The 69,234-nt window shown below is 38.4% G+C and overlaps 2 protein-coding genes across 2 annotated transcripts; both read right to left on the bottom strand.

Moving 5' to 3' along the window:
- Nucleotides 1-11,020: 11,020 nt before the first annotated feature.
- On the bottom strand, nucleotides 11,021-20,240 carry LOC121504808. The gene is made up of 5 exons (XM_041779871.1): nucleotides 20,202-20,240; nucleotides 17,422-17,724; nucleotides 16,565-16,819; nucleotides 16,271-16,407; nucleotides 11,021-13,633 (listed from the first exon to the last, which is right to left on the bottom strand). The coding sequence occupies exons 1-5, from the start codon at nucleotides 20,233-20,235 to the stop codon at nucleotides 13,256-13,258; spliced, it is 1,107 nt and encodes a 368-aa protein (XP_041635805.1). The 5' UTR covers nucleotides 20,236-20,240; the 3' UTR covers nucleotides 11,021-13,255.
- Nucleotides 20,241-29,552: 9,312 nt separating this feature from the next.
- On the bottom strand, nucleotides 29,553-57,083 carry kcnj10a (potassium inwardly rectifying channel subfamily J member 10a). The gene is made up of 6 exons (XM_041778869.1): nucleotides 56,693-57,083; nucleotides 41,115-41,507; nucleotides 40,263-40,474; nucleotides 38,482-38,613; nucleotides 38,068-38,245; nucleotides 29,553-31,409 (listed from the first exon to the last, which is right to left on the bottom strand). Exons 2-6 carry the CDS (start codon nucleotides 41,497-41,499, stop codon nucleotides 30,997-30,999), a joined length of 1,320 nt encoding a protein of 439 aa, XP_041634803.1. The 5' UTR covers nucleotides 41,500-41,507; nucleotides 56,693-57,083; the 3' UTR covers nucleotides 29,553-30,996.
- Nucleotides 57,084-69,234: the final 12,151 nt, after the last annotated feature.

Here is a 69,234-nt window from a genome sequence, read left to right as displayed (position 1 = left end):
AAACCCAGCAAGATTTTTCAAATTATATTCAATGCAAGAGCAAGAATGAAAAGGCACAGAAAAAGGTGTGTGTGTGTGGGTGAATGTGTATAACTTGACATGCCAGATGGATGTGTTTCACACATCCATCTGGGAAAGCTTCAATAGGAAACATTTCAGAAAAGGCAGAGGATTTGAAAAAAACTCTGAGTGTGATTGGATGAACATTCTGTCACATCTCTATGGGCCAATCAGAGTAACAAAGCATGTGACATAGCCGCTATCGATCTGCACGTGCACAGCTACCAAGGATTAACGCAAAACATGGCGACTGTAGACATGTAAGTACTCGACTTTTGTCATTTTTGAAAAGAAAACAACTCACTGCTGTTCTTTGTTCTTTTTTTAACAAAGAAATGTAGTCATGTTCTGATAAAACTATCCCTTTAGCAGCATCCACGCTAATCTCTTCTGCCATAATTGCACCCACTGGCCTATTGTTGCTGCTTGTATAGGTCATGACTCCGTGCCTGAAAGCACTGCCACTCGTTGCTGATTGGTCCTGTCACTTTCTAACTGGGCCCAAACGGTTCAGATGGGAGCTTTGCAAGATGGATTCGCCAGTGAAAAACAAGGAAATGGGCGTATCCATCTGCTTTGCAAGGTTAGCGTGTGTGCGTGTCAGTTCACCGTTCTCAGTTAAATAAGAAAAATAAGAGTCCATTCTGGTTTTTCCAAATCAAAAAACAACACAGTTTAGTCCAGTTCAATACAACAGAATTCTACCATCCACAACAGAAATCCAGTCTGGGTTTTGCCATGGACCCCAAAAGTCTCTAACCTTGCAAAGCAGATGGATACACCCATTACCTTGTTTTTCACTGGCGAATCAATCTTGCAAAGTTCCCATCTGAACCGTTTGGGCCTGATTCGAAAGTGACAGGACCAATCAGCGATGAGGGGCAGTACTTTCAGGTGCAGCAGAGTCATGACGTAAACAAGCAGCAGCAAGAGCTGGTGCAGTTATGGAGGAAGAGCTTAGTGTGGATGCTGCTAAAGTCTTTGCTTTAGCAGATGCCTTTTCTCAAACAGTTCCTATTGAAGCTTTTCCAGATGAATATGTGAAACAAATCCATCTGGCATGTCAGGTTAAAAACTCTCCACAACCCAGGATAAACAAAACACTATCGTCTCTTCACCGGTCACAACACCAGAAAGAACACAAAACAATCACTTGGTCACTCACGGTACCGCCGCTTGGTCATCAGTCAGAATCAGACTTAGGTTGCCACTCCAGCAAACCCTCAGGACTCCAGACGAGAGCAGACGTGGTGCCCTGCCAGATGTCTCCACACAGGAAACAATACACACTGTAATCCTTCTTCATCCGATGTGGACCCAGGACTGAAGGTTAAGCGCACAATAATAAATGCGACACGGCATGAAACAACGGAGATGCGGATTTCACTCAACGTGGCTATGGTTAGTTAGCCAGCGTCTTCCTCACTCTCAGCCCAACCAGAGCAGCCTCAGGCAGACATGCTGAAATACTTCCTGGAGGAAGAGTTTGGACAGTGCGGGGAAAACTGGGTGACTGGTGATTGGTGGTGGATGGATAGTGGGTGTGGAGGACTAAACACGTGATAGACTGTGCACAGGATGGAGGGGGCTGTGTGATGATGAACATGGATACAGGAACACTACAGTGTACTACTGAGCATTAACATGTGTTTCATGGAGCGTAAGATATGATGACTAGTTGCCTATAAGTATCATAAGCCGGAATGGAAACAAGCTTAAATGAAATAGGAGTAACAAGGCAATTTTTAAAATGTAAGGAGTAGAAATTACAGATAATCACGTGAAATTGTAAGGAGTAGAAGTAAAAAGTCAGCTGAAAAATAACTACTCCAGTAAAGTACAGATACCCAAAATTTCTAAAGTAAGTTAACGAAGTATTTGTACTTCGTTACTTAACACCTCTGCTGAGAATCAACCATAAAACAGAATATGATGAGGCAATCCAGAGAGCAGGAGAGGAGAGGAGAGAGAGACAGGTGCTGCTAGGACGAGAGACGTCACTCTCGGAAACCTTTGGTGCTACAGGCAGACACTATCCAGGTACAGATAGAGAAAACATGGAGCTGTTGACAATGTGCAGCACTGCCCCTGAATTTTGGGAAAGTGATATACGTCTGTCTACTACACTTAAGTTTTGCGCAAACAATGTGAGCTCCCTGCATTCTTAAAGCTATGGAATCCTATTCTCTACAAATGTTCATTAAAAGAAATATGGTTATTGAATTAGTAATGAAATAAATAAATGCCACAATAAACAGCTGCATGAGTTCATCTTTGAGTAAAAATTAGGGCTGTCAATAGATTAAAATTTTTAATTGGGATTAATCTCACAAATTCCATAGTTAACTGGTGATTAATCGCAAATTAATAGCACTTTTCTGTCTGTTCTAAATGTACCTTACAGTACTATTTCTCAAGATTTAAATACCCTTATCAACACAAGTGGACAAAAATGCTTTCTTTATGCAAACATTTGTTCATGTCAGCAACCCAAAACAATAACAGATCAAGTCCAGAAAATTCTCTAGTCTGAGCTCAAAGATACTGAATGCTGCAAAAATATGCTGAGAGCATAACATGGTAAACTCAAGCCCAACAAGCCACAACAGATGGAGATACTGACCTTAATGTAACATTACTGAATAATACCACAATGTAGAGTCAAACTTTAGACTTCTAGAAGTTACTCCTCTGTTCTCAGCAGCGGAACACAGAACAACAGATCTCATCATCACACATGGACATAAAGAAGTCAAGTCTCTGCTGAGAGCTCAGCAGTAAGGCACAGACACATCTAATGGTGTTTCACTGTTCTGATGTGAGTAAGGTGGACACATCTGCCCTGCTCAAGAGAAAAAGCAAGTAATTACTTAAAAAATGTCTATTATTTATCATATTTTTACTTTCAAACTTAAAAATGCCCAAATGTAAAATAAATGCTGACAGTAAGAAATGACTGTCATCAGTCCAGTAGATTTACTGGAATGATGTCAATAAATACACATGTGAAGCCTCTTTTCAAAACTCATGAACACACAAAGTAAAAGAAGTCTCAGTGGAGAACTTTTAAGGTGTACTAAGAGGACTTAACCATCTCTTCATTCTTCAGATCATAGAAGAGCTACAGATTTAATCTAAAACCATTTTTTTCTTCCTAAATAAAGGAGACCCACAGTCTAATAATGCTTTCAGCTTATGATACTCTACAGAGCTCATTCAGTAACCTCTGCTCTCTGGTCACACACCAGCCTCTGCTGCTCTGTCTTCTCCTCCTCCTCATGATGCAGCTGTACATTCACCATGCATCAGACAATCTCCTATAGGGACTGCAGAGTCTTCGACAGTTTTGCAGCATTTTGATTGACTGTTATTTGAATTGGGCGTTTATTTACAGTTCCAGTCGATCGTTTTAGTAAGTTTCGTTTTATTCCGAATACTTTCACTTTCAAGCGGGCTGCGTGGGGATGAGAGCGGACCTTTAGGAGACGTGATTGGACCAGTCAACAGTCAATAGCGCAGCTGTGGTGGCGGCTCATGGCAGATATAATAGCCTAAATAAATAAATAAATCATATTGGCCCATAAGTGCGTCGGCACATCGGGAAATGCCCGGTATGCCGGATAGCAAGTCCATCCCTGCAGAGTTGTTTGAGTGTGTCCATTGTAAACAATTCCAGCATGGTGAGGGGGGCGGCTCTCTCCATTAGCGGTGTGCATGGCTAGCGAGTGGTGCGGGCTAAATAAGACTACGAACTTCCTGTAACTCCGTTCATGTCGACAGTAGGAGAAAATAACTTCAGTCTTATCTGATGTGATCTGAAAGCTCAACCTGTCATCCAAAAGTCTCTGTCCTTTATCCATTTCTGCTCGCTTGTACCATCACAACGGCGCCACTTCCTGGTCTGTCAAACTACGGGATGGGTCGAGGGTCATACACAATGCGCATGCGTTAATCGTGCAACAAAAAATTTGGCGGCATTAAAAGTAATTTGAGTTATCGCGATATTAACGCGTTAACTTTGACAGCCCTAGTAAAAATCTATGTCCCTGAGATCACCTCACATCCATTCAGTAGGCCTAGATTTAGTCAGGTTATGTTACCTGTAAGGTAAAACATTTAAAGTGGATTACATAGGCTAGGTGTTATTAACATAATACTTGCAATAAAACAGCCATTGAGGGCTTTAAAAAAGCAAAGATACCATTGAAAACATTTTATAAATGATGTATTGAGAATCCAGGTTCATCATCTCTGATGAAGCTCTTTCACAATTCCAGAAAAGAGAGAGACATTCCTCTCTTCAATTTTACGACCCATCTCCATCTTTAAGGAGCCAATTTGACACTTCTAATAGAAATACAGGCCATGAGAGACTCTCAAAGCCCCTCCAAAACTCACCACATCCCATGGACCTACGAGAACTATTAAAATAAATGAAATAAAATAAATAACTAAATAGAACTATTTAGATAAAGGACCATTATGGAGAACAGTGGTTGTTTGGTTCAAGCCAGGGACATGGACACCTTGTCACCTCTGAGGTCATAAAGTACTTTTATTTGCTCTTTGAAGAGCTAATGCCTTACCTCCCTGGACTTGATAATGAAAGAAACACCTGTTGGTCATAAATTTCTTATGTTCTCCCTAGTATCACAACCACGTGGATTGAAAAGCTTACAAACACTCTAAATGTGATTTCTTTTTTACAAGGACTCCACGGATCCAGAAAGATCATGACAAATGCATTTTAACAATATGTTTTTCTTGTGATTGCATTGCTCCAAAGCAGAGATATCAAAACCATGGACCCCAGACTGAAAGTCTTTCATAGACCAACCATCTAGTGGCTGTTTCGGTCGTGACAGCTACAGTTGGAATTTCGTTATTTTATGCTTTTACAAACTTATTCATTTTCTTTTCTGGTTGACTATGTAAAAGATAATCTAATGTTACCATATTATTCTCATGTAGAGTGTTATATACATTGCTTAAAAAATGTATTAGACCACCTGTCATATTTGTCCCAGAGATCATCCAGCATCATGAAGTGCTTTAATGCGGACTCTTTCATTTTCAGTGAGATCTCCACGTTTTACCATTTTGAACACGAATGAGGAATTTCAAACTGAATTTACCCAAATTTGAGCTGGCTCACTGTGCTCCTCTGAGAAGTCAGAAATGAATCAAGCATAACATTCAACCACTAAAACTCATTTTCTGTTCAGGATGCAAGTAAATAACTATAATTCGACATATTGATCAAGAAATAATAATGTGCTTTTTTTGTTTTTTTGTAAATCAGTAAATTTGAAAATTCATGGATAATAACAATAACTATATTTTAGCATTAAAAATATAATTTGGGTTAAAGAGCTTCTACATATTGGTGTATTAACCATTGCAGAAACCTAAAAAAATATTTTGGAAATTACCAATACTGTTAATTTAGGGTGGCTGTGGCATAAACCTTACTTTGGTTAGGGTTAGGGTGTTCTAATAAATTTGTTAAGCACTGTATATCTTGTCTACCTCACACAGCGATGTTTAGTTAGTAAATGTAATTATCTATGTTATCATTAGTTGAAGTTAGTTAATTAACAAAGATGAGAAATAAGCTAAGCCTTGAGCTATTTTTTGTCTTATTTCTCCTCGTTGATGTTACAGAATGTCTCCTCTCTTAATTTTGTAGTCTAAATTAGTCAACCTTACTGATGGAGAATCGAATGAAACTCGATATTTTACTTCAGCTGGGAAGAAACGGAAACCCTGCCCCTGGCTTTTTTAAGCAGCGTCCTGACGCTCTGACGTTCTCTCATGCTTTTCTCTGTTGTTCGCTTATCTCCTGCTCTGGTCTCTTCGCTCTTGCTTCCTGATTCTCTCTCTCTCTTTTGCCACGTGCTACCATTTGCTAAGGGACCCATCTGGCGCCGTCCTTATCTCCAGTCAGCTGTGACTCGGTGTACCGAGAGTCCTATACAACCGAACAGAGGTTCGACAGCTGATCTGACAGCAGCTCGGGCTCTCAGCTCTACCCGGACGGTTCCGAGGCTCCATCTCCTCTACAGCAAAGTAGGCTGGTTCTGATCTAACTGGTGGTGGTGTTTATAGGTCCTATAACAACTCATATAATTAAATCAGGCTAATTTTTCTAAACTTCTCTTCCAAATTCCATAGTACAATCAATTTTTCACCGTTTTCCGATCATACTCTCCATCAAACTATACTCGTAGTACATTCATAATTGCATTTACCCATTTTTAGTTTCTTTATATCATTATTATAGTTCAGTTTAGTCATGTGATTTATCCATTGTAATCCTGTGGTTTTTAATAAATCTGCCAAACTCAGTTTACTTGTCCGTAAAATTTATTATTGTTTGGGAAGAATGTCACTGAAAACGAGAATTCACACTTGAAGTATGAGATTGACTAATAATTAATAATTAAAAGAAGTTATAGGAAAGTTTGTAATTAATTCATAATTACATCTTTGAATTGGTTATTAAATAATACGTGTAAGCATTGGTGCCCCTTTTGTTATTATTAATTTGAGGTTTATATGAAATATTCATATTCCATACGTGATAGCATCGGTCTCAAGTTGGATTACGATCTGGAAGCTCCTCTCCTGGACAGGTAAGCTTCTAATTTCATGTTCTTGTAACCTCTCATTGAGCTGTAACAGTTGCATGAGCTTTTTAGGTAAATGTAGATTTCCAAACGCTGACGTTTTTTGGCATTTTTGAATGCGATGTCATTCGCGAATGACAGTCTGTGTAGTATGATGTCACTGGATCTGAGAGAGGACAGCATTGATGCAGAGGAGTTCAACAACATTAAAATTCCATGCACAAAATTACAAATGTACATGAAATTTCAAGCTGATATAATTTTTTTTTCCTTATCTGCAGTTTTGACTGGGAGATCTGAGTGAACTCTGCCAAATAGCTGCAATCTTCAGTAAATACATTTACTTTGAGTTGTATCATTGGCATGCTAAATATGTAGTGAAAATGTGCTGAAAATTTTCAAAGAAGAAAAGTTGAGTTAGACATACCCTTGACATGTGGCATGGATCAAAGAACCTGGGAAAAAAGATCCACAATGTAATAAGAACTATGTTCTTTTTGAACTCACTTTCACTCATCAGTTGAGTTGGATTAACACTATCATCCACTGACCAGTGCAAAGAAAGCTGATGGTTTCACTGAAAAAGCTTTAGAGATTGGCATGTCCACAAAAACAGTATTGGTAGTTTTATATAAGTAGAACCGTTTACTCAACAGGCCAAAAAATTTAAATGACACACTTATATGTCAGGAATTTTAAAATTATGTTATCATTAAATATAATTATTTTGGTCATGTTCTCATTTTCAGATACGAAAGATGTTCAACAAGAAATCCAGGAAGTGAAGCCTGCATTCTGCAAAGGTGGAGAAAGACTTTTGCTACATCCTGAAACTTCAGAAGGTCATACTGCAAAGCTGCACAAATTAAACCAGAGCATACCACGGCAAAAAGCAGGAGGCCTGCTGACCTGTGACATTATGGTGAGCTACATGGGATTCCACCACAAACTACAGAGGAGCTTCTACAAACCCAAGTCAGCCAAGGACTTGTTATATCGTGAACCTTATACGCCTTCTGAATGGTTGCATTACAGTTGAACATTTTATTTCCAAACACTTGATCATAGATATGACATGACCACTTCATGGAATCTTGTGATACACTGCGTTCCACATTATTATGCAAATGACATTTTTCTCTGATTTTCTAAATATCAATGAAAATGACAGTCATAATATTTTTCAAGTCATCATCACTGTTAGAGTATAATTCAGATGTTTTTGAACAAACTTCATAATAATAACTATTATTTTAAAAAAAATAAAAACCTCAAAATGTACTTTTCCACATGTTCCACATTATTAAGCACGCCACAGGTTTCAGCAATATGGGAAAGAGAAAGGATCTCTCTGCTGCTGAAAAGAGTCAAATAGTGTAATGCCTTGGACAAGGAATGAAAACAGTAGATATTTTAGGAAAAATTAAGCATGATCATCATACTGTGAAGAAATTTGTGGCTGATTCAGAGCACAGACAGGTTTGTGCAGATAAAGGCATAATGAGGAAGGTTTCTGACGGACAAATACATCAGATTAAGAGAGCAGATGCTAAAATGCCATTACAAAGCGGCAAACAAGTATTTAAAGCTGCTGGTGCCTCTGGAAACCAAAAAACAGAATTTTCTGTGTTGATCGATTTGGTTGAGAAGTAAAGCAGAATACCATTGATGGAAATGTAGACCATGTTGATGGATGATGCATTCAAGAGAAAGGAAAAAATGAAAAGAGGAGCATGCATCAAACTCTAGGGAACACTTTGAGTTAGAGGTGCAGTTTTTTAATCTGACTGAACTGTTGTCTGACAGTGATCTAAAACCATTGAGTTGGCACAAATTCATCTGAAGGTAGTGATAACTGAAGCTTTATCATGCTGAGTCAAAATGGTGGAAAAGCATCATATGGTCTCCACTCCATTTCTATACTTAACGCTGGGTAAGAAAGCATTTAAGCTTACTAAAAGGGCTGTGATGTTTTGTGTAAGGGTTGAACTCAGGTGCGGAGACGGAAGCAGTTTTAACAGTTTTATTGTGAGGATAAGTGCACCAGGGAAGGGGATTCCAAGAGTCCAGGAGGGAGTGAGGGAGTGCTGGAGCTGGCTGTGGTGAATTGAGCAGGAGGCACTGGAAAAAAGGAGGAGAGGCACGTTAGCGACAATGTACACAAAATGCAAACACTAGAGATCACTGGAATCATCAAAAGCACAAAGAACTTCTCTGAAGGATCACGAGAAGGAGCCCGGAGACGACGTTTACCGTGAGGTAATGTAGACAAGACTCAGGCGCTGTAGAGAGCTGCAGCCGGTCCTAAATAGCAGGAGTGATTAGATGATTCGCTGCAGGTGAGCCTCTCCACAGCACCAGGGGGGAAGGGTGAACGCCTCAGGAGAAACAAAGTAAAGTTAACAGCCAGCAGCCAGCTCCGGAAACCGGAAGTTCCATAAAAATAAAATGCTCAATACAACATAAACACCACAAGGGCTTCCTCTGTTTAATTCGGACAGTTTAGATCTGTTCATTGTAAATGGTTAAACTGCTATATAACTACATTTACTGTGCAGCCCTAGGCTTATCAAAATGTTTAGCTTCGGAAAGAATTTACTGAGGAGAATTTGTGTAAAGATTAGTTGATCATTACTGTATTCTCTTTTTCTTATTTCTTTTAAAATCATAAGATATAAAAGCAAAACAATGAGACTGTTGTTGAAAGATATGTAGAACATGAAAATAGGAGGTGCTCAGGAAATTTGAAATGTGAAAAAAAGATGAGTTACCCTCAGTTAATCCGTACAGGGGTGAATTCAGTGCTAAGATAAAGACTGATACTTCATTAGGCAAAAATCAAAAGCATAAAATCAAGAGTTTCATTTATAGCAAGTATTGTTTCCAAACAACTGTACCAAACATGTTTTGTTATTAATCAGGATTTAAGGATGTAAGACAGATTGGAATGATTTCAAATGTTGGCAGTAACTGAGATTAAAACCATAAACTACTTGCTGCACACAACAAGTGAACTGATTCAACTTGTTCTTGATGTTGTAAGGTGTTTTTACTCTCTCTCCTCTGCACCAGTACACTTCTCCTTGAATGACTACAATTTGTCTCTTTAAATGATAACCATCATTCTGCCACCAGAGGTTCAGAGGTTTTCTTTCCTCTGTACCAGAAGAGGTACAACAAGACAAAGGAAGAAGTACTTTGCTTAAGGTATCACTGCCCCCTGCTGGAATTATCGATCCTCAATTCAGTCTTTGATTTATGCCGTTTGATTTAGACCAGTTGTTCTCACCTGGCCAGGCATGAGGACCCACCTCCACCTCCTTATGACTCAAATTTTTCAACATTTTCACCACTTGAATGTATTCAGTGCAAGATGTTACACTTTGGACCATAAATGGAACATAGGGCATGGGACAAAATAAATATATTTTCAAAAATGCTAACATTTAATTTTGGCCCATTTGTTCCCAAAACAGCATGGAAATTAGGCAATTTCTCAAGGATTTTCCTAATTATCAGAGCAAAATCAGCTTTGTTATCCAGGAGAAGGAGACTAAAAAGTTGAAATCTTCAGAAAAAGACTGAAATTTACTTGCCAACACAAAAAGAACCCAAAAAATGTATAGATACTAATAACTGATAACTAAAAGTGTTGGCATGGAATTTGTTTATCAATTTCTGTCACACGATTATGGCATCACTTGCCCTAATGGCTGTTTGCATCCCAACCACACAGCTGATAAATTTTACTTAACTTAGTTTGGTACTTCACTGTTATATAATCTAACAATTAACTTAAATATTGAGAAGAAATATTTATCAATGCTCATTTCCCATATTGGAGACAAGACACTGGCAATCTAAAAATAGCTCTCTCTCATAAATACTCAGGCAGACTTTAAGTTTGGTTTCTGTTATGAGATGAGATTGGATTAAAACAATAGCGGTGGGCTATCAGACATTCATGCAATCCATATTAACCCCACTTTGTGTCTTAAATATCCACTAAAATGTGAGGAGATGAGAAATCAGAATGAGCTGCAGTCATGAGCTGTGTGTTTGTGTAAGTGTGACACACAGGAGAGTAAGTTTGTGTCCGTCTGTGAATGATGGCCAATGTGACAACAAGCACAGATGAGGTACCGTTAGCTTGGTCAAGCAGTGAGGGACAAAATTCTAGCAAAATTTTACTATAACTAGAGTCCTTCTTCAAAGAACATCACTAGGCTTTTGTCCTCTGTATGATCTTAAGGTGTTAATGTATGTAAGGAGGGAGATAAGGCAAAAAAAAAAAACTCTTTAACACATTATAAAGCATTTTTTAAGTTTGTGTTTATTCTGTGGCCTGTTAAAGTTATTCAAAATAAGAGTAGATGAAAAATGTAGTTTTCTTTATTTAAAAAAAATAGTCTTTGACAAGATTTTAACAGCTTTGGAATATCTGAGTTGTTTTTTAGATATGTGGATTAAGATTTTTTTATACATAAAAACAGCATCTGATTCATTGATAAATAAGAAAAATGATCATCCAATGAATCAATGATTGAAATAATCATTTCTTGCAGCCAAATGTACTTCTTTGATGACATTGTATTTTTGCATTCTACTTCTGCTCTACAAGAGAATCAATCATGTTTGTATCTGTACTGTTTCAAGTTCACAACATGAATTTAGTCACATCTTGCATTTCTCACTCTGGCACAACTTCAACTTAGAGGCTCGCAGCAGATATCAGCAAACTTTTTTGTCATTTGTGCTATTATCTGTGACCTACACAAGTAAAATAGTCAATATTTCTTTTAAGCAAACTCTGACACTATGGGTCATTTAAAATCACTGTATTAAATCAAATTAATGCATATTCCAAAAGTTTCTGCTTAAAACTGAATCAGTTATTTTGACAGAGCTTCACGAAAAAGACATCAATATCATTATAATGAAAAAGTGTTATTTCACTCTAATAAATGAAACTATTACAGAATACTCTTTTCAGTTATAACACTTTAATACTTACAGGGTACTGGCAATTTGAAGGAATCACTCCAGTGTGTGTCAGTGGAACAATATATTCTCCATTATCAGAATAAGGCACATAGCTAATATAGTTTTCACTGTGTGCTGTAAGACAATAGTGAAAAAAAATGTTACTCATTGTAACTGTAAAGCACCAAGCAGGGTTAAAATGATCAGCCATTGCAGGTAAATTAAAGTGTCGGGTCAATAGTCTCAAAATGTACAAGCAGCTTTCCATTGCTACAATTTAGGACAGTCTGATCCTTGTATTATGATTCTGAATGTTGGTAGGTCCTACAAGCAAAGAATGCCACTCTTAAAATGAGTGAGCTAAAGTCCAACCTTCATTGTTGTCAGTTTATTAGAAATGATAAAAGCAGAAAACTGCTGTAAAAAGATAAGTCAATGTTTGTCTCTTGTAAAAGCTACCAGTAGAATATGTGAAAAGAAAACACATTGTTTTTACAATCAAAGCTTAAGTGCAGCATTGGGCAAAAAAGAAAACAAATAATACCGGGGAAAGTGGTATTGTTAAATCTTTTCTTTCTGCAAATATACTGCACCTTGACAAACTCAGTCAGTTTTTACAAATAGATATAGCATGTTTATGAAGCTTGAAACCAAGGGATCCATTTTTGAATAATACAAAAATAATACGACCTCAAGTTTACTTTCGTTGTGCTTGGCTTTTACTACCATTTGCAATATGGCTTTACTAAATCAAAAACTAACCCCAAAACTTTTGGGCCACTTATTTATACAAAATTGTCTCAAGATAGCAGGCAGCTTGAGCTTCATCAACTCAAAATGGTACGAGAACATGAACACCATCATGGTCTCCCCTCAATGTTTATACTGTATCATGACTGAGGAAGCATTGTAAAAACTGAGGGCCAATACCAACAAGCAATAAAACATGAATTCATAGATAATCAATATTCTTCTGATGGACATGTTTGCATCTGATGGAGACATGGGCACTAATTCTAGGCTGATTTCTAAGCTGATAAAAATTCCAGAACTTCAGTGTTAACATAAATAGTTCCCTTTTCCTAAAACAACAAAATGCATATTCAAAGTTTGCAGTTTACATTTTTATCAAAAAGGGAAATTTAGCTGACTTTTGTTTTGTCATGTTCCATTATCTTTCACCTTCACAAATAACACAGCCAATCTTTATAATACACAAACTCGTTCTCATTGATAAAAAAAAAGAACAAAACTTCTTTGACCCTCTTTCTAATTTGTCATTTTTAAGCAGGAGAGAAATTCGATTAAAAACGCAGTATTAGGTTTGGTGTTGGAAAAAAATTAGATTTACCTTTTTGGTCATATACCCAAACTAGGAGAATTACAGAGATTATGAAATTTTATAGAGAAAATAAAAAAATAACAATAGGCCAAAACATACTGAAATTAAGAAAAACATTTGGTAAAAATAGACATATAACCTTAAAGTTGTGTAATCAAATTTAAAAATGCTTGCTGAATGTCCATATCAATCTGACTTTCACGCTGTGCTCTCAAACAGGCTTCGGAGACGTGTTACTCTGTCATTTTGGCTTCTTCAAAACACTGTACAGTGTTTCAACTTCCATGGGAGCGTCTGGCCCCCTGAGAATGACAGATGCTGAAGTGGATGCCTCTTGTGATAGCTCATTTTCTCTTGGACTATTATCTCTGTCACGGTTTTTAAGAGAACTGGCAGCATTGGGCAGTTGTAAAACACTGTAGATGGTATCTACTGTCCAACTTTCTGCTGACCTCAGCTCTTCCCTTGGGTTGCTGCTTCTGTTGTTAATCTGGCTGGGCTGGGTGACGTCCACATTTTCATAAGCAGCGTCAGGCTGACTAGAAGATGTGGAGCCTCTGTTCACAGGTTGTGGTTGGTCCTCTATTGGCTGGCTGTGTATCAACGGTGCGCTGGATGTCTAATGTGAATTAAACAGAATATCATGCTATGACATGACTTAGACACAACATGACATCTTGAGTTGTTATGAATGCAGTGACTTTAAAACATTTTACCGTATTGGCCAAATATAAAAACTTTGATTATAGGACAGACCCCTTTTAAAGACTAATTTTAAAAAAGGCTGAAGAATAAATCTCAGTTTTATTCAAAGTGATCATTTGTTTTTGAAATAATGAAAATAAAACACTACAAACTAAACAAGGCAAAACATTGTTTTTAAAGATTAACAGTTGTAACTGAGGTGCATTTACTCTGGGATATTAAAATACCTTGAGCATGGGAACTAGGAGGAATGGGGATAAGTATGAGAATACGACATGGCCAGTCCCTCCTTAATTCTGTATCAATATTTGGATTTTATCTGTTGGCTACTCAAGCTAATGGGGAAAAAGTAGGCACTTACTGTTCAGCTCCATAGAACAAAATAGCAGTATACTCCCTAACTCCTGAAGAATTATGTGTTGCCTTACAAATAACTTAAATCAGAGACTGTTTCATTTATCTGGGACAGTTTTTTTTTGTTTGTTTGTTTGTTTGTTTGTTTGATTGTTTGTTTTTACCTAACTGCCTCTTTTCCTTTCTCTGCCTTATAAGTGGGTGCAGAGTTTTTAACATGTTTTATATCCAAAATAAATACTTAAATCAATTCCTGTTTAGCAATACGTGTGACTGAAGCTGAGTCTTTTCCATCAAAAGCTCATACTTTGGGTTTTTGTCACTTTAGACAAGAATATTAACTTAACATTTGATATTAGACATTAAGGTAGCCCACACACGAGAGACACTGCAGGACTACGCAAATCCATACACCCCCAAATTCCGTTTCTACAGTTTAAATTTTTTTGGAATTCCGTTTTTCACCTTTACACTAATTTTATCATCAGAGTCATGTTTATGATAGTGAACAAAATATCCACTAATTTAAAAGACATAACCTTAAATTTAGTTAATTTATTGAATTTATTAGCAGGCCAGAGTGGGCCTGAGAGCTGTAATTTGAACAACTTTGATATAAACTAATGATATTTAGGGTAACAGTAAAATATTTCTACCATTATATGATATTCTTTAAATAAATTTGAAAGTTTAACCCTTTATCTCCTAGCCTATCACCAACGATGCGCTGTTGAAGCACACTTTGCATGACCATAATTGCATGACTGTTTGTGTTATCGGAAACATTCAAACAGTTTCTGAAAGCTGAGAAACTGTGCTTCACAGCCAGCATGTGGTTATTACTGTAATTTCCCGTTTTCTCACTAAGATTCTATTCATTTTATACTGTTAAAACACTCTTAACATGCAGTAAAATGTGTTTCATCCATGTTAATTATTTTTCCGTCGTCGAGTTATGATTATAAGGGTTTTCTCCGTTTTTTAAACTTATTTGGCCGGGAACTCCTCGTTTTAGCTGTCTACAGACTCATCTACAAACCGGAAGTCCCAACATGCAGTAAAATGTAAATGACTGCCATATATTAAAAGTTCTACGTATTGTGGAAAAATGGGCAAAAGCACGTACTCACAGGACATTTTCTGGGCCTTTTATGGTTAAAATAAGAAAAGAGTCCAGAAACTCAGGTGTTAAAGGGTTAAACACTTCTATATGTAGAATTACACTGGGTCCTGACTGATATTTATCATGTAAATGGAGAAATCCTTGGATTTGCTCAAACACAGAGTGCTGGTAACTAAATAAAAAGGTAGTATTTGGGTTAAATGGTACAAAGTAAACCTGTTACCTAAACTTTACTCTCACAATACTTAATAGTCCATGCAGTGTGATGCTGCATTGCTTCACTCCTAACTGTAACTTTCTTCTCATCATCTCTCTCTACATGCTGTCCTTGTGCCTCATATCAAACCTGTTCGTTAAACATAGAAGCACATTTGCTCGTTAACAAAACAACAGGGCCTACAATATTAATGCAGGGAAAAAAGCTTTATTTATGACTGAAACTTTACGCAGAAGTGACTGTGGAGGCTGAACGCCCAGTCATTTTTCAAAATGTGTACTCACTACAGTCCGTGTTTAATTAGCGAGTGGTAGAAAAACAGAAAGAGGGAAAGATGACGCAAACAAGGATGGTGAATTATGACGGCTGATTTTTATATCAACCTACAGGCCTTCAGAAAAACAGGCCAACGTCTGCTTTATAAAAGTAATGACTGTGAGACTATGGTGATAACAATTAGACTGAGGCAGAGCAACATAGTCTGTGTAATTGATGGGAAATCCCAAATAGCTAAATAAATAAGTAAATAATAGTCTTGGCCATCGGAAATAAACCAAACTAAAAACTGTGGCCAAAAAAGTGAGGTACTTATAAATTTATGGTCTAACTGTATGTTGAATCCCTTGAACATTCGCTATACAGAAAAGAGGCGCCATCTATTGTGGAAACACAAGGTATTTAAAGTCTGGCTTGTTATATAGACATCCCAGCGTTTTCAGGTGTGTCTCAAGGAGAAAAAAATTTATGTCTTATATAAGGGCCAATACAGTTTAAAAAAAAGAGAACCATTTCAAGATTAAAAAAAAACCTTACATGAAAGAAATTAATTCAAATACTGCATAGTAAATACAGCTTACCTGATTACATTTTGTTGAAAAGAGTCCCTTAATCAAACAGGAAAGTGCACAAATGGCTACACCTGCTCCAACTGCGATTATAATTACTATCACACTGAATGCTGTCTCTTCATCTTCAATGCTAATTTTCCTATGGCCTGAAAAGACAAAAATAAAATCATTACAGCAAATAAAGAGCAACAAACGAAACTGTCAAAATCAAAGAAAAATGTAGAAAAATAAGTATCTTCTGAAACAGAATTTGGAGGGGCCTTAGGGTCATTAAGTAAATGAAAAAGATCACATCATATTTACATGTTTGATCCATCCTTGCAGACACATTTTTTGTACTGACAAGGTTGTGTCCACTGCAGTACACAGATCTGCTGTCAGCAGAGACTGAGATGTTGAATTTATTGAAAAAGCTTTGATTTGTCCTGCAGCTGTCTTCATCACAGATAGTCCATAACCACTCATCCAGAACAGAGCAGTTTATTGATATGATGCAGAATGCAGCAGATGAGTTGGAGCCCATTACTGACATCCTGATAACTGGAGTTGGAACAGCTTCTGAAAAATTCACATAGGCAGATATATTTAATGCATTAGCTATTTGCTGGCACCCTCTAGTGGCCAAGGGAAGGAATCAATAAATAGTTTCAAAACAAGCCTTAAATTTAAATGTCATAAAAAATTTAATTTGCCATGAGGCAACATAAAGTGGACTTTTGCCATCAATTTTTTTTTGTTTTTATCATTTTGCGATTCATCACCCTGGCCTTTGTGTGGTCCAGCAGTACATAGCTTCAACAACACCAAAGCAGCACAAATGTTCCAGTCAAATTGCCTTATTTACACCATTCAAAGAATCAAACCTCTTCAAAAATAAAACTATCAGATCTAAGAGAAACAAATGAAAAGTGTTTGCACAGTTTGACATATAAAACTTCAAATAATAGGGATAAACAACAACAGATGTCAGCGATGAAAAATGCTACAATGTGTCATTTCACCTTATCATAACCTGGACTCTAACCTCTTAAGATTCAAAAGATATGAATATTAATTTCTGAAAAGGTGGGTTTATGTCATGCAGTATATCATGTAAGGACTGACAAACAAAAAACTAGGTCCCAGCCTCTGCAGGATAAAGAACTGTACATCAAACTTACCATGAACCATTAATTGGTGGGTCTCAGAAGACTGTTTCAACTGTCCCAGTTCCATATGATAAATTGTAACTTTATAATCACCACTGTCTGTTTCTGCAAGTTTGTCGATACACAAGGTGTTATTCCCTGGGTTATAATCCATTTTCCCAGTGTTGTTAGACAGTAATTTTTTGCCATAAACAAAAACTGTACTATTGAAACTCCATATAACATTCTCATGTGCTGATGAATGTCCAGCTTGTAGACATATTGAGCTGCTCTTCACTCCATGGTGTGTCATCAGTGAGCCTTCTGTTGTGATTCCTGGGGTAAAAAATAGATGTTAAGTAAAAGTTCTTTGGAACAAATACCCAAATATGTCATAAAATACAAGTATATATACAGCAGTAATGCCGAGACAATTATTCAATTATATATGTCTAAGAGCACTCAGAAACAAATGTTCCTTGTTTATTAAGAGAGCCAAATCTGAGTATTACTTGTCTGTCACTACAAAAAAATTAAATGACCCAAGGAGATTTTGGAAAGTTATAAAATCTTTCTGACAGCAAAAACTCTCCAGCTTTACCCTCTTTTGTTATGAATGACTCTGTTGCTGTTCATGACAAAATGGAGTTAATGAATTGTTTTAACAACTATTTTTTTTTTCTTCTGGATCCCTGTTTGATTCGGCTCACTCTACATCTGTGAAACCCAATACTGATGTGCCAGTGTATACTGGCCAGTCTTTCAATTTTGTACCCTCTTCTGTGCAGGATGTTCATAAGGCCTTAAAAAATCTAGTTCCTAGAAAACCTTCAGGACCAGATTTGTTGGATCCTTTCTTCTTGAAGCTAGCAGCTGATTTTATAGCAGAGCCACTTGCATATCTTTTTAACCTCACAGGGGTTACTAAGGAAATTCAGAGAATTTGGAAGTCTGCCTTTGTCATCCCTTTATTAAAAAGGGGTGACCTGAGTATTTTGAACAACTATAGGCCATATCAAATTTGTCAGCACTGGCTAAAATCCTTGAATCTCTTGTGAGTGATCAGCTAAAGGAGTTTTTTATACACCAATGATATCTTATCACCCTATCCATCAGGTTTCAGAAAAGGGCATAGCACTGTTTGCTGCACTTTTTATTGACCTGTCCAAAGCTTTCGACACAGTCGAACATGATGTTTTAAAACTTAGACTTTTGAGCTCAGGACTCTCAGAAGAAGCTGTTGCTTGGTTTTCTAACTATCTTAGCGGTCGGTCGCAGTGCATTAGATATGATGGTGTATGCTCAGATATTACATCTGTCCACAAGGGTGTGAACAGATATAATACGGCTCTGTATTAGGTCCACTGTTATTTACCATCTATGTGAATAATCTCGGTCAAAATGTGTCAAATGCAACATTACATTTTTATGCTGATGATACCATTGTGTACTGCTGTGCTGCATCTCTTGCACAAGCTGTTGAAAATTTGCAAAATGCCTTTGTGGTCATTCAAAACACACTGCATGAACTGAAACTTGTTTTAAACGCAGATAAGACCAAGCTAATGTTTTTTACCAGATCAAAGACCAGTTCACAAAATGTTCTTGTGCTTTCTACTGTTGATGGAAAGGAGATCGTGGTTGTATACTGTTACAAATACCTGTGTATTTTGATTGATGACTCTCTTAATTTTAAATCACATATACTGTGTCTTGTGAAAAGGCTTTTTATTTCAGAAACAAGTTGTGCTTTTCTTTGAATGTTAGAAAACGGCTTGTCGCTGCAACTTTTTTACCTGTTTTAGATTATGGTGATCTGTTGTACATGCATGCCTCTGCACAGTGTCTCCATATGGTTGATACAGTCTACCATGCATCCTTGAGGTTCATTACAAACTGTAAAGCTCTGACTCACCATTGTGAGTTGTACTCTCAGGTTGGATGGCCCACTTTGGCGACCCGGAGGCTCATTCATTGGTGCACCTTTATTTATAAGGCAAGTCTTGGTCTGCTTCCCCTCTATCTATTTGTTTTTATCATGCAGAGAGGTACCGAACAGTATTCTTTGCGTTCTCAGGACCTCTTTATGCTCTCCGTCCCAAACGCTCGGACAGAAATTGGGAAAAGGGCTTTTGGGTACTCTGCACCCTCAGCCTGGAATCAGTTGCAGAATGACTTAAAGCTCAAGGAACTGGTGTCCTTAAATGTTTTTAAATCTAAAATGAAAGACATGGAAGCAGATTCTATAGGATGTCGATGTTTTAACTCGGCTGTTTGAACAATTGATTCCCTGGATATGACTCATAGATGGTTTTAATCCAAAACGCTGTGCTTTGTAAATTGTACTTTGCCTTTGTATTTCCATCTGTAACTTTGTGTTTTTTGCTGCTGCCTGTCTTGGCCAGGTCTCCCTTGAAAAAGAGGTTTTTAATCTTAATGGGACCAACCTGGTTAAATAAAGGTTAAATAAAGAAAAATGTCATGAGAGGTGCAGCAATTTTTTTTTCTTTTTGTATAACAGTAACTGGTAAGGCAATTAATGACACTAGCAGCACTAATTATACAGAATTAGTCAAATTTATCCTGATAATAATAATATTACTTTTGTTTGATAATTAAACACATAAACACCATAAAGCCAGTAGTTTTTAACAGTGTCAAGTAATACAAAACATATTCTGTCAAAACTAGGCCAAAGACAATCTTTTAAAGACCTAAAAGGTAAAACAAGACTTCACCAAAATGAACATATTGTTAAAGCAAATAGAGACAGTTTATATATTCAACATTACAAAAAAATGTGGTTCTCTTACCTGCAATTATCACACAGCTCAGAAGCAGCAACATTGTAACCCAATGTCGATCTCAATGAGGAGAAAACAGGAAGCAAAACTTCTAAAATAGGCTTAACAGGTGCAGGAAATGCAGTGAGCGAGGACAGCATCCGTTGGTTGTACTTGTGAGATATGAAGTGATACAAAGCGCTGCTGTTAATTTTCAGATCTGAAGAATTTTTTCAAATTTTCTGTGGGATTTTTCTTATGATGCTGAAGACAGTCCACAAAGGATAACCACAATTTACACTGTAACATAGTTCACAGCAAACTGGTTGATATTTCTTTAAGTGACATTAAAGGTATTATGTTGGTTCTGGTAATTTGAGCTATCTAGAAGCATTGCTTTACCCTCAGATACTCTATTCATAATATTGGAACCAAACTTTTACAAAGTGGATGTTTGTTGTCATGGTTAAACAGTCCGGCCTGTTGGCTGTGGACAGGCTGCAATAAAGCAATGTGGACCAAAGTGATGCTGTGCTAATATGGACTTGAATTTTAGCACAGCTAAAACGCATATGAGAAACAATGAGGTTCAGTTACCTTGCTTTGTGAAAGTGAAGAGGTTTCTACACTTTGTTGGTCAATCTGACTTTTTAGTGACAGTGAAGTCTGATCAGTACCTGAAACTTCAACTTAGAAATAAAAAAAAAAAAAAAAAACACTTGCCTGATTATCTTTCAAGTTTTTGTAACGCTAGCATAAGCTAACTTTAAACAAGAATTCCTTGATAATTCAGAAAGTTTGGCAAAAGAGGGATAACTGTGATGGAAAGTTTTACATCATATTTAGGCTACAGGCATTTTTTTATACATTTGTTTAATTTTGGTGAGAACATATTATCTTCATTTCCCTGGTAGTCACTGTAGTACCATTTAAGCCCAGTGTGTTCCATTTAAGCCCATCTTATGTGTTTCAATAAGAAATTATGAATTTTTTAGGTTTGATAGCTTTTCACTGTAATCCTGTGTTGGATGTTGTTATACCTCACTAACTTCATTAACACGAGTACATCACAGATCACACACTGCCCAGATAATTGTTATGTCAGTTAATTTTGCATAATGATTTGTTTACAGCGAGAAAAATGCCAACAAAAAGGAAGAATTACAGCAACTGTCCTAAAATCATCATTGTTACAGCCAAACATTGAATCTAAGTTCAATAAGATATTGTTGATGCACTGTAATGTCATTTAATACTTTTAAAAACAAATACATTTTTATTTTGTCAATATTGAATCAAATTTTGTCAATATTAAATAAAATGTTCAATGAAATGTTAAATACTGAAGCCAGTGAAAATTAATTTTAGGCCTACTTAGTCATATCTGTAGTGGTCCACTGTTACAAGCCAAACATAAAATCCAAGTTAAAAAAATAAATTGTGTTTAACATGTATAACATGTTACTGAATTAATATGTGTTTATTACCTGACAATATAATAAATTTTGATATTTCTGTCAATGAATGTGGTTGTGGGCTTATTTGGAACACAGATGGGCTGTAATGGTACTTTGGTACCAATTAAGCCATGCCAGACTTTTGACTTTATTCATAAAATTTCTTTAATTTGTTCTTTAGAATATGCATAAGTAAATAAATATACTTTCAAATGGGAGATTCATTATTCATTTTAACAAATGATCACGTTTATAAACCATCTTAGTATCTATGAAAAATATGTGAACTTAGATTTTGGTGGGCTTAATGGGTACACTTACCCTAAGTATTTCCTGTACTAGAGTTATCAATTTTCATGGTGGTGAGCGAGTACTGCAATATGCCAATCACATGTCAGCAAATCAATGCAATTAGGCATGTAGACGCAGTCAAGACAACGTGCTTGACAATCTCACCCCACCTCTGATCCGGATCGAGAGGTAGTATCAGAGCCATAACAGACTTTTCCGCAACGAGTGTGAAAGGACGTCACGGCATTCTGCAACGGCGAGTGTGCACTGCTGTCTCCATAAACGGTAGATTTAAAACCCAGCACAGTTTAATCGAGCGGCATTTCATCATAGAAAACAACAGGGGGATAGAACAAAGAATAATGTGGATTAACTGGAGAGACTGCGAGGTTAGAGAGCTGATCACACTCTGTACAGGAGAGGAGAGAGCAGACACATCTCTGCTCACAGCAGCGTCTGAAAAGTTCCATGATGTGTTCAAGTGAGCTCAGTACTCTGAAGTTTCCGACCTCCGATGTAAATATGTGCACTGTTACACTGTTTAAAGTCAGACCTCCAACTCAGAAACATGGAGGAAAAAAAGTCTATGGGATCTGATTGATCAAAATGAATGTTCTTGTACTTCATTTAGAAAACACAAAGTTTTGAACCGAGAAATCCAGAGTTTTGAGTTTCATTGAAAGCAGCAGCTCGGGCAGCAGCTGCCATCTGATTACGGGACACCGGGGTGTGTGTGTAAGCTCGGGCCTGCACAGCTTTGTTACATCTTTGTGTGAATTGCTTGTTGCGGAACAGAGACGGGCATTCCTTTTCACCTTTATTGCGGAATCTGTGTAAAAACAGCTTTGTTTTCAGTTGCGACATGCAGAGAGTGGGGTCAGAATTTGGTGTGAACAACTTGAAAGCATGGGTCCATCCTGTCTTGTATCAACCGTTAAGGCTGCTGGTGGTCACGTAAGCCTGAATTTACATATACAGCATGCGCGCAGTGGAACGCTGGCGAATCGAACTGCGGAGCACTTCGTTCCTTCTATAGTCTATCAGAACATTTCCATTGCTGGCACTCTAGACCGGCAGTGGCGCGTGCCTGGAGCGGTGCTCCACTTTGTTTCAGATACGCTGCCGGTCTATTTCAGCGCCAGCCACTGCCAAACCTTGTAAATTCACTGTCATTCTGAAAGCACCAACCATGGAAGTCACAAGCGTAGAACATCCGTTTCTTTCAAAATAGAACACAATGCACAGACTCCCAATCGTAAATCATCACTTTATCATATTACATCTCATCCTGCAGTGAGAGCAAAGGGTCACCGAGAGGTCAGTGGGTCACAGAGCTACAATGGCGCCATTGATGAGGAAAAGTTAACTTTTGAGGACATTTAACCAAAGAATTTTGCATAAAACCACAGATCCTTTAAGCAAACATTAACCTTTTAACTTCCTAATGTACTCACTCAATGGCGGAAGCAATAATGTCATAGACTTATACTGGCAAGGATGATAAATTAACCCCAAAAGGTAAAATAGCCCACTGTTGACATGTTATTCCTGCGTGAACTCACAGTTCTCCCATGATGTCTTTCTGCTGATCAAAGCTGCGCGCCATGGTGCAGCGTTCTAGACCCACTTCCAGTGGGCGAGGTCGCTCACCTTTCGGTCAGAGCAAACCTGTGGTGCTTTGGTGCGCAGTGCACACACTGTATATGGAAATTCAGGGTAATGGTGTGGGGAGACTGAGCATCATTTAAATGCCACAGCCTACCAGAGTATTGTTACTGATCATGTCCATCCATTTAAAACCACAGTGTACCCATCTTCTGATGGCTAAGCTGTGATTGCCAAGGACACTAGCATCTAACAAATTTAGCTCCTACAGCCTTGAATTTCACATTATCTCATTTAACACCTCACATCCTGTCTGTGATGTTTCTATTTCATTTTTTATATTCATCTGCCTCTTGGAAATGATAACATCTACCTTTACTTATACGTAAATAAAGCCCATCAGCTGTGTTTTTAAGCCTGATGTGCTGCTGATAGAGGAGACAAAAGAGTTGTATTAAAAAATATATATTTCCAAGAGGCAGATAAATTTGAAAAACTGAAGTACACTTCATGAGATAATCCATGATAAATTCAAGACTGTAGAGACTAAATGTGGAGAAGTCAGAAATAAACTATTCTCAGCAGATATCCTTGTTATTAATTATTAAGCTAGCTTGAGCTTATATGTGCTGTGAAAATTCACTGCCACGCTACAATGGTAATGGCAAGTGATTATCATGATAATCATTGAAAAAAGATGAATGTAATCATTTCCAGCAGTGATAACACGACTTTATCCAATTAAATTGGTATCTATAAACTTTCAAAAGGAGATTTATATTTCCCTTTTTACATTTACTTACTTGCAGTGACCTTCAACCAGCTGTCTGCGACTTGACATGCCGAGTCACAGGCGACTGTTTTAGAGCTGCAACAGCTCGCTTCAGATTGCTTGAACTGTCGCCAGTGACGTTCTAAAACCATCTCGCCATGTTGTGAATCTTTGTCTGAAGTGGACTTTGAATTGTTGACCCTTCGTAGTATAATGACAAATAAATTGTTTACTGACCGACATAAGAAAAATGAACATTTTAGCACATGAAAAAGTGAATAAATTAAAACCCTTCTAAATTAGAGGAAAAACTACCTAAAATACATGCTGTTAGCTGACAATACAGATGAAATTTAATGAATTTAAAGTTAAAATAACTTCTCTGTTAATTGCTTCACTGATCTGAACATGCCTAGACTGTTTGAATCCATAAATTTAATGAAGTTACATGATAATAGCAATGTCAGATGTCAATTTCACCACAAGAGTAATTCAAACTCTCCTTCTTTGATCAAATTCTATCATATTGTTCCCAAATGTGAAAAAAACTCTAATTTATGTCTAGAATTTTTTTTCAAATCCCATTTCACAACCTTTTCCTCCAATTTTTTTTGCCATCGTTTACCCATTTTAGCATTTTTTAACCCAAATTGTGTTTTTAAGGAAAGGGTTTACATTTTTTAAGAAGGCTACTTAGTACAGCACAATTGAATAAAAATATATTTGTTGCTTTAATAAGACTGGTTATTATTCAGGTTAAATATAAAATATGGATATCACAGATTAACTCAAATGTACATGGATGTGTTCAACCACCTTCATGTACAGAGGGGATCCCTGGTCTCTGGTTCCTTTATTTTGGCAGTACACAGGATGGAAAGGTTTAGAACCCCTTGGCTATACAATTATTACCTGTTTATAGGAGAGGGATGCAGACCATTACTGTGAGATGCTGCATTGCAATTTGTGAGATGCAATACAGTCAAAAACAAACATAAAAAGTTGCATTTTCAAATGCTTGTTCTACTGCAAGTACTACTGCTCTCAGGGTTGGTATTTCCAACATCAAAAACAAATGAAATTCAATAAAAACGATCCATTATTATTTAATCTCCACATGTGTACAAGTTGGACAATGGAAAAGCACATTACAGTTGTTTATAGATGTGTTGTAAATAATACATTTATCAAACGAGCCTCTTTGAAAGTGTTTGGCCAATGAAGGTCCAGTTCTTTAACCCATCCATACACACAGTAAAGTAAGCTTTGCAGCATCAGTTACCACACACTTTCAGGAAATTCTGATGATCACATAACTTTTTTTTTTTTTTTTACATTTTTCTAAAGCAGTGGTTCCCAACATTTTTCTTAAGGGCATACCTTCTTGTATCTACGAAAAGCTAAGCCCCCCAGGATCCACATGGAAAAAGAACACATCAATTTTAATTGTTTTCACAGACAAAATCCAACATATTAGGCCAACATACACTTGTACTTGGCAAAAGTTCTGTGTTTAACCCATTAAAGCCTGAAAACACAAATTATAGCCAGAAAATTCTCATTTTTTTGGAACTGAAATGTTTATTTCACTTTCAGTTACCAAAAACACCTGAAAGTGTTTTTGGTAACAGATAATCCACTTGAAGGCATTTTTTTTTATCATTTATCAGATTGTATTCAGAAGTTTTTTTAGTAATTTATTGATCATATTGATTAGATAGAGGTATCATGAAAGTATGTATCAAATATGGTACAACAGGCTTTAAGGGGTTAAACTATTAAACTTTTACAATATTATTTTTAAAAATTAAAGGATTTGTTAACACCCCCCCCCCCAAAAAAAAAACATAACACTTCATTATAAAAAGTTGATAAAATATGAAAAAATATATATATTTTTTTTTTATTTTACAGTCGTAAATGTATGTAAACCAAAATTTTAATTTTTTGGGGGGGATTATTTAGATTTTTTTTTTATGACTTCACGCTGTTGTAAATTTACTTTTTTAAAAATGTTATATGGAGTTTATAATGTCAAATCTTAAGACTTTCTAAAGCCAGGAATTTTGATTTTTTTCCCAAAAATCTCCAACTTTTTAAACTCTGTATTTCCAAGTTTGATAACTTATAAATATACAACTTCATAACCACACCCCCCCACCCCAAATTTTCCCACAATATCAATTTTTCTTGTTTTTTCTTCATTTTTTTCTGTTATTATTTTTTTTTTTCAGAGATTTGAAAATTTTATTTGCTCCCCATAAACAAATGATATTAAGGGGATATTAACCCTTCAGAGTAGTAATAGGAGCCTTTTTGGCCTCTCTCACTAGTCTCCTTCTTGCACGATCACACAGTTAGTGAGGACAGCCTGATCTTGGCAGATTTACAAGTGCCTACTCTTTCCATTTCTTTGTTGTTTTGTTTTTGTTTGTGTATTGATTTTTATCATTACAAACATGGGGTTGGGATGCAGATCATACATAAAGCTAATTCCTTCCCCACCTCCCTCTCTTCCTCATTTTCTTGCTATTTTCTACATAAATCTGTCAGGTTGGCCCTAATATGCCATCATACTATGTTTCAAATCGTGGTTTGAAGATAGTATATGTGCATCTTATTTTGACAACATCAGAACCCCCCAAGATCTTCAGGGCACCCCCTGGGGCACCCAGATCCCAGGTTGGGAACCACTGCTCTAGAGCATCAGAGGATTACACTGAAAAAGAAGCGCATAATCTTGTATTAGAGATTTAAAAGAGATCATCTAATAGGAAAGCATTACAGATTTTCAACTGGGAATTGGGAAGGTTCACCACTGTTAAAAGTCTTCCCCATTTGTGGTCAATGACTCACCATGGTTCTCTGGAGTCCCAAAGCCTTAAAAATTTCTTTGTAACCCTCTCCAGACTGATAGATGTCTACGACTTTATTGTCTGTGTTTTGTATTTATTCTGGAAATATTTGTCTAATATTGAAAGTTGATTGATGATCTGAAAATTTAAAAAAATCAGGAAGGGGGCTTTTTCACAACACTATATGTAAGTAGGGGTTGAACACTTCTCATGGCCTTTCTGTGTTTGCATGTTCTCCCTGTGCATATGTAGGGTCTCTCCAGAACTGGTGACCAGCTCAGATTGGGCCCTGACAAATGGAATCAGCCCCAGACCTCTGCAACCCCAAATGTGACACACGGTATAGATGATGAATGGATGTATTAGTAGAATCCACAGTAAAATCTGTGAGGTGAACTTTAAATCAAGATATGTGCATGAAAAAAACTTGGAAAGTTTAAAATGAAATTATTACACAAAATGTAGAGTGTAGGAAAAATATTTATACACTGTACAGAGGTACTTAACACTCACACAAACATACTGACTGTACATGAAATTTAAGACAAATGGCCCATAAAAACAGTGTTATAACATTCACAAAGGTCCGATTTTCAAGCATACATAAAATCAAGGTTTAATCATTCATTACAGTGCATTATCAAAGTTAGTCCAGTTATTCCCCTTATGTGAAATGCCACTTTTCTTAGAAGTTAAAGTGCTTTTAGTAATATTACTGATTAATTTACCCATATAAACAGGAAGAGACATTCATATCAAGAGTCAATATTTCCAAGTTCAACAGTGTTGTTAGAAACTATCAGGTACATAAAATATGATACATTCCTTTAAAGTTATAAAATATAGTACCAGTTTTTTCTCTCCAACCAAGGCAGGTCTTTCTTAAACTGAAAAACAGGAGACAAACAGTACTTTGATTCAGTGAATACCATCCATATCGGAAGTTAAACTGTACTGCAAACTTCATCTTATAACCTCATTTTTGTCTGAAAGTGGATTAAGGTCACACAGACATGGTGAGAAAATTTTAAACTGTTTCCAAGAGAAAACAACACTTTATGGGGCTAGGAACCACCTCAGTGATACAGTAGAACCAGAAGGAATTTCTCAGCCAATCAGTGGAGATCATTCATCATAGATAGTGACATCACAGGATCTGACCAATCAGCAGTAGCCTAGGGCATCTTAAACTTCCTGTTTCTTTCAGAACTTAAATAATGCAGTTTGACGTCTCTTGCGGTCCCAAAGAAATAGCCCTGAAATTAAAACCAACCATAAAAATCTGTTGAAACTTACATATTGTGAAGTTAAATAGTAGTACCCCATGTCATGGCAGGTTTTGAGCAATTACTGACACTTTAGCGTGAAAAATGAAGGAATCATATTTGGACATACATCCATTTAGATGTGTATAATGGTGACTGTATTAAAACATGTGGCCGGTTCATCTAGCAAACCATACTAAGGGTATTTTTTTGACAAATAACTTATTATTATGTAGGATAATAGTACTCTAGAGTGCAGTGTGATGTTGCCACAATTTATAAAGACCTTGTAAAGTAAAAATAAATCTGTATTTAGGTTTGTGATATAACAGGTCACTGTGTTATGAACCCCTAAATAAAACTTCAGTCAAATAAAACATCTCCAAGTTTATAAAATTAAGCTTCAAAATCATGAAAAATGAGGCAGTAAAATCTGCTCCAGGATGGTTTGGGCGTGTCTGTTAAATGAGCTGAAGCCACGCCCACTCAGGAGAAACATGATCCTCTCAGATTAAAAAAAAAATGAAACAATCTGAATGGAGACTTGTGGCTGACAGATTTGACAAATTTACCTCACAGTGAACACAAAAATAAATTTTAAGTGATTGTTAACTTTCAATAAAAGCAGTGACATCAGCTAATAACAGACTGTACTGAGATGAACTGCTCTGTGATTTTATTTTGTAGTGTTAGAGGGGCGAGTTCATTCCCCACATTGGGTTCGTGACATCATCAGCCCACATATTTGCCCTGCCAAATTTAAACCCGGCTAGGAAAAAGGTGAAAAACTTTCTGACAGGAAATATCAAGAATTCAGTCACACACATATCTGTGTTTTCACATGTTTACAACGACCATATTCCAACATATCTAGTGTTTTAAGAAAAAAAAATGTTGGATTTCACTTTACAGGGTCTTTAAAGAGTGATCCAGTGGTAAATCTGACTAATTTCTAGAAATTTTCAAGGAATTAATAGTAAAATAGGTTATGATTTTTGGTCAGTTGTGCAGTCTTATAACAGTTTTATTATACTTAAGTGGTTTATATGAGTTTTTATTTTTACTGTGAGCCTTATTTCTGCTTAAATAAGTTAAGACATCTAATATTTATAATATTTATACATTTTCTGGTGAAATAAAGAAAAATAAGTGGTTTATATAGTGAAATATATGTGATTTTAGTCATTTTTACAACGGTTTTATTAAACTTAAATGGCATAAATCAGTTCATATTTTTATAGTTGGCATCATCACTGCTAAAAATCACTTACTGATTTAATATTTTTGATTATTACAGGTTTCATGTTGGAATTATATGATAAAACTGGTGGTCCCACCATGACTTATACACTCTTGCCTATTGGCACTAAAAGAGGTCAGAATTCAAATATAACCTCACCATGTCTTGTTAAATGAATACTTTTTAATATTCAAGTAAATATTGGTTAGAATCTTGAGTTTTCAATTGTTTCAATGAGTGTCCCAAATAATTTTCTTTATTATGTAAATATAATAGCACTGTTTTCCACTGGATTTTATTCATTTAAGGTGAGGGGACTCATAAATGTGTAAATTTTAAAGTTAAATACATCTATCTTATGCACTTGTTCTCACTGGATAATTTAGGTCATGTTACCAAACTTGCTGAAGTTACTGCTGTCCCACAATGAAACATGGATCATTCATTTTTATTGCTATCGACTCCTGAATGATAATCCTTCTAGATCCAAGTCCTTGTAATACTACCATTGAAACTTTTCCTTTTATTGGTGGTGAGACAAAACAAAAATGTAATTTTGACAGAAGTTGAATTGGCTTAACCTTGCAGAGTGAATGGGTTCACCAGAATCCATGTCCACCTGGGTTAACCAAGCCTCCCTGAAATCTGACTGGCCTCCCAAAATCTCTAACAAGGGTTGGCTATTCGTTTTGTCAGCCATTAACAAGCTGTTTAAGGATATTCAGTCTCTAAGCATTAACCTACACCTGACAGTTATTGTTATACAGATATTGTTTGTAGCCCCCACTGGAAAAAAAGTTTGGACACCCCCGCCCTGTTGGATAAGTGGTTCAGACAGTGGATGGATATAAATACTTATCTTGAGACATTCAAATCATGAGATTCAAATCTTGTAATTACCACGTCTAAAATTAGAGATACAACTGACCTTATAATATGAAGATTTGCAGCATTTGCAATAAATCAAGTCCATTTCCAAACAGAAAAAGAGAATAAAGGTTAGAAAGTGTATCAAAACTGGTTTGATATTGTTTTCTGCATTTGTGCATGTTGTGCTTGTAACTTGCTCCCTTTAAAGTTTGTTTGCAGGCAGTTTGTTGACAACATGCTTGTGGTTAAAGTAGCTGAGAATATGTGTAGTTTGTGCAACATAACAGCACCCATGTGTTTGTTTCATCTCCTCATCTGAAAGTGTGTGGGCGTACTGTGTGAGGGTGTTTTTGTTTTTTTTTTTTAGTTCGGTTTTTCTTCCTCTATTGAGCAGCTTGCGTCTCTTCTTCCTGTGTGTGTCTCATCTCAGTTTCACATCATCTTTCCGCAGCTTTCCCTCGTCTTTGTATTCACACATTGCTGATACGCACACTCAGTGGGCTGCTATCTCTGATCCTCCCTCTTTCTCGCCCCCGCTCTTCCCCTCTGTAGCTCTCCTCCAGACGCATCTTCTCAGGGTCCATCTCGTCCTCTTTGCCCTTGACGTGGTGACGGGACGCCTGCGATGGTGGGCTCGGCGGAAGGGCCTGCTTGAAAAGCGGAGGGGTTTTGGTTTTGGCCACTTTGTCGAAGAAGGCGAAGTCGGCCACATATTTTCCTGAGGGAGACAGGGAGACGACTGGGGGAAACTCGTAGCCCCAGAGGATCTCATCGGGAAGGTAGGACGTCCGAACCTGGCAGGTGGCGGAGGTCGGCTCAACAGTGGCACTCATGATCACAAGAAGTTCAAAGTCGGCCAGCTCTGGGTCTGTCCAACCACCACCTAGAGGAACAAAGAGACTTCAGATTAACCGGCAAACTAAAAACAGCATTCTATTCCAAAGAATGCCCAATTTTTTATTGTTTTCATCCTTTCCACAGATTGGTTTCCATTCAGCCCATTACTATGTAACCAAAGTACAATATAAGGCATTGGTTCCCAACCTTTTTCCTGAGAGCCTTATGTGTAAGTAAAGTTAAGCCCCATGGGACTTGTGCAAAGTGGCAGAAAAACTGTTAAACCAACTTCTCAAAACAGAAATTATGAGTCAAATTTTCCAGCCACTGGGGGGCAGTGTAACAACCCAAAAACATGATAAATCTGCCCATTCATTCAGTAAATCATCCACACAATTTATCCCATGTGGGGTCACTGGGGGATGGAGCCAATCCCAGCTGTCACTGGGCAAGAGGTGGAGTAAATCCATGGCTGGTAGCCAATCAGTCACAGAGCACCAAGTCAACCATGCAGTGTAAACAGTTCTTGAGCTTATTTCCCATCCAGACAAGAATCGAAATCCATTTATCCTCAGTTATTCCGTTTTTTGATTTACTTCAGCCTTGAACTTTCGTTCGAAAAGGATAACTCAGTAAATTTTCAGTTTGAATGGTTAAGCTTAGGTACTGAAGACTAGGTCAGAGATTCATTCATTCATTGAAATAGTCAGTCAGTGTTGGGGGTTAGAAAGCATGCAGAAACACACACAAGCACACACATCCTGAAATTTCCAAAACATAAAAACAGCCCAGTTACAGATAGTTTCCACAAACACTCAACCGGATCTAACAGACCCACAAACACAAACACAACTGATTCCTAAAATTGGAAAACACCCGCCAAAGCAAAAGCTGCCCATTTCAGAAGCTATCCAGTTAGAAACATTTGACATATTTTCAGACATTATGCTGAACATCCTCGTCATTCGTGCTCTCATAACACACAGGACACACTTGAAGACATATGCGCTCAAACAAGCACACACCTGCATCAACAGGCCTCACTCAGAATGCAGACTCTGTCATCTGTCTAAACAGCCCTTCCCCTAACCCAGACCCAGTAACGCTCCCAATAGAGAAAAAACACCAGGTTTCGCAACTTCCTTTACACAAGACGACAAACTCGTGGGATTCTCTACATCAGTGGTTCTCAACTGGTCAGGCGTCAGGATCAACTAGAAAGATCATTACAGAAGGACATGGATACATCCATCATATTTTACTCCATTTTCCCAAGCCAGCATGGACATTTGACCTATCTTGTTGAATTTCTTTGTTATCTTGGGAAAACCATTTGTATTATCCATAAAAGAGGGGAAAATTATGTAGAAATCTGGAGACAAATACTGAAATATAGTTATCAGATCAAATGTCGATACAACATCTGGTTTCCCATGTGCTATTGCTGCTCATTTTGTTTTGGTGTTGGATTTCCTTTGTCTGGTTCTTGTGCCATAATTCCCTGTCATTGATACGGAGGGCAAGACCTTTCAAAATAATGCGCTCACACTTGGCATGAACCAGACCATGAATCAGTTTGGTCTTAACCGAGACCACACCTTTGGTTGGTCGAAGGTCCAGCTGTTTGATACAGACTATGGTCCAGGGGAGGTTTCATGCCTATCATTTAGGTTTGGATCAGCTAGTTTAACTTTACTTTCAGTCTTAGTCTTTAGATTAAATGCCTTTTAGTTTCCGTCACATTTTAGTCGTTTAATCCCTTTACAGTTTTAGTCGACAAAAACTCTAAATCATTTTAATATAGTTTTAGTCCATAAAAAGTCCTCACATTTTAGTCTTCACTTTTGTCCAAGCATTTATTCTCTTGCCTAAATCTGGTACCAAATCATGGTAGTGTGTTCTCTGCACCCCGCCAAACCTGGGGTCCCTGCTTTCTACTGCTCAGAGGCAGAATAGCTAAAGATGCATTGCATTTGACAGTTTTACCCAAGGTGGAGAAATATCACAGATTTTAAATGTCTGATGAAAACTGAATTACATTTTAGTCTAATTTTACTCATCTTGACAAAAACTAAACTTACTTTTAGTCAGTTTTAGTCATCAAAGATCTATTCTGGTTAGTCGTAGTCTAGCCTTTCTCATGGAAAAAAGACTGTCGACAAACATTTTTAGTCATAGTTTTAGTCGACAAAATTAACACTGGTTTGGATTAAACTGGAAAGTCTGAAAGTCTGAACCACATCACTCAAGTGTGAAAGCACGCTGAAACAGAAAGATAAAAATACCCTGTAACAAAGGTTCTTTGCATGGGTGCTCTTCTGATCATTCCGGTTAAGTTAGATGTCATCAGTGTTTGCCATTCTGAAGTGTTACTTAATTAGGGTACTGTCATGCTGAATTGAAAGTTGGTGTTTTCCAAAGAGCTCTGGAGGAGGTACAGCTTTCTTCGAAAAGTGCCATTTCCAGTCACCCAAAAAAAGACATGCCAACATTGGAGTCATATTACAACTGGAAACCATGAATTGTCTGTCATCAGGCAGATGCCTGTTGCAAAGCTCCAGTCTGAAACGTTTGTGCCAGGTGTAAAAACAGATTTGACCAATCAGCGTCATTTGAGGAGAACGAGGCAGAAGCTACAGGCAGAGTTTAGTTGTACCGTAAGCCAGTAGCAGTTGCTTCTGCCGCTGTAATGTTTAGCTCAAATATAGCTGTAGTACGGCAACAGTTTTAATACAACTGAACCATGTTTTTTTATTAACCCTCAAAGCCCTAAGCCAGTGGTTCCCAACCTTTTCCAACTCAGGGCCCACTTTTAAGTTTCAAAAATGTTTGCGGCCCACCTCCGACCCCATAAATACGGCGGTCATATAATGCGTTCTCAGAGCACTTTGTTAAAATTGAAGATTGAACATAAAGGACTGAACTGAATACAGGAACAGCATGTTGAAAGCTCCACAGTCACTAACACAGCATCTGCAACGTGTTGCAACACCTTCAGTGTTTACAAAGTGACAGTTTTCCAAGAGCTCCCCATACAATAACCTCTAGGTAACAACAAAAATTCCTATCTCTCATTTGCTTGTCACATGTCTAATACTTGAAGGACAAAAAACAAAAGAATGAAAAGAATATTTGAACATTTTTAATATCCTTTGAAACGTAATCGAGTTTTAACATTTAAAACTCTATTCTGTATATTTTTTTTATATAATTACATTTCCCCTCCCCCCGCAAAAATCATACTATTTTGGAAATTATTTGGTGGCCCACTTGCAATACCTTCGAGGCCCACCGGGGGCACGGCCCACAGGTTGGGAATCACTGCCCTAAGCTATTTTACCCATGTTGTCCGCTTTACTTACTGTTTTAAAAAGCTCATAAAACATCAACCCTGTGGCAGAAGTCAAGCTACAAACACCCTTTTATCAGGACAACCTGGGCTTCAAGAAAATGTGGTCTGCAGTAATGTCACTTGAAAAAAGCTTTAAGAGTTTTAAACAGTCATGGAACTACAAAGACAAAAGAAAAACTAAATGGAAACAAAACTCAAAGCAGTAATGACAGAGAACTTTTTTTGCACAGACTTGTTCTCCTATCTTTTGAGGACCAAAAGTAAAAGAAAAAAAAAATTATCCAGTGATAAAAATCTTTGAAAAATCAACATATTTATACAAGAAGTCCTTGCACATTTTTGCATTGACTCCATTTGTGCCATTTTGCAAAGCAGTTCCTGTCTGCAGAGACACAGAGGGCCACATCACAGGCTCTCTGTTACTTGTTCTCTTCATTATGATCTATTCTGGCTGTCTCCTGCATGAACTGCCCAATTAGACAGTTTAAAACAGCATCACACAATGAGAGAACAGCCTGCTGTTGGTTCGAGAAGCACTATGGAATACAATATGGTGGTCAACATGCTAGGCTAGCAAAACTATTGACAAAAAAATGGATGAAAAGATGTTCAATACAAGATTTACTGGTGTGGATTTATTCTTTAAATACCCAGGAAAGTCATCCAAGTTCCAGGCTCTCTAGAATAGCCTGGATAGCGTCATTAGAACAGCATAATGACAAGCTTCCATGGAAAAAAGAAAGTGGCGACAATTTATGGTTTAAAAGTTATTTAACTTTAAATAACCTGTCTCTTCTTCTTGTGTATGATGTCCATCTCAGAGGGTGAAATAAAGAGCAAAGAACAGCACTGAAAGTTTTTCATGACAAAGAAAGAGGTTTTCGCTCTTCTCCTGACCTGCTATAGCATGAGTTTGCGGTAATCACAGGCAGGGTTTAGCTGTACTGTAAGCCAGTTTATACATTGGCCACTGCCGGTGTGGCAAATAGCTTGCTTGTAGCAGTAGCAGTTTGATCAGAACTGGGTGACATTGTTCTTATTAAATCAAGAGCAGAGAGCCACACTGAAAGCTTCTCTTGGCAAATGTGATGTTTCGCACTTCTTCTGACCGGCCTCAGCATGAGTTTTATCCATCAACAAGCCCCACTATTTATGAACTGTGGCAGCATCTACCTGTCAAGCTCAGGTTGCTATGGGAGCAGCGCATGCATACAACCTCGTTTCTGTCTTGTCAATCTGATTGGCCGTATTGAATGTGACAGACAGAATGTTCATCCAATCACTTTCCGAGAATTTTTAAAAAGTCCTGCCTTTCCCAAACGCTTTCTATGGCCACTTTCCCAGATGAATGGGAAATATATCCATGCAATGGAGATATGAAACAGTCTATCTAGCATGTACATGTAGGTTTGCAATAAAATGTAAGTTTCCCTATTTGAAGGTTTGAAAACAGCCTTTAAAGCCTCACTGGCAAATTAAGAGCAGTTTGAATCTACAGGTAATTTGGATGTTGGAGCCCTGAAGTGTGTGCAATTTCTTTTTTTTCTTATGACCTCCTTAGCAAATGCACCTATCTCAAACATCAAGCATGTTTGTTAGTCATAAACCACAGGAAGTTTTATATAATGAAATTAAAGGTCACCGCATGAGTCAGAGGTGCTGGTTTTCCACTATGGGTGAGTAAATTTAGATTTTGGTAGGTTTGGCTGCTATGGCACCTTGCTGATCCATAGTGTCTCACACTCATTTTTTAAGAGATTCACATAATGTTAAGATTTACAAAGCTTGAGTGCCATTTTCATGCAACCAGGGAATATAAATCTAGCTCTGCTGGATGCTAAATTACATCAATAAAAACTAAGTATGCTTGATTATGACTATTTTGATACATGTAAGCAATTCAACTCCATCAATCTGTTGAGATTTCCATCAATCTGTTGAGACACCAATGCAACCACAAGCATTATGCCCTAACAGATCAACCAATCAAATGTATCTCTTTCTATAAAGACAGAGAGCATTTCCTGGAATCTTTTGAACATTGACATAGATCTGCAAGCTTCAAGATTAAAGCATCCTAATTAGGCCACCACTTCCTGTACTCACGGAAGGAAAGCACCTACATGAAGCAATACTGTAGAACTGGCTGTTGATTTAACAGGAAATAAAAGATTTCCTCAGTAAGGCTAATCATACAGAGATGAAGAAACAGCTTGGCTACAGGGGCTGTAACAACGAAGAAAGCATTTTAATCATACTACATACTGGAGGAAAATGAAAGTTAACTAACTGTGTCACTGAGGAAAAGTAAGATTTGTGAATGTAAATAACAGCGATCATAGTCTGTCAGTCGTTGAGACTTCCAGTGCTGAGTGGTCTGTGCTGCTGTAAGTGGATCTGCGCGGGCTTCGTGTCAGCACCCCAGACTGTACAGCATTGTGCTCTAATGAGGGGTGTCTCTGGCCATCTCTCTCACACACATTCCAGCCAGAATAAAACCCTCTCCTTCAGCCAAAGTCTGCACAGTTAGAGGCAGCCAAGCATTCAGCACATGACCGTAAATACCGACACACCTACGGTCACATTACTGAATGTACTATATATATACAACTACTTAGAGGAAGTAGTGATTACAAACACAGTGGCAAGTATATAAATTTTTGTTAGACAATAGAAGAGGTGAGTTTACTGCTTTACAACACCTTAAGCAATGCACATTTTGATTTGACCTATAAATGACCTACAATTCCCAGCTTCCTATTGATCAATCACTGATCATCCTTTATCTTGTGACAGCACAACTTAAAAATAACAGAAAACTTAAAAAAGAGAGAAATATTCATTAACGGTCTGCAACTGAGGGTGGTTTTACATTAGAGATTCCTGCCCAGATCTGAGTACACATGATCCCAAAGCAGGGTTGTCCAAACTATGGCCCAGGGGCCAAATGCAGCCCACAGTCCAATTTTGATTGGCTTGCAGCAGGCTCTTGAAATATTATGACATATGGCACATATCTGAAGATGAAGTTTGTGTCTAACTGTATTGAATTTCATAGTTTCAGCTGTGCTACGACGATAATTCTGTAAACAAACATCTTTCCAAGAAGAATTTATTGATGTGTTTTTTTGTGATTAAATTGAGACATTGGCAACCAAAATAATAACTTGTTTTCTGACTCCCTGATGGGTTATGGCAGCAAATAGCAGATATAATATTTAAGGTTAAAGTTAAAGCTTAGTAACTGTGGTTACACTGTGTAAGCTTTCTGTGGCATTTTAACAGTAAAGCCCATCTAGATTTTCAAAATAAAACCTTTCAACTTGAACTTAGCATTAAAGCAATGGCATACCTTTTGCTGCCCAGGCCCTGAGAGGGCTGTTGTCATCGATGATGTGGTAGAAAGTCAGGGGGATGATGAGGAAGGGGCTGTCGCTGGACGTGTCCACCTGGAATGGCACATTGCGCTGGTCCAGTCGCACTGTCTCACCTTCCTTTGTCAAGGACGTCTGAAGCAACTTCCCCGTCACCTGGGAGCCAAGATGGAGTCAGTAAATGAAGCCAAGAGGTTGCAGAAGGCATCCTGTAACCAAAAGGCCCCAGGTTTAATACCTGGGTGATATGTCCTTGAGTGCAGCATGAACTGACATGCCTGGTAACTGAGATGGGAGTTAACTTGTATTTGGCTGTAAATACTGCAGATTAGGGAAAACTGAACCTACATGGCACTCAAACCCCCCCATTAGCTTTTGAATAGCGTGCATACCTGGCATCCTAGTAGGAGGCTTTTGCGCATGTTGGCCACTCTTATCATGAGGCACGGCCGACCCTCGTGGTTAGATACAACAGCATGTTGACTAAATTTCACCGTCTCACCTCTTTTCTTGGGACGAGCCACCTATGAAGAGGAAGAAATTTTCATTTTCTTGCTTTATTTGATGATTCCTGTCTATGCATATCATAAACACTCCTCATTTCCCCTTGTAATCATGTACAAAGCTTAAAGTTTTTCTTTTTCTGGAAAGGTTGTGAGGCAATAAATAGGAAACTGTTTAAAGACTTATCATTAAAGTAATATTCTATCAGTGTAACTGATAAACAAGAGGCTGATTCCTGAAAATGTTGTGATAATACTACAGCCAATCGGACGTTGATCCTGCCATACCATGTGACTTTGGAGACCAATCATAAATGAGTAGCAGATTTCAGCAACTCCACTCGCTGGCATATGAATTCATCTGTTAGTCTGTGATGTGGACCTGGCAGTCTTTCTCACTCCATGTGGTCCCCAAGGAAATTTCAAAATTGTAAGAAAGCATTAAAATACTGAGACCACATGCCAATACCAAAAAATGTAAAAGACAGAGTTGTAGAAACATAAAAAGATAAATATTTCCATGAAAATCATTGATGACTTGTATTTCTTACATTTTTGCTTGAAACTAGTGGCTATAGGTGGCTAATAGCCCTCCTATCTGAATTAAACAAAAATGAAATGGGAATTTTTTTTTTTTTTTACTATGATAATATTTGGTTTATTGCTTGCACAAATATTTGATTTTAATTGAAGTAACTCCCTTAATTCAATTCTGAATGATATGCATACACCTTTTTATCTGTCTGAAATTTGTACCTTTTGAAAGTTTGGGAGTTCAATATCTTATTTTTTCTTCGAAAGTGTCAGTATCGGTCTAAGTATCTATAAAATTACATTAAAAAGTATCAGTATTAGTATCCAATTTAAAAATTTGGTATCGCCCATCTCTAGTGGTAAGGAGGCCAAAATTTAGACATCCTTAAAGATATAAGTGGCATAAACTGTACAATTTCCCACCATGGAAAGCTTTTAGTGTTTTAATTCTTTATTTCATGCAGCAATGCAGTCAAGTTTAGGTAATATTGAGGGTATACTAGAGCTTTATCAGAGATAATTGCTGCACTGCAAGCAGCCATTGCAAACAGCTGTCAGTACAACTAAACCCCACCCATCACTACCACCTCATTCTCCTTAAATGACTCCCAAGTCTTGCAGCCAGTCCCAGCTCATTCTCTCAACAGGACAGTCCATTTAATTACAGCAAGTTTTAACTGATCCCTGTTTGATCACACTGTGCTGCACTATAGAATGGCCTCTTTGGGTGCAGGCCTGCATCTTTGTATTCGTGTTCAGAGCTCTGCAGAAAGCATAGTTTTTCAGATAAATTATTTTAGAATTCCACCTTTAGGATGCACATTGCATCCACAGGATGAGTTTGGAAGTTTGCAACAAGCTGCTGCAACACTTTCCATTTTGCAATAAATTCTTAAATTGATTGCGAGTGTTTATGACTACAATCTCTTACAACCAATCACAGCTCAATCACAGCAACAAATGTGGTTCACTTTAGTACTGCAACTTCTCACTGATCTCTGCTTCACTAATGCTGATCACACTGCACTGTTGCTGGCAAAGCTTGCTTTACCTCCACCATTTTTTCAAATTCTTGGGGTGGTACAGTGAATTAAAAACATCTTTTAAGGCTGTTCCTACAGTTATCTTTGATCTACCTTTGCAAGGAAGGTGCCAGTGATGAAGATCTCCATCACCATGGTGATGACCAGCTGAAAGATGAGCAGTACAATGGCGACAGGACACTCCTCAGTGATGCACCGGAAACCGTAGCCAATCGTGGTTTGAGACTCCAGAGAGAAGAGGAAGGCTCCTGTCAGGGTCTTCACCTCCATTACACATGGAGTATGGTTGGAGGGGGGGTCAAACTCTGCAGGAAGGGAAGAAGAACAGAAGATCTTGGGATTGGTGTGTAAACTTATTATAAGGGAATATTTTGTTTTCTGTTCTCAAGGTCTTTCTCATATTGTATGTAACTGAAAACCATGCATGTGTCTTCCTGTTTCACCCATCCACAAAAATTAACTTCTACTCTGTGGGTTATTCCATTGTAGAATGTCAAGAGAAATGAATAACTGTAGTTCTTTTAATTCGTTTTCTAGCAATGCCACTGTGGACTTACAGTGGTTCTCCAAGGCAGCTTAGGCCTTCGTATGGGGTGTCTGCATAAAAAGAGTCTTCAAACAAAGAAAAAAACACAAAAAGCTGGGCAGAATGATTGGACTACACTGGGTTCAGCTGGTAGATCAATACCAATCTGCTTTAAGTAGTTCCTATGCTTAAAGCAGAATCCAGTGAACCAACAAGGTATGTCCCTTCATCCTCAGGGGAACATTAGAAGTAAATATATTCTCTATTGACTCTTTCAAATAAGACTGCAAATCCTTTGCTGTTATGGCTGATGTGGTCTTGCTTTGGGACGTTGCACCCTCTTAGGAATCTAACTAGAATGTTACTTGTGAAACATGGCTATGCACTATGCAGTTCAACCATATTCCCTCCCAACTTACCCAGCAGATCTCCATGAACCATTGCCACCAGGTACCATAGCACCCCAAAAACGAACCAGGTTCCAGCAAAGGTGGCAGAGAAGAGAAAGAATTTATAGCGCCATTGCATGTCCAGGAAAGTTGTCCAGAGGTCCCTTAGGTAGAGCGCCCCGCGTCCACTAACATGCTCGATTCGTACGTTGCTTCTCCCATCTTTGGACAGGACTCTGCGCCTCCTTCTAAGAGCATTAGGCCCACCAGCTTCTTTTCCTCCAACACCTGCACCAGCACCTACAGTCCCTCCTGTGGAGCCCAGCAGGGGCTTGGTGATGTCAGTCTGTGTCTGAGAGTGGCATACCTTCTGAGGGGATGAGCCCTCAGAGGAGGGTGGGGTGGCTGAGGTCATAGCTGGTGCTGTAGGGGGTTGGAGACAGAGAGAAGAGACAGCAGGGGGTGAATAAGAAGAGTGGGTAAAGAGTGTATACATGAACAGACAAAGAGATTCAAGATGGGCACTGGCTCTATAGGCACTGAGATCAAGTGAACAGCAGGTGAATTTAAATGAAAGGGTGCAAGATGCGTGAAAGGGATAAAAGAGAACATTTTATAACTGTGTGAATGAGAGAAAAATGACAGAGTGGAACATTTAGGAGGAGAAGAAGAAGGTAAAGAAGAGGAGAAGGGATTAGAAGCACATTTTTCAACTTGACAGTGTTCTGGCTGTCCATGGTGGTCCATTTAAGCCCCTTTACTTCTTTCACTGAAGGCAGCTGGCCTTGTCAAAATAAAAGCCCTCTTTCAGCTTGAAGGCACAGCTGCTCTTTCACATTAAAAGCCTGATAGTGCAGCCTGACTCACGTGGCGGTTGCACAAGACAGCTACTGAATTGAGATGGGGGGACACTGTTGGCTGTTTTTCCATGTGAAAACCAAAGTGATGCCTTGAATTTAATTAAGAAGGCTGAAAACTTCTGAACCAGCATATTCTCATGTGCTGAAAGCTGATTTCATACTCTAACATTCACTTTGGGCGTAGTTGTACCTGGAAGCAGAATCTCTCTCCCTAGATTTCTTGTCTCCCCTTAGATGTCCTATCTAAATAAGACAATAACCCAAAAGTGATCTTAAAATGATATTTTATCCACGCAAAGGCCCAACGACAACACCATCCAAGACTGCCAGGACAATCCGATACACCAACAAGGCCTGACTTTGTTAGCCACCTTGAGTCTAACCATCCATCCAACACTCTTTTGGCTCAAAGAGAGCAGATACCTCCAAACAGGTTTCATTGGCTTGTTGAAAATATTCCTTAAGAATATTTTAAAAACTCAAACTGTACAGCAGCAGAGAGCCTCAAGGTAATGTCATGTACCAATGGCTAGGGTTCCACTCTGACCAGGCCTGCCCACAGATTTGGCTTGGTCCCCGAAAACCCCAGAGAACAGCCCCTCCCGAGTGCAGATTTATTGATGATATCAGTGCATGTGTGTTGGAGGGTAACATTGGTGCCAGCATCCTAGCTATGGGTTCCCTCATTTTGGAGCTAAAAAGTTTGTCAAGCTATCATTGGGTTGTTATTTTCAAATTATTCATTCATGCCAGTTTTTAACCACTTTTCATCACTATTTCAGGACATATTTGCCACTTTTAAACAATTTTTGCTACTTTTAACCTAATTAACTACTTTTGCTGCCTAATTTGCCCCTCAATGCCATATCTAACCCATTTTTGACACTTTTTAACCACTTTTCACCATTTTTACCACACCTTGTCACCATTTCTGCCCCCCCCCCCCCCCTTGCAACTTTTTAACTCCTTTCCCCATTGTACTGCCCATTTTGGAAACTTCTAGAAATGTTTTTTCATTTTGAGGAAATTTTTGCCACTTTATAACCACTCACACCATTTTTACTGCACATTTGTTGACACTTTTTTTCCTTTCTTGCCCCATATTTGTCGCCCTATCCCTATTTTTGCCACTTTTAACTTATTTTTGCCACTTTTTTTAATCACTTGTCAACACTTATTTCTACCTATTTGTGCTTCTTTTAACCCACTTTTGTCTCTTTTTAACTGCCTTCTGCCATTTTAACCAGTCATTTTTGCCCCTTTAAGCCAACATCATGGTTTAGCTATGAAGTCTGACATAACTTTCTAATTCGTCTAGTTCAGCGTGCCTATCCACATTATTAACTTTACCCAAAAAAAGTAAATCTATTTAAAGAAAATTGGTGTACGTTTGAATATGCAACATAAATTAAGAATTTTGATTGCTATGATAAAGGTGGTTATTATTCAGGTTAAATGCAAAATATGGTTGAAGAGATCCTTGCAATTGCTCATGTCTACTACAAGTAGGATCTGTCTTGGATCTCTAGACATGGGGCCTATATGGGACTTATATGGGCTGATCTACAGTTGCAGTTTACATGGGCAGGCAATCACAGGCAGGGCCACCATGGAACCCACAGACAAACCCACATAGGACCCATACTGTAACCCACATACAACCCATGTGGGGCCAACAAGGAAATGCTGGCTGTGCGGGTTGTGTTTATCCACAGTAAAGTGTACTTCTACACAATATTGGGTTATTTCCTTTCATTTTGGCTGTACATTTTGGTTATTCATCATTTTAATTATTTGCAACACTGTAAAGCACTTGATATACTTTATGAAAATTACCACCTCACATTGAACAATCATAGCAAAGTCAAGTAAACTCTGTACCGGCAAGGATTGAGCCAAGAGACAGATGTGGGCTAGATTACGCAATGAGTTGAGATTCCGCACTCCCCCAATTTTCGTAGACCATACCCTAGGCAGCAAGTGACCAACATAGTGGATAACTTCACTCATGGTTTAGACGTGTTAAACATAAAAAACAACATTTATTTAAAGGACACAAGAACAAAGGAATTCCAGCAGTGATCACTGCACAATAGGCAACATCTAAACACATCTAAACACCCTGCCCAAGGGCATGATGAAAAAACTTCAACCCCTAGATATGAAATGGCAGCAGAGCTTAGATCAATTGACTTGCTACAGAGTTGAAAAAACACTGCATTGATCAACAGTCAACTTATTCCAATGCTGATGGCCATTCAAATCAGATTCTAGTTAAAATTACACTTTGCAATCCTGAGAATTCAAAATTACAGTTTTTGCTGTATATGTAGGTAATGTAGCTACATAGCTTATGTAGCTTACATTTTCTTAGTAGCTTTGTCAGTATTGATATCCATGAGCTTTTCAGGCTTTGGCTTTATTAGGTATTTAGCTTTGTTATCTGCATAGCTCTGTTATCTGCATGGCTTGTGCAGCTGACTGAGCTGCTACATTTGCTACATTCGTGTTTTTATGAAGGATGAGATATTTCTCCTGTAAGGAGACCATTTACTTGGTTTTATTAAACATTTTGAAATCAGGTTTTGCTGGTCAGGGGTCACCTTTTAGCTTTTAGTTTCCTAACTCTTGCCTCAACCCTAACCCTAACCTAATCGGAAGTTTACTCTGATTTAGATTTTGAAAGTTTAGCATGTCTATCTATTCTAACAGTGTCTCAGATTAAAGGTTCTGCAGTCAAAGAACCACAAAACATTTTCACTGCTTTTTGTCTTTGCAGTGCAAAACCATTTTGTCTGCGACCACAAATATCTGCAATGAATAAATGAACTAGACTCAGTGTGCAGGCTAGGGTCCAAAAATGCATCTGAAGATTTTGAAAAGCCTTTTGCCCCTTCCACACCCTCGAATTCAGAGTATACGCAGACGTTTTTTGTCCTATCAGCGTTTCATCCACACAGAAACGGTGTTTTGGGTGACTGTAAATGATACTCAGTGTGGATGGCTAACCGCATCTTTCTTGAAACGATTATGTCACACATAGCGTAGCTCTCTTAAGACACCTGAGCAGGTCTGGCCATAACAAACATGGCAGGTTAAAGATTTGTGTTCGTGCTGCAGAAGCTACTGAGCTTGTTATGGCTTTTACAGCAAAATCTGATGCTCCTTTACCACCACCACGAAATGCATACACCATATGTCCTTAAATCCAATGCAGAGAACAACCAGAAGGGCAACTACAAGAAAGTTTGTGTCAGTTTTTTGTGATTTTCTTCTCTCTTTTAATGTATGCCCGTGGCAGCAATACAGCGTCATATACAGGCTGGGCATATGCACTACAGCGTTTTCAGTTGTTTTCAGTGGTTCCATGCTTACACGGATATTTCCTGAAATGATCCCGTCTTTATGGAAAACTGTTTCAAAACGAAACGGCAATGTATCGTTTTCATGTCCATGTGGACAGGGCCTTAGGGACCAGGTTACTGTCATCCTGAAAAGACCACTCCAATCAGAAAATCTTTAATTAAACACAATGTAGATCTAGAGTCATGATATGCTGATAAAATGCTTTAAAAACAGAGCTCTGGTTCCTCTATCACTTTTGCCAGACATCCACTTTTCTCATTTGTCTCCTCTTTAAATGTATCTGTCTTGAAAGAGAGGTGGTGTAGTTGTTTACAACAACAGCTACTTCTTTACTTAAGGCTCAAGAGTGCCTGTTGTCAATTGTCACGTGACTGCTTCTGTCAGAGAGTGATGGTGTTACGTGATGGGATGGGTCTACAAGAGTCTGTGGGTGTCAAAGTGTCAGCAGAGCTTGGACATAATGAGAAGCCCTCCAACCCATCCTTGGGTGCCATGGACACTTATTGTCTCTATGTTCCTTATGCACCAATAGTAGTTTTCCCCTTAACTGGACTGCAGTTCTCTTCATCCACATCCTTCTTTTTCTCACTCACTGTAGACTAAATAGGCCCTTTTGTCTCAGACTGCCTCTGCTTTCCGGAGCGAATATAACAAAACCAAAAACAAAACAACACAAACAAAAGCCAAAGAAGCAGGGCGATCTGATATGCTCTGTCCTTTCCTGTCCTTTCTGACCCTTCTCTCTCCTCCCTCCACGCTGGAGCTCACACTGCGTGAATGAATAGAGATCTGTTGTTGATGTCTGTGTTCTGAATACTAAGATGTGGAGGGGGAGAGAGGGGAGGGAGGCGGGGTCAAGAGGAGGCCCACGTGATTGGCTGGGTCCATCTCCAGCTGAACTCTGAACCCTGCAGAGCTCCTGCCTACACATACAGTAAACACACACTTGTGTATCGGACATATAGACCTTTTGATTGAGATACAGAAGCATTTATTGTCCAGAGGAATGTGTGCTTTTCAAAGCAAACACCCTACGGATGAGTACAGAACACAGTTCTAAAAAAGTTGGGACATTGTGCAAAAATCTGAATGAAAACTGAATACAGGGCTGTACAAATGCTTTTCTAAATTCCAAATTTAATTCCTGCAACACCGTTCCAAAAAAGTTGGGACAGAGCATGTTACCACCATGTTACATCACCTTTTCTTACAACACTCTGTAAGCATCTAAAGACATTCATTTTTGAAATATTAAAAGTGCAAAGTGCCATTTGTTGTGTTTTGTGATTTATAATGAGATGTATATATTCAATGGGAGAGAGGTTTGAACAGCATGTAAGCAAGTCTTGTACTTGCACTCTGACTGTGAAGCCATGCTGTTGTAACCCATGCAGAACATGACTTGGTGTTGTCTTTCTGAAATAAGCTGAAAGCTTCCTGAAAAAGACTTGATGTTGCCCCAGTACCTCTTAGTGTTAATGCTGCTTTCACAGCTATGCAAGTGACCTCTGCCATGGGGACTATTACACCTCCAAACCATCACCGGGCTAGCTTATGAACTTTGTGTTGATAACAGTCTGGATGGTTATTCTGTTCTTTAGCCCAGAGGACTTGACAACAATTATTTCACTGGACTGGTGCATGAGTTTCCCACTTTGGCACTTCTAGGTGTTGTTCATATATGGTTTTGTGTTAACTGGCAATGGTTTTCCAAAGTGTTCTCACACCCACGTTGTAATATCTTTTGCAGAATGGTGCCTGTTGTCGGCATAATGCCACCTGAAGAGTTAGAGGTCATGAGCAGTAAATGTTGGATTCTGGCCTTGCCACATCAGGAAGAGATTTCTTCAGATTCACTGAATCTTTTGATGATATTGTGGACTGTAGATGGTGAACAACTGAGTCTTTCAGTGATTCTCTTTTTATACCAAATCATGTCAATATCACCTTCAACTAATTAACCTACTTACTTGTGGAATGTTTCAGATGCTTTTGAGCATTCCACAAATTTTCCAGTCTTTTCTTGCACCAGTCCCAGCTTTTTTGAGTATCTTGCAGGCATAAATTCTGAATATGTGTATGTCCAGCTTGAACATTTAATATGTTGTACATGTGTTGCATTTAATTGAGTAGACTGAAAAGATTTGCACATGCCGGTATTCAGCTTCTATTCACATTTTGCCCAATGTTCCATCTTTATTAGAGTCAGAAGGCCACAAGCTGAAACATGTTGGTCTGATAAAGTTGTTCACTATACTACAAGTGTTGTTGGAGCTTTCTGTTTCCTTCAAGACATTATTCATCCTCCATGCACACTGGAAGTTGGGGAAGTTGTGGCAGAAATACCTACCTCAGCTGTAAGAGCTGAAATTCCCATCACTACAAGTGAGGCTAGATGGATGTAATTAGCCACTTTTGTCTAAATCAGCTGGCAGGGTGGTCTAGGCCAACACAGACAAAATGCTAATGCATGCGAGTATGTATTGGATCTACTCTACCAATCCAGTCTGGATTAGGGTATCCCAGACCACTTCTGTATGCAGTTTGAACTGTCAGACTACAGAATTGTCTACAGTACGAGGTATGTCTACACCTAGTGTTAAGGATTACCCTTGGCACTTAAATGCCCAGAGGCTATTCCATGCTCATACAAGGCATACACAACCTTTGCGACGTATACAGTGTATGCTTTTTGCCAGTTGGGATTAAATGGGGCTATTATTGATCCAAGGAGATAAAATGCTCACTGCTTCTTCTTGATGGTAATATCTGATGGGCGTATTGTTCCAAGCAAGTATTCATCCAATAGACAGTACAGTGTAGAACATTGTAGGCATGTTTGGGCCAAAAACTGAGGCTGAAGTAAGACATAGAAGAGTAGAGTAAATCTGCCTCAGGCAAGAAGGCGGACTGACACAACCAAGGTCGTGCTCTGGATGTCCTTGCACGTTACCAGGGGCATGGGAAAATAATCTGATGAAAAATGATAAAGTCCACACCTTTAGGCCAGAGTAAGGGGTTGAAGTAGCATGTAAGCAGGGCCTGGGGTACTGTCCAGGCAAGTAGAAGGGTTTCCACAAACCCCTGGTCATGTTGTGGTTGTCCCAAGGGCCTGAAAACCGCCAGCGGTCTGCAGGTGTTTCACCAGGGGTGAGACAAAGGGCTTGGACAAAAAGATGCTGTTGAGCTTGACTTTGTGACCCCCCCGTCTCCAAACCCTAGGTGATGGCACAGCAGGCCACATGATGCAACAGTGTGTTATTAGAATTTTTTTTAAAAAATAAAGGTTTGGTTAATTTGGGGGAAAAAAATATGTCTTACATTTGCAAAAAGACCAAACCAAGAATTTTTTAGCTTAAAATTTTGGAAATTCACAAGAAAAAAGATAAGTTTAAAAAGTCGTAAATTTACTGTTAAACTCAAATGGTGGAGTCAGGATTGAGTCAAGTAAGCGTAGGTTGTTCCCACCCTTACTGTACATAGTTCTATGAAACACAGAGAGAGATATGTCAATGTTTGTGTAGCTAAAACAATGTTTGTGAAGTGTTTCCACGTAGCTGACAGTACCACAGACTGACTCTCTCTTCTAAAATGACTTCTCCCTCTCATCTGACAACCACACTCAAGGTTAGAGATCTCTTCCTCTCTGTCCGGCCCTCCATCGCTCTCCTTCCCTCTGTCCTGTGTGCACAAGAATCCTTTGTTTTCGAGGAGATGAAAGGGACAAAAGCCACCATTGAAAAATACGACTGGATGAGCGAGCGAGTGAAAAAGAGAGCAAGTTAGACGAGCAGAGGAGAGCGGTACGGAGCGTAAAGTGTGTGTATGTGTGTGTGTTTGCTACTGCGTTTGATCGTGTGAGTATGCAGTGCTTGACATTTTCAGGGGGCAGAGATGGGGGGAAGAAGAGAGGGAATAATTGGTTTCGAGTGACAGAAAGAGTGAAAAAGGAAGAGGGATAGAAATGGGTGGAGAAGGAGAGAGGAAGGGGTACTTTGGGTGAAAGTGGAGGAAATAGATTGGCCACAAAAGACGGTCATTAGTATTCCAGAGGAGAGAGTAATCCCTTCCAACCAGTTCTCCCAGTCCAGTGTCCACAGTCATAAAGAACTCCCTGCAGCCAGTACACTGCACTGAAAAGACTCAATACAACAAAGCCTGAATGGCTGTGACCAGTGTCCACACCACAGCAGCCTCCACACTGGACTGAAAGGATTGTCTAAACATCAACACAGTTCACGCCAAGAAGGCATCTGCTCAGCCAACACCAGACGTGAAAACCACAAACTTTCTGGAGCCAAACCAAGCACTGCACAGTGCTGTACAAATGGGACACTGTTTCGTCAATGTGTGTCTATATTTGCACTAAAGAATGTCAGACAATTTCAGCAACAGAGGAAGTTTTTTTTCCTGCCCGCTTTTCCTTTCTAGTAAAGTCTGTCTATGCCTATTTTAGACTGGGTGCATGGTGGCTGCATCTTGGCAGCATCAGGGCTTGATTTTGATGTTAATAAGTCAGGGTTTTCATACTGCCAGCATGAGCGCTGCATCTCATGTGCCTGATATGCTTCTCTTAGAGAAAAGAAGACATTTGTGAGAGGGATGTTGTTGCAGACTGTTCATCTGAGACACCATGTATCACAGAAAGGCCAAGAGGGTCTGCCTGCAGACCTCGATGGTGGGGGGCTCTGCTGCAGACCTCTATGGTGGAGCAACCTCAACCTTGGGGTAAGGAAGTGGCGTACATTACCCAAGCTGGAACCATGAGGTCATACTGAATGACGTATACTTTCCGCTGGCCGTCTGAGGTTATGGTAAGTTTACTGAGGGTAAGGGATTGAAATCTAACGCACTACGTACTAAGGAAAGCCCAAAGAGGTTTAGAGTCAGGCACCTGAACCCTAAAGGTTAGGATTAGGGTAAGGGGGAGGGCAATAAAATTAAAGCAAAACACTTCAAAATAAGGAAAACCCAAAGAGGGATAGGGTCAGGCACCAGAACCCTAAAGGTTAGGGTTAGGGTAAGGGGGTTCAAACTAGAATCAAAACACCACAAACTAACAAAAACCCAATAAAGGTTAGGGTTAGGTACCAGAACCCTAAAGGTTAGGGTTAGGGTAAGGAAACTAGAATCCAAACACCACAAACTAAGGAAAAGCCCAAGAGGGTAGGGTTAGGCACCAGAAACCTAAAGGTTAGGGTTAGGGTAAGGGGGAGTGGGATGGGGATAAAATTGAAAATAACACCACACAAACTAAATAAAAACCAAACAAGGGTTAGTACGTCACTTCCTGCCCCACGGTTGAGGTCGCCCTGTTGTAGAGGTCTGCAATAGATGAGCCCAAAATACTCCACCATAGAGGTCTGCAGCAAGATGTCTCTCCAGACAGGAAGTGTTAAAATTTTTAAAATTCAACTTAATGCACAACAAAAGTTGAAATTTGCATTCAAGAAATAACCATGTTACAATAACATGTTACAAGCAACAGTTCATAAATACAATAGAAGAAAAGGTCAGAGGATTAAAGTACATATCAACCCATTTTAGAAGGATTCACGTGAACGGTGGCTCCGCTTGCCATTATTAGCTTTAGCTAAAGCTAACATGGCTACACTGGGTACGTAATCAACTCTATACCTAAGCCAATAATGCTAAGTTGGCTTTAGCAATGTGAGCTTTAGCAAACAAAGCTAACGCTAATGTGTCTATGAAGGTATTGTATATACATAGCTTACATAGCGTCTTTTCTTAGCTCAGCTTTAGCTACATTGGCTACATGGCTACATAGTTCTGTTACCTATGCTTTAGTTAGCTTAAGCAACATGAGCTCTGGTAAACTTAGCTAAAGCTAACTTAGCGATGCTGGGTGCCTGATCAAAATTATACCTAAGCTGATGTTGCTAAGTTAGCTTTAGCAATGTGAGCTTCAGCAAACAAAGTTAAAGCTAATGTGGCTACAAAGCTGATGTATATACATAGCTTACATAGCTTCTTTTCTTAGCTCAGCTTTGGCTACATGGCTACATATTTATGTTATCTATAGCTTAGTTAGCTTAAGCAACATGAGCTCTGGTAAACTTAGCTTAAGCTAACTTAGCTATGCTGGGTACATAATCAACATTATACCCAAGCTGGTGTTGCTAAGTTCGCTTTAGCAATGTGAGCTTTAGCAAACAAAGTTAAAGCTAATGTGGCTACAAAGCTAATGTGTATACATAGCTTACATAGCTTCTTTTCTTAGCTTAGCTTTAGCTACATGGCTACATAGCTCTGTTATGTATAGCTTGGTTAGCTTAAGCAACATGAGCTATGGTAAACTTAGCTAAAGCTAACTTAGCTACATAGATAAGTTGATAGGTAGCATGCTTGGTGAGCTGAGATTTAGTTACATTGCCACATTATGCTTGAAGCTTGCACAGCTACATAGCAATTTAAGCTATGCTTGCAGCATTGGACTGTTTTCATGGAGGATGAGATTTTTTCCTGTGTGCAGACTGTTTACTCTGCTTTATTGAATGTTTTGTAATCATGTTTTGCTGGTCTGTTTTTGTTATCCTACCCCTCACTTTAACTTTAACCGATTTTATTTTAAAAGTTTTAGTATGTTTTTTTGTTCAGAGATATACAGATGAACGGTCTGCAGCCAGACCGTATTGGCTTTTTCTGTAAGCTGAAATAGACAGCAAAATAATAAATGTAGCATCATATCGTTTTAAAAGACATGTATGCCCACATTGGTAGTTTAAGTTCTAATGTGTTATTTCTTGACCCTGCTGAAGGCGAGAGCTAAAAACCAGAGAAATTATGGCTTTCATGATTTGTAATTCATACTTTATCCAAGCTTTGCTGTTGTAATCAATTCTTTAAATCATCAGAAAAAACAAGTCGTGTATCATGTAATGCAATCACATTTTTAGACAGACTTTGAAATGTTTTTTTTTTCAGTCTGCTTTACTGATTTTTAAAACTGCAATAACAGTGTAATTATAGTAAAGAAGCTGCTATCATTAAAAGAGGAATAAAAGTTTAAGCTTTTCCAAAAGTCAGATCTGTATTTCATTAATTTAACTGTAAATGAAACAAATGATTTAAACAGAGACCCCAACAACCGCAATTTTAGCCAAGTAAAGCAGATCTGCATTTTGCTTTGACATTGTCCACATTCTATGTTGACATAATTCACCTTAATGAGGAATTTAACAACAAGTAGTAGATGTAATGAGTATCTACTGTGATTTGTCTGTCCTAACTTCCACCTTAAGATCCCTCCTGAGCCTTCAGTCGCCTTCATTTCCTCAGCCCAGAGTTTGTAGTGTAAGAGTTACGACACTGACCTAAATTAAACAATGCAAGTACAGAGAGCTGCTGTAATTTAAGACTGACTTTTACCATCTTCTAGTAGCCAAATGTCTGCCTCTCTGCAGTAAATCTGACTTGGTGCACTGCTGCTGAGCCGCAGACAAGGACTCCTCAATGAGAAGACGTGATTTGTTTTGACCAAAGGCTTCCTAGCCAAGACTGTGTGAACAAACACCTGCTAATGAATGAGCACTGGAATACAACTCGTAGAGTTCAGCTACGTTTGCACAGTAGAGACTGAAGTTAGTTTAGTAAAAGCTGCTTTGGTTTATTTACAACTTCCACAACCAACATATTTATTTACTTACTTACTATACTATTTATGTGTGCATTATTAAGTAATGTACTGTGTGATGTAATCATCATACCCAGGGGTGGTTTAGGTAATGTAGAGGCTTGATGAAAAGTCCAACAAGAGTTTTTTTCACATTCAGCACAAAAGCAATTGTATTGATAACAAAGCCAGAAAGCTACAGAATCTGAAATATAAATACTCAAATACCTAACAGTATCTGTCAGTGTTTTTTAGAAGACCATCATAACTCAAACTCAGCACATTGGAATATTTTAACACATCTGTAGGCTGGATATAATTTTAACCCTTTGGTAACATTCAAAGTTTGCACCCTAATAAGCCATTCAGTACAAAAATGTCAACTGTGAAAAACATCCAAAAATAACTAGATAAACTAGATAACATCAGTCTCTGTTCTGATCAAACTGCCTAATATCTTAGAGATTTTAACCCTTTAAATGCCAGATTTACCACAAGAAGTCATCATTCTTTTTATGGGGAAAAAAAAGGATTTTTTTTTAAGTTAGGTTTATGGGGAATTTTTCCAAGCATAGTCTGGGATATATCAAAGTATATCAAAATTGATACATTTTTTATTTTTGTGTAGTATTAGATTTAAAATTTACTACCCTACTAGGCTATTTGTGGTTAGAAATGTCCACGTCCAAAAATCACTATAAAAATATTTCAGATTAAACTTCACTTTTTTTCACTTTTTTGGCTTGGATCTTTCAATCAACTTCAGTCCTGATCAAACTATATTCAATTATTTTTAGGATTTGAACCCTTTCAGTGCCAGTTTGAATAGGTGGTGACACTGTTTTTTATGAAAATCACAATAAAAATAGTTATTTTCCGTATTATGTATGATAGATGGCAGGAGTGATTGTTTTAAAGTTGGTTGTATCAAAGATTAACAAGAACATTGTTTTATGATGTATGATCAGTGCTTTTTTTTGTTTGTTTTTTGTTTTGTTTTTGTTTTTTGTAGTGTCTGATTTAAAATTCTGCTCCCTTAAGCCATTTGTGGACAAAATGTCCAATTTACTCCCATTTTAACCACATTTTTAATCACTCCACTATAGCAGAATAAAATCATGCACAGTATAATGCAGGGGTCCTTTTTAAAGAAAAACAGTAAAATCATTTTTTGCGTTAAAACCTAGATTACACTGTTTTCCTGTTATAACCCTATGCATGAAGTAAATATTATTTTTAGAGGTGCAAACACTATTAATCCAACTGTTATAATGCAGTAATTTGTTATTTAGCATCAGATTCATGTAATGTCAAAAAGTTATTTAGCATTTTGCAAAATGAATTTTGTGAACTTCAGTCAACACTCAAAGTCAACAGCTAACACTGAGAAACATGCAACTACTGATGCAGGTTAATAAAACATTTATAAAACATCTTTCTAATTAGTAACTGTTAGGGTTTTTCAGCTATTTCATCCACTGTTACTGTTCAGTCTTAAAGTGTATATGGTGCAAGAACTGTGGTTTGCAACTGTGGTTTATAATTTCAACCACTTCTCTGTAACTCACTTTTCAGTCCTGACCCACCAGTTGAGAAAAACTGTTCTACTATACCACAAGTGAATGAATACTACTAATAATTACTGTAAATCTAGGCTGTTTCAGTTGTGATTAATCTCAAGATTTCTGTGGTAAATTGTGATTAATCTCACTTTTTTGTTGCATTTGGAATTCCACTATTTTCCATACAGATCTGTATTATTGGTTGTTTAGGGTAAATGACTTCATTTTGCAAACAAGTCAGATTTTATTTTGAAGGACAACAAACAACTCTAGGTAGATTGAAGATAATGACATTAACTTAAGCAATGAAAAAGGAACATGCCATGGATTGAGAGGGGATTAAGAGAACTGTAAAAAGGTAAATGATTGACTTTTGTCTTGTCCACTGAGCTGTCTGTGAGTTTTAAGAGTGAAATGAGACATTAAGAAGTCATGATGGACTTATTTTACATCACTGTGGATGCAGGGAGACGCTACAGTTGCCTGAACAAAGTGTGCTGAAAGCAGGGGTGGAAAGTAATTATGTTTACTCAGATTACTGTAATTGAGTAGATTTTAGGTAATTGCATTCTGAAATCAGTACTTTTACTTAAGTACAATACTATAGTACTTTATCTACCTCTGTTGACTACACAGTAGCTCATAGAGAGAGAATGATTCTACATCACATCTCAGAACAGCATAAACTGGTGTTGATGTCTCAGGGTTAAACATTTTGATTTTTCCTCCCAAAGTGTAATTCTAACTCCATTCTGAGTGAAATGGTCTTCAGTGTTATATGACAGTATTGATCCACAAGTGTTAGTTTATCTCTGTAAAGAGTCAATTAATCTGAGCACTGCCCACAGCGATTTCAAATCTGGGGGGATGAGTGGGCAGAGTTTCCCATCATGCCCTTGGGTAGAGTGTTTAGATGTGTTTTTTGTCGTGTTTGGATGTTTCCTGTTGTACGAAGATCTCTGTGTGGGTTCTTTTGGTCTTGTTTCTGTTGGATTGTTGGGGTTTTTGATGTGGGACACATTTGCACCATGAGTGAAGTTATACACTGAGTTAGAGTTCTCACCTGTGACTTTAGGTGTTCTAGAGGGATGTATAGTACCCACTGCATTGCTATGAGGTTGACTCTCTGAAGCTTTGCCATATTAAGAAATATTTGACTACACATTTAAAGAGTTACATTTAACTCTATATGAGTTTAATTATTTCTGTCAATTTTGCTGTGTTTAACTTTATTACAGAGGTGTGACTTTACCTGAACAACCTGGCTGAACAACCTTTTTACTTTATCCACCTCTGGTTGAAGGGACAAGAAAGAATAACATTTTAAAATGTATGCACTAATTATCTTGATTAATAGTGTTTAATGCATTGATGCTGGCAGCCTCATTGTAAATGTTGTTTATTTTGAATTTTAGCCTGCAGTTTTTCTTTTTTTTTTTTTTTTTTTTTTCCAGTCATGTTTGTGGCGTTGAAATTCAGAAGCTGCTACTAAAATCCATTTTCCACTTGGGTGTTAATAAAGAACTACATTCTATTTTAGTTTCTCTATTCTGTTGTACTTCTACAAATATATACGAGGTCTACAGCTATAAAAACTGCATTTACCTACACCAAGAATGTCAATAAATGGATACATCATGGTTTATAAATAATTTTCATTACACCTGGGATTATCTATAGCATACAAAACTCACATTTATAAATCTATTAACTATTATGAGATTTTTAATTTTCTTTTTGCAGATGATTCCAATATCTTCATCATAAAGTGTGATGTAGCTATCAGACATTGAGGAAGAGATTTCCCAGCAGAGCCACTAATATCTCTCCACAGTGTAAACACTACACCGCAGATACAGCAAAGACCTGTCTGAACGTCAACTTGCGCATAAAAAAATCCAACACTTTAAAATATGTTCAGTCTGAAACTCCCCAACGACACCTGTACCAGAACAGCTGAAGACACTAGGATGTACCACAGCCAAAAAAAGTGAGATGTTAGCGGATTTTCACAGTTAAAATGTAGATGGAGTACAAAGCAGAGACAAAATACTGCCAGGATTTTTGGTTAGGTGCATTTTATGGTGTTGAAACTGGCTTACGAGGAGCATAACACAACTAAAAACTGAAAAACACGGATAAAAGTTGTAGATAAAGAATGAATTTTGCAATGTTTGTGTGTCTTACCTTTCTGTTGGCTTTTAACAAAGGTTCAGTTTGACCTCAGATTGGCAACTTGAAGATTTATCTGATTTCACTGTCCGGCAGACATGTGAAAAAGGCAGATTTTGACAAATGTAGGAAAAAATAAATCTAAAAAAAATGAGAAATTTCAAAGTTTGACAGCTCTAAACCAGATCTAACTTTGACATCACATTGTTCTTCTCTACGCCATTGTCATCCTATTTTCAAAAGAGGAAAAGAATGAGAAAAAAAGAGGAAAGAAGAGAAGCCAGTGGTCAGTGAGAGTCTCCCAGCACACTGGTACTGGCAGTACCGGTTCTGGCTCACTGTCACTGGGTCATTATGTAATCAGATGAGCTCTTCTCCTCGCATGTGGAGCGGAGAGGGATCCCTGTTTGAGTTCTGGGACGGAGAGAAGTTAAAGAAGCCTGCGATGTCCACTCCTCCTGGACCCCCCTCCCTGAACGCCTCTCTATATAAACCCAAAGTATTCCCCCCAGCCGCTGTTTCACGACATTTTTAATTCATTAATTCAACTCTCCTCCCAGCTTCTCCTCCTACCCTCCCTTCTCCGACTCTCTCCCTCACTGTACTACATAAATGGGCCTCTTTGTTGCGAGGCCTCCTCCGCTGTTTCAGCCTTTGTCAACTTTCTCATGTAAATGTTTGATGGTTATAAGATACAAGCCGGGAAGTTGTCGCACTGGAACAGAGGTATTTACAAATCAAAGACATTAGGAAGAAAACAGGGCTCTTTTCTTGTGCACTTGGCTCCCTGCAGTTTTGCGTCGGCCACTGCGCCGCGCACTGAATGTGTAATGTCGGTGCATCTCTGTGAGGCTGTGCCATGTCCGCCTGCAGGGAGGGAGAGATGGTGGGGGGGGGGGGTTGTTGGTGCATAGGCGACTACACATGGGCCTGCTGTGAATGGACAGCACGAGGATGAATTAATTCAACAAAGTAACAAACACCAGTCTAAAACACTGGCCCTGTGGAAGATTGAGACATAACTTTCATCACTGACTATATGGACAAAAGTATTTGGCCACAGCTGCTAATTACAGGTGTGTAAAATCAAACACCTAGCAATGCAGTCTCTATTTGCACACTTGTGATACAAAATGAGTCGTTCTGGAGAGCACTTGACTTCAAGCGTCATACTGGGATGGATGCCACCTTTGCAAAAAGACAGTTTGTGAAATGTCATTCCTGCTGGATATTCCACAGTCAACTGTAAGTGACATTATGAGAAAATGAAAGCATTTAGGGACAACAGCAAATCATCCACAAGGGGGAAGACCATGTAAAATCCCAGAGTGAGGTCAACCACTGCCAGTGACAGGACCAATCAGCGACAAGGGGCGCCGCCGGGCGCGGCGGAGTAGTGATGTAAGCAAGCAGCAACAAGAGGCCGGTGCATTTATGGCAGAAGAACTTGGTGTGGATGCTGCTAAAGCGCCAGTTTTATCAAACCTGACGACTGTTGCGTGTTGGTACGGTTTTGGTTACATCTACGGCGGTTGCCTTGATAATTTTGAACAAAAGATGAAGGCAACAGATAATAGTTCAGAGGTATAGTCCGTATGTATGGCAAAAGCCACGCATAAGGGTAGAAGTATGATGTTAAGAAAAGTCTCGTCTCTTCCTCTGTCTACGCGTACCACGCCATGTTGTCTCGGAGTGACTGATCACGTGGCACCGTACGTCACGTCCGGTGACTTGTAAAAGCAGAAAAAGTGTTTCCATAGCACTTATGTGATATATTTCTATATCAAAATGCCGGAAAAACCTTCTCATGAAAGCGTGCAAACTTTTTGGCGACATTTTAGGGTTTTTTCAAAATTCAGGTGTTTCCATTACCAGTTTTTTATTGCGTTATTTCGATTTTGCGCATTTCTAAGTGTAATGGAAACCCAGCTTATGAGAGGTTTACAAGATGGATGTGTGAAACAAATCCATCTGGCATGCCAGGTTACTGCCAAGGCACATGGTGAATCAACACAAGTTGGTACACGTGTACCAACATGTGTCGAGGTTTATTCTGGCTGCCCACCCAACCTCGTCCAGCCCCAGGTTGTGGCACCTGTGATGAGTCCCTAGCACCCTATTCCTAAAATGTATTCACATGACTGTATATATTTTAAGTTTACATTATGCATTACATAAATTAGCTTGATTTTTCAGTCTCTTTTCAAAGATAGAGGAATCGATCATTCTTATTGTTGTGTAAGTTGAGTCTTTTCATGGTAGCTTGCAAGACAGGTACAACATGATTATCACTGCTGTGACAATACTGGATGTTTTCCACTAGATCAGGAAAAGGAAACTGCTGTTCTGTTGCTGTATTGCTGTTGCATGTTGTGTTTCTTACTTGAAATGGACTACGATTGTTCTCTTATTTACTGAGAACCCATGTCAACCAAAACTGCTATTCTTAAAGGGTAGATTCTAATAGTAAAATGTTTTTCATTTCACAAACTGGGGGTGAAAAGCTGTTAAAGTGCCTTTCCTGAGTCATGCTGAAATTAGAATGATTTGTAAGTTTCTCCTGGTGCAAATAATTGAAAATGTGATTTTAACATGTTTCAGCAAAAGCCTTCATGTGTGATGTAGACAGTGCGTGAGAAAGCCCCTTATACAGTACTGTGCAGAAGTTTTAGGCATGTAGCTCACTAACAGTTCTTCACAGGTCCTGATATTCCACAACCCCCGGCTGAAGAGAGAAGGGCGGCCAGAGTCAGTGTCGACAAATTTGACATGTACATGTGTGGCTCAGCAGCCAAGGTCGAGCTTAACAGCATTTCTTTTGTCTGGGCCTTTGCACCCCTGGTTATACTCCCAGCAACCATCAACTGTTTTCAGGTGCTCAGAACATACACACGACAACCAGGGGGTTGTGGCAACCCTCCTACCTGACCTAACAGTACCCTAGGCTATGTTTAAGCACTACATCTACTCATAACTCCTCCCTAAAGCTGTGGTTTTTGTTTTGTTTTCATCAGATTGTTTCCCATGCCCTTGGAAATGTATAAAGACATCCAGCTCATGACCTGGGTTGTGTCGATCCTCCTTCCCGCCTGATTGGGCCCTCAGGTGGGCGTACTCGCCGTTAAACACCTTATTTCAGCCTCAGATTTCGTCCCAAACATGCCTAAAACTTCTGCACAGTACTGTTTAAGTAATATTTCCACACTACTACACAAAACTACCATTTCTTGTGAGACTTTAAATTATAAAATCATAAATGAAGCTATAATTCTAGAGCAAGACCTAACATTTCAGTTGATTTTGACAGTGGATATATTTCCTTTGCAGACGATTCAGTTATTTATGTTTTAGTTTGTTTTTGGACAATGTTTAAAGTCATTATGTCTCTAAAACATAAATCTTTATGGGTAATTATATATTTAAACCCCTAATCTTTTCTACTATGCTAAATAACTGGCATCAAACCTGAATTTAGGTACCAAATAGTTATCATATCATATCCTGTTATCCAAATACATCTTTAAATGTGTTTAATGCATATCAGGTTTTCTGAAAATAGGATTTTTCAAAAAAAAAATCCCAAACAATGAGATAATCAGCTACAATTACTGGTTTACTTAAAGTGCATTAAAGGCCTAAAATCTAGTTTTGTAAGTGTACCAGTATGACACTTAAGTATAAGGTCAAACTCCCCATAGAGTTAGTCTTTACAGGACCATAATAGTTTTTTTTAATTCTATAGTAAGTGTAAATGCCACTTTGTCAGAGCACCATTCAGGGCTTGCCTTTTCACTCTGTTTTGACTGGAGTTAAATTTACTGTATGTTCAAATGAGTGCACAAGCAGGGCGCAGACGCATGAATCTGCAGCTGGGACACGCTGCACAATAAACCAAACACTGCACAATATTTAGCCCGGCAGGTTTCACACGCACATCAATCTGCGGGGGCCCCTCTGAGCTGCCAGGGGGTGTTGTTACCCTTAAACACCCTCTCCTGTCCTGCAGGGTTTGGGGCTCCCCTCATCCGGAGAGATGGGGCCCTTCATCCATGGGGGCCCCCATTATATGAGTGTGTTTACCTCTTGGTGACCATTTCGTAAGGATTTGGCTCCTCTCGGGCCAGGGTCATCCTCGGCTTCCTGGGTGGCAGCTTCACCTGAAGTCACAAAGCAGCTCATCAAGGAAAACAAACACATCAATATTGCTGTTGTTGTTACTGGGAGAGATGTTGTCAAGCAAATGTTGAGCTAGTGCACAAGCTGAAAGAAACAGCCTGTATTTATTGTGCTTATTTGCTTTTAGGCTGATCTCTAAGAACCAAAAGCAACATGAAAATTGTAACTTACATTTCCTAACAGGCACTCCTCCTGCTCTACTGCTCCTCATTCATGAAGATACATAAAAATGAGTGGGCAGATTAAAGGTTCTCAAAGGTGAACCATGCTACAGGAAGGAAGTCAAAAACATAACTTGGCTGAGATGACTTTCTGCACCTAGTAAAGCTAATAAATGAAACAATGATGGCACTGATAACAACCCAACACAGGCTGTTATGAATAATATCAACAAATGCAGACTCTGCCATCAAATTTTTGCATTTTTGTCCATCTTCTTGCTCTCCTCTACTCTTCTTATCTTCATCCATTATTATAATCTGATGTCTCTGAGCCTCACCCATTATATTCAAAAAGAAATAGATGAGGTAACTGGCTTCTTTTTAGCAGAAGACCCATGCATGAACTGACAGCTTTTAGGTAGTGATGGGAATTTCAGCTCTTTTCAGTGATCCGGCCCATTTGGCTCTGCTCAGCAAAAAGAGTCGGCTCTTTCTGCTGGTATTTTACTCTATCTGTGCTCAAATTTTAAAACTGGTGGAAATATCATGTAATTATTTTCAAAATGTACTGCCTTCCCAAAACGATTTGCAAGTCACATGAAATCTGCTCACTAGCTGGGATGTATGACACACCTGACACAAAGCGTTAATGTTACACCATCAAACACGAGTCATTAATGTATGGTGTGCCAGTGGTAGAGGAAAAAATATCATCCCTACTAATCAATCAAATAACACACAGACACACACAATCTATATAAAAAACATTAATAATAGTGATAATGATATAAAACGGCTCTCAAACGGGATCCGGCTCTTGTTGTTCACGCAAAAGAGCTGGCTCGTTCACGAATGACCCATTACTACTTTTTGGAGCTAGAAGCCATTAGAACTTCTTGTGACAGCTTTGGCAGCCTGCTGCCCAAGTTACATAGTGCTGAAAGCAGCTCTCTGTGGAAATGGGATAGATTGCCTATAAAAAAAATCCTCTGCTTGGATGTTTTACCCCTTTATTGATTTCATAAATCAGTTATCGTCAGTATAATTTTGATTTTGTGAAAACAAAATATAAAAAGTACTTCATGTCAAAGTGAAAAAAGATGTCTACAAAGTAATGTCAATTGAATAAAACTGTATAATCTAGAATAAGTGACTGCATAAAAATGTATTCTGTGTTTACACGTCTGGATGCTGTAATTTTACTCCATTTGTCTTTGCAAAACTGTTCAGGCTCTGTCAGGTTCAGGATCAGGCATGAACATCCCTTTTCAAGTCCAGCACAAATTCTCTATTGTATTGAGGTCTGGGCTTTGACTCAGCCACTCCAGAACATTCCCCTCAATTCTTTAAGCTATTTTTGTGTAGCTTTTGCTGTATGCTTCAGATTATTGTGCTGCTGGAAAATAAATCCCAAGCTGTAGGTCTCTTGCAGATACAATAAGATTGTCCTCCAGGATTTTCCTATATTTTGCCACATTCATTTTTCTCTCTACCTTCCAGGGCGGGCTGCTAAGGAGCATCCCCACAGCATGTTGCTGCCACCACCGTCCACAGACCAAAGAACCTTCTTCCACTTGACCATGGAGTTTCCCATATGCCTTTTGGTGAACTCTAGTCAAGGTTTAACATGAGTTTTCTTCAGCAGTGACTCTCTCTCTTTCATAAAGCTTTGGTGAAGAAACCAGGCAACAGTTTTACATGCTGAATCTCTCCCATCTCAGCTGCTGAAGCTTGTAACTCCTTCAGAGTAGCCATAGGGCCTTGGTGGCCTCTCTCACTAGTCTCCCTCTTACATGGTTGCTCAGTTTGTGAGGATGGCCTGATATAGGCAGACTTAAACATGTGCCATATTCTTTCCATCTCATGGTGATGGATTGAACTGAACTCTATGGGATGTTTATTGCCCTATACTTTTCAAGTTGCTTGGGGTGTTCTTATGTCTTCATGGTGTAATGGTAGCTAGGAATAGTGATTAACCAGTGACTGGACCTTCCAGACACAGGTGTCTTTATACTACCATGGTTGCTCTCTTTACTCTTCTTGTGTTATGTTTGGGTTGGAAATCATCCTGAATCATAAGCCCTACTTTTAAATGTTTAATCTTCTGATTTCTTTTGAATAAAAGCTCAGATAAATTGACCAAGGCTTCATTTTTATTTTCCCCAATACAAAGTAGTACATTTTTAAGGCCTCAAAACACCAACAACCTCAGTTTTCAGCATTTTCAATAAAAGATAGGATCACAGTGAGCCCAAAACAACGACTCAGTTAAACTCTATTAATTCAATTCAATTAAACAGATCTGGTAACAAATAATGTGCATTTTATGCCCTCCATGGATGCTTCAGGATATAGGCAAGCTTCATGATTTCTGAGGTAAATAAGGATGAATATGTACAGTTAAATACATGTGTCTTGATGTTTTACTGCACTATATTTAACCTTCTTATGCATGTCTGAAAGAATGTGACCTCGCCAAGCCATCGGAAACCAACACAGACACCCTCATGCCCTTTTTCTTAGAGCGATGAGAGTTTTAGGAAAACTGTGTCGCAAAGGTCATCACAGCGGTCATTGAGGGGGAGTTAAGGCAGGAGGAGGGAGGAGGAAGAGGGAGGGTTGACTGTAAAAGGATGAAAGAAGAAGAGGAGTGGAGCTTGTAGGCCAAAGAGACAAAGAAGGAGGAGGTTTGGAGGAAGGAGAGAGGAGGACATGATGGTGTAACACAGACCGGTCGGAAGGCTTCACGGCTATCTTCCTTTTTTCCACCCCTCTCTTTGTTGATCTGTCTCTTTGGCCCGGGATAAGGTTTATGTTTCCATCACACATTGCACATGTTGCCCTCCTTCTTTGTTTCTTGTTTCATTCAATTACTTTGACTTCACACACACAACAGTTGGCTGCAAGCCTCTGTTTGCACAACTTCCTAGTGAAAAAAATCTTTGTGCAGATGAGTGCGCGCTCAAAGGTATGAAACCCCAAAACCCCACAATACCCACAAAGACATACACAGGTTGTAACAAACACAAAATACAGACAGCAATATGATTAAACCCAGCCTTAACCCATTCTTAAACCTGGTATCTATCATATAAGGTTATTAAAAAAATACTGATGAAAATATGCATTGCACTGAACCTGCACGAATCAAAACAGACTAGTGCAGCATTTGTGCACACGTTTTTGTTTTGGTTTTTTTTATTCCAAGTCCTGCAAAGAAAATCTGCAGAGATGCAGCAAAGGAAGTGAGCAAGGTTGTTGTTCTGTTGCTAATAACAAAGATGGGAAGTACACAAAGCCCTGCTATAAAACAGCAACAACCTGGTGACTTTCTAAGAAGCAGTTTTCAGGCTTATCAAAATTAATTCTCATGAAATGCCAAGATAGGCTGAAAAATAGCAAGAAAGAAGTGGTTGATCATGCAAGGCTGTTTATGCTTGGTCAATATTTGTCCCATTAAATCATGTTATTAATAACTATTCTCAGTTATAGTCTGAGTTCAATACTGTAAAGTTCATAGAAGAGCACTGAATACTATGTAAGAAGTGATCTCTAACTCCATCTAGTGGTCACCTGTTAAACAGACATGTTGAAGGTATGAATATTGAAAATGTAATATTGTTCCTATTCATCATGATTGAGAGGAAATATTTGTAAATAAATATTTATATTGAAAAATGTTTTCTTTGTTGTTACATTTCACACAAATTCCATTGTAAAATGAAAAAAAAAAATTATATACAAGCTTCAGGCAAGCCCAGTGTGAACACATGAAAACAATGGAGTACCGCAACATTATTATATATGGACAAATATATGGACATTATATGGACAAAAGTATTTGGCCACACCTGCTAATAATAATAATAATAATAATGAGACTAATAATAATAATAATAATACCCTGCGATTGACTGGCGACCAGTCCAGGGCCCTTGTTCAGGGGTCCAGGGCCCAATGACAGCTGGGATAGGCTTCAGTCCCCCGTGAGCACCAACAGGATAAGCGGTATAGGAAACTGATAGATAGATGGATAATCATAACAAACAAACAGACAATCAAGCATTGATTATTTAATCCAGGTATTGCAGCTAGAACTGTTGCCTCATCAGTGACTTGAAGCGTGGTGCCGTGGTGGATGCCACCTTTGCAACGAGAGTGGAAGACCACGCAAAATCACCACTATGGCGTAATGCTTTGCTGATTCCATAGCTGAAGAGTTATGAACTTCCTGGCATCAATATTAGCGCAGCAGGAGCTTCGTGTGCCAACTGTGAAGTTTGGTGGAGGAGGGATAATGATGTAGGGCTGTTTTTCAGGGTTTGGTCTAGGCCCCTTATCTCCAGAGAAGGCCAATCTTAATGTTTCAGTATACCAAGACATTTTAGACAATGGTATGCTTCCAACTTTGTGGCAACAGTTTATGGAAGGCCCTTTTTCTATCCAAACATGACTGTGCCCCAGCGCACAAAGCAAGGACTAAAGATTGATGAGTTTGGTGCAGAAGAACTTAATGGCCCACACAGACCCATGATCTCAACCCCACAGAGCACCTTTAGGATGAACTCGAACAGAGACTGTGAACCAGACCATTTCGTCCAGCATCAGTGTCTGACATTATAAATGCTGTATAGAATGAATAGGCGCAAATCCCCACTGACACACTCTAAAAATCTTGTGGAAAGCCTTCCAAGAAGAGTAGAGGCTGTTATAGCTGCAAAAGGAGACCAAATCCATATCAAAGTACTTGAATACACTATCATTATAGTCATTGTTAGGCTGCCAAATACTTTTGTCCACATAGTGCACTTGTAACAGTGTAAAACAGCTGTCATTGATTCAGCTTATCTTGATTCTGAGTGTGCTCTTCTCTTGATTGGTGTTTTTGTAGCTGTGATCAACAACAGCAGCCTCTAGAGGTCATCACTTCACCTCAACAGAGCAACAATACTGGGAAACATGGAAATAGTGGAGGATGATTGAGAGGGTTTGTTTTGGCTTATCTTATTTTCTAAGTACTACAATGCATATGTAAAAATCAGATTAACAAATGCTGATTTTAGGGTGAAGAAGCATAAAACATCTTTGAATTGTCACATGTAGGGGACAAACATGAACACGCCTTGATTCAAAACTCTGCATCTTGGGTCCAAGGAACTTTTTCATGGTGTTTCCCTCATGATATGATTGAAATCACATCATGGTACGAGATCATTGTCTTTAAAACAATGGCATGAGTCTTTATATATAATGGAAGCTGGCACTGTTCATATTAGGACTGAATCATGTGTTTAATTGTTATTTAATTAAGAATATAACTTTGAAGAAAATCTTAATCTTATGACAGCAAACCTAATCTGAACTCATGTGACACTCTGATAAGCCTGCTCACAGTAAATGGCACTGACATCCACTGAATAAAATGTTCAATATGAACGTGATACACATCATTTAGTATGGCCTTTACAGTCACTTAATGTCTGATACCAACTGGTGTTTTTAAGGTCAAGAATTATCTCTTGGTAGAAGCTCTCGGTAGCTCTTTGGCCAGCTCTCAAGAGACTTTTTCTTTTAGTATTCGACACAGAGGCCCTGACTCATATTTGATGTATCCCCAAGTTGCACAAAACTTACATAGAAAAACTTTAACTCAAATCTTTCAGTGGGACTGGTTAAGACTGATTTGTTTATTGGTTTGGACTGGGTGGGACAGGTTTGAATTTGGTTGGACATATTGGACTGGGTGGGATTGGGCTGGGTCTGATTGTGTCACAATGGGTTGTATTGGAGTGGGTTGGAGTGGGTTGTACTGGTTTGGACTGGGTTTGATGGGATCAGAAAGGTTGGATTCAACTGAATTGGATTTGACTGGTTACTAGGACTTAGTTGGATTGGGTTGGATTGGTGTGTACTCAGCTGACAAGGATTGGATTAGACTGGAGTTGATTGGGTTGTATGTGATTAGATTTGTTTGGAAGCAGTTGTCTTAAAGTAAGTTAGACTGGGTTAGACCGGATTGGATTGGATTACACTCATTTCAGACTGGGTCTGATTGGGTCAAAATGGATTGGATTGGGTTGGGTTGGGTTGTATTGAAGTAGTTTGGACTTTGGATTGGCTACAAGGACTTGGTTGGACTGGGAATGGGTTGTACTGAGTTGGAGAGGATTGGATTGGCTTACACAAGATTGGACTGGATCGGGATGGACTGGGTTGGATAGGATTGGACAGGGTCTGATCGGATTAAAATGGATTGGATTGGGTTGATAGAAATGGACTGGGTTGAACTTTGGATTGGTTACTGGAACTTGGTTGGACTGGCTTGGGTTTGACCGAGTTAGACTGAGTTGAAAGGATTGGATTGGAATGTTGGATTGGATTGGATTGTACTTGACTGGGCTGATTGGATTGGACAGGATTCGGCTGAAAATAGTTGGATTGGGTTAAACTGTAATGAATCTGTTTAAACTGGATTGTATTGAACTGAACTGAATTGGATCAGATTTTTTGGACTGGTGCTGGATTGGATTGGACTGGATCAGTAGTAGTAGTACTAGTAGAAGTAGCAGTAGTAGAAGAAGTAGAAGAAAAAAAAGAGTTGGACCTTTCCTAAAGAACCACTTCTTCTACCTCTGTAAACTTTTTTTGCTTCTGCTAGATTATACATTTAGAAGGGAGGTTTGAAATTCAGTGCTTCTTCAAAATGGTCCTTTGCACTAAACATACTTTATAAACCACAGTTAATCAAGAGCCTTCACTGTAAAGGAACACATACACAGAGAACTACACATGCATTTTTGCCCTTTCAATTAGTTTTATCTAATGCACCACAGCATGGCAGTCCGCGAATAGCTCATCTAATTTCTGCCTTAACAAGGACGAGTTCCCACAACGTGGACAACCTCATCTGATCTCTCCAAGTCAGCATAAACCCAATGACTTTGTACCTCAAATTTCCGTCTCCTTTTACACTCTGATCATCAGTTGCTCTTCTTCCTGTGTCTCATACACATTCAGAGGTGTCAGGTAACAAATACTTCGTTACCTTACTTAAGTAGATATTTGGGGTATCTTTACTTTACTGGAGTAATTATTTTTCAGCCTACTTTTCACTTCTATTCCTTACATTTTCAAGCAATTATCTGTACTTTCTACTCCTTACATCTCGAAAATAGCCTCATTACTCCAATTTCATTTCAGCTTGCATTCGTTCTGGCTTGTCATCATTCAAAAAAACACAAATAAAGGAACCAAACAACCTATCCAGATAAATCGTGTCATCTGGATAGAGTGAATTTGATTGTGGTTGGATGATTAGTATAAACATAATACCATTCCGACACCCTATTGGTTTGTAAGCGGCCCATCGCACCTGCACACGACACAAATCACGTCACACTCCAGCAAGGAAATAGCAGACATATGTAACCTAGTACGAAGATGTCCAGGGCAGAGACTCAAGAGAACTCGAGCAAAATATCCCAACCAAGCACCAGCGAGGAGGTTAGTAGTACACATATATGGTTCTTGAATGTATTTGTATTGTAATAAAATGTGTTCATTTTTAATGGGCATAAATGCAGCTGAAACAGATGCATCCCAAATTTGTCAACTTTAACATTTTAATATAAAATTATAGTCATTATGGCCTTTAGAAAAGTTTTTCAGGAGGTGAGGAAGTGCACTACAGGCCCCTGTGGCGCGGCATAAACTTTTGTCCTTAAATGCATTTTTTCCCCCTTACATTACTTTTACTTTTATAGTTTAAGTACTTTTGAAACCAGTACTTTTACACTTTTATTTGAGTAAAAAGCTTGATTTGATACTTCAACTTCTACAAAAGTCTTTTTAAACCCTAGTATCTATACTTCCACTTAAGTAATGAATGTGAATACTTTTGACACCTCTGTACATATTTGAGAGAAAGTGTTATCACAGCAACAAAATCTTGGTGTGACAGGATGCCACGTTAGCTTCAATCAGCTACATTTCCTGTGAGACTTGTCAAGTTGAACCAGATTAAAAGGTCACAGTTTTGGAACCAATGGTAAAAAAGAAATACAAGGCAGCTTGTGTTTGTCATTGTTTTGATGTTGTCATTTTGAGCTTGTCATTCAGATTATGGGGACATTCTTGCAAATTTTCTATTCAATTTTCATTTTCATTTTCATTTTATAGTGAGCTTCTGTAGGTGCATTATTTGTTTATTTTAATTGCATG

Source organism: Cheilinus undulatus, linkage group 22 (genome assembly GCF_018320785.1).
Source record: "Cheilinus undulatus linkage group 22, ASM1832078v1, whole genome shotgun sequence".
NCBI classification, from domain to species: domain Eukaryota; kingdom Metazoa; phylum Chordata; class Actinopteri; order Labriformes; family Labridae; genus Cheilinus; species Cheilinus undulatus.
The sequence above is the reverse complement of the archived record's forward strand: the minus strand, read 5'-3'. Positions and strand labels throughout refer to the sequence as shown.

What these genes read in the sequence shown, in the direction of transcription:
- LOC121504808 (XM_041779871.1), bottom strand. Translation starts at nt 20,235, where the DNA reads ATGTTGCTGCTTCTGAGCTGTGTGATAATTGCAG. An exon ending in TGCAAGGATGGATCAAACAT is followed by an intron (nt 16,408 to 16,564) that starts GTAAATATGATG and finishes TTGTCTTTTCAG; the next exon opens with GCCATAGGAAAATTAGCATT. An exon ending in TTTCAACAAAATGTAATCAG is followed by an intron (nt 13,634 to 16,270) that starts GTAAGCTGTATT and finishes AATTCACATTAG; the next exon opens with ACATCCAGCGCACCGTTGAT.
- kcnj10a (XM_041778869.1), bottom strand. Translation starts at nt 41,499, where the DNA reads ATGACCTCAGCCACCCCACCCTCCTCTGAGGGCTCATCCCCTCAGAAG. An exon ending in CTGGCACCTTCCTTGCAAAG is followed by an intron (nt 38,614 to 40,262) that starts GTAGATCAAAGA and finishes TCCTCTTCATAG; the next exon opens with GTGGCTCGTCCCAAGAAAAG. An exon ending in CAGGGCCTGGGCAGCAAAAG is followed by an intron (nt 31,410 to 38,067) that starts GTATGCCATTGC and finishes TTGTTCCTCTAG; the next exon opens with GTGGTGGTTGGACAGACCCA.